The sequence below is a fragment of the Lactuca virosa genome, chromosome 4, assembly GCF_052849685.1.
Source record: "Lactuca virosa cultivar CGN04683 chromosome 4, Lactuca_virosa_CGN04683_v6, whole genome shotgun sequence".
NCBI classification, from domain to species: Eukaryota; Viridiplantae; Streptophyta; class Magnoliopsida; order Asterales; family Asteraceae; genus Lactuca; species Lactuca virosa.
In genome coordinates this window covers 297,904,086-297,976,174 of record NC_136429.1, presented here as the reverse complement: position 1 = coordinate 297,976,174, position 72,089 = coordinate 297,904,086, and the positions used below count along the sequence as shown (strand labels likewise).

At 36.7% G+C, this 72,089-nt stretch overlaps 1 protein-coding gene and 1 long non-coding RNA gene across 4 annotated transcripts; one reads left to right on the top strand and one right to left on the bottom strand.

Annotated features, from left to right (window-relative positions):
• The first annotated feature begins 41,037 nt into the window (after positions 1 to 41,037).
• LOC145108416 (uncharacterized) lies at positions 41,038 to 43,119 on the top strand. Of its 3 annotated transcripts, XR_013708261.1 has the most exons (4): positions 41,038 to 41,454; positions 41,743 to 42,207; positions 42,596 to 42,682; positions 42,758 to 43,119. It is a non-coding gene; the product is annotated as an uncharacterized LOC145108416 (long non-coding RNA). The 3 variants fall into 3 exon arrangements; XR_013708260.1 differs by having other exon boundaries at positions 41,038 to 42,203; XR_013708259.1 differs by having other exon boundaries at positions 41,038 to 42,207.
• A 14,690-nt stretch (positions 43,120 to 57,809) lies between these two features.
• Positions 57,810 to 59,343, bottom strand: LOC145108415 (octanoyltransferase LIP2p, chloroplastic-like). The gene is made up of 4 exons (XM_079045440.1): positions 59,080 to 59,343; positions 58,704 to 58,968; positions 58,429 to 58,579; positions 57,810 to 58,206 (listed from the first exon to the last, which is right to left on the bottom strand). Exons 1-4 carry the CDS (start codon positions 59,232 to 59,234, stop codon positions 57,902 to 57,904), a joined length of 876 nt encoding a protein of 291 aa, XP_078901566.1. The 5' UTR covers positions 59,235 to 59,343; the 3' UTR covers positions 57,810 to 57,901.
• Positions 59,344 to 72,089: the final 12,746 nt, after the last annotated feature.

Here is a 72,089-nt window from a genome sequence, read left to right as displayed (position 1 = left end):
CCATTGCAGTATTTTGGTATTTATCACCCTTTCGGTTAAATTTGTACGGGATGAAGATGGGTTTGGTGATTATTTGGGCCTTAGTGGCCATGTCAGTTTAGGATTGAATGGTGCAGATTTAGATGAGTAGTTGATTTTGAGGTCTTGGGGGCCTTGCTTGACGTAGTTCCAATATGAGTTGCAAAACTCAAGGAGGCAGCGATTGGGATGACCGGCTTGAGGATTGCAGCCCGAAGTTGAGTGATCGGCCGATGGCTAGTGATGTCATTTTCTATGATGAGGATGATGTTCTTACAGCTTTATGTGTTGGAGGAAATAGAGAGTGAGCGTATGATTTTAGAATTTAGAAGAAGACCGAGTAGGGGAACTATATGGTTGTGGTATCTACGACAAGGGTGGAAATGCACAAGAGGATTATTGTGGTTTGATCGCCTCGAGATATTTCGTATGTAGAAAGAGATTCATTTTGGCAGAAACTCTACAAGATGAGAACAAGCGCATGCCTTCTTTGAGTTCAGTTAGAGCGTGTTCTAGCAGGTTGTTCTAGATGATCAGGAGAAGTGAACCGGGAACGACAACTTTCATTGTCTATGCTGTATCTCGACTACAAGGATGATGCCTCTTGTTTTTATTATTGATTTTCGCGAGGAAGTGATGGTTACGGATTCATAGGCGAAGTGTGTGGTAGACCATTTGTTCCTGGATAAAGAATCGGTGCTATGAATGGACTATTAGAGTTATTGCTTGTGCATCTGTATGGGATTCTTGATGATAGAAGTGGTTATGATTGGGAAGTTTCCGATGTCTCCATCTGAGATCTGGAATATCTTTGAGTTTGTTGGGTTTTTATCTAGGAGATCACCTTGCGTTTTGTTATACATTCCAATAGTCAGGGATGGTATGTATATGGTTGAGCCGATTTGAAGTGTGGTTTGTTTGCAACATCTATTGGTCATCATTCGAACCCAAGTGGGGGAGAACTGGGTATGCTAATTGGAAGATCATCGTTTGGTTCAAGTTTATGGCTTCAGAAAATAGGTTACAAGGATCGGCGGTTCAGGTATGCGAGACTTTAGTTCGAGACGAAGGCGTAGAGCAAGTTGCCATCAGATGTATGTGCTCAAGAATCCATGAGTTGTCTTCGCAACATGAAGTTGTTGGTCAAGGAGCTCATTGTAGCTAGTGGCCGTTTTAGGGATGTCGATGAACTGATCAAGAGGTGTTTAGGTCGCTCAGATTGAGTATCGGTTGATTGAAGGAAATAGTCTAAGATAAGCAGTGGTTGATCTATCAATCAACTTCAAAGTTTGGTATGGGTAGTTCCTCATGGGCTAGTTCAGTGGAAAATTGGATTGTTGGGTTGTTGTCAGTGCATTATCAATCGTTGGTTGTTTCTCGTTCATCGTCAATAGTTGGGATGCTTCGAATGTTAACAGCTGTATAAGCTAGAGGTCACTTGTAACGTCCCAAAATTCATAACCAATTTTTTTGTTTTTATAATAATAACCCATCAACCAAACTTGTTTGACAAAACCATAAAGTATTCAGAGAATATCAGTAAACATACCAAAAGAACATCAGAGTTAATAAAGCGGAAAATCATGGTGCGTGCAATGCGATCATCCCGAGCCCTTCCCTTTCGAATCGGAAGTACCTGAAGCATAAACTAAAAACCGTAAGCACAAAGCTTAGTGGGTACCCAAAATACTGTATACCATACATATATGTCAGCTCAAGGTTTTATCGGGTCTATTTCACCCTGAGCCTATTTCAACTTATATGTCAGCACAAGACTGTATCAGGTTTATTTCACCCCGAGTCTAGTTTAACTCATACGTTAGCACAAGGATGTACCGGGTATATTTCACCCTACATATATATAGCAAACAGGCACACAGGCATACAAAACATACAACAGGAGTCACAAATACTACAAGCACATAGAATCCCTAATGTCCTACAGTATAGTGACAAACTCACCTCGCAAAGCAGTTCAAAAGTCAAAACGCCCTCAAAATCCCACAATAGGATCTAAGCACCACCTAGATAATCACACAAGGCAAAACTGTGACAACCCGATACTTTTCCAGTCAACAAAATTCAATTTCATTAAATAAATTTTCGAATCTCGAGTATTTCCGTTAAGTTCGTAAGGTTTAGAAAATAAATTATATATATAAATAAAGTTGTATAAATTTTCGGAACCAAAAACAATCGAAAATCAGCCTAACTCGTTCAACCATGCGTTTTCGGCCGAAAACCCTCGGGCCGAAAACGGATCTCGGCCGAAAACCCATCTTCCGGCCGAAAACCCAACTGATATAAAGGTTTTCCTTTGAAAGTTTGATCATTTCTCACTCATTTCAACCGGAAACACTCTCAATTCTCTCTCAAGTATCATCCAAGAACACTCTCATCTTCAAAAGAAATCCCTTGAATCTTCATATTCTTCCTCAAGAACACCAAGAACAACCTTCAAACCTTCAAGTGGCCAAAAACAGCAGCAGAACCGGGAACACGATTACGGCCGCAAACCCTTGTTCGACCGAAAACCAGTTATCGGCCGAGAACTTCTTGAGAACTGAAAACCCCTTTAACACTCGATCCACTTTCGGTAACTATTCCTAGCATAAAAGCAAGTGTTTTCTAACACTTTAATTAATGGTTTCGCTAATCTAAAATATAATTACGTGTTTAATTATCATTAGGATACCGTTAATTTCGCGTACATCAACTCGAGGGTCATCTTTCCAGTATCGTTGTCCAACACTCACACTAAAACAACTCTGAGTTCATACCCCTACATTTTTACTGTTTTTAATGTTTTCGGGGGGGGGGGGGAATACAAGTAAAATCAAGGATTTTTGTGTTTTTATACAAATGATTTTATACCGATTTAAAACTTTTGCAATTGATACAAATCGAGAAATCACTAGATTTTAGAAAAATATTTAGATATTTTTATCCCTTTTGTAACATTCTGAGCATAAGGGTAGTTTACAACATACAACTATAATTGCAAATTTTCCAGTACAATACACAACATAAATACAAACTATAATAGGTATAGTTTGGAATACATTACATGCTTCCACTAACTCAAGAGCTTTATACAGAAACGAACATAAAAATTATGATAGATTTAGTTTATGGGAGACAATACTACTTTTCCCAAGTATAATTACTAAATAATTATTTAAGTATAATTATTTTACATTACAAAGTTCATTACTACAAGGTTATACATACATTTACAAAGTACAATAGAACACTACAATACTACACGTAAATTAGTTAATACAGGGTTATGAGGCACTACTTCGGGTACCCACAAGGGTACAGGTTCAAGTTCTATAAATTATAACCAGAGTCTCCCAGATGGAGAGCGTGAGGTTTGTGTATAGATCTATACAGGACTGACAATCCCACACCCAAACTGCTAGCTACAGTTAGGCAGGCATGCCTGGGGGTGACAAATGTCATATTACTGATGCCTGAAGAACGTCGTAGAGGAAACTAGGTCATATTAGCATGGTTATATGAAACTCACAACAGTATAAACTAACCATTCGTATACGGGATTTCATTTCTTCAAATAGTTTTATTTTAATTAATAGAACTACTATACACTACAACTGTAGGATTCCAGGGGATACAAACACATGGTTTTATTTTAAGTAATAAAACTACTATACATTACTGGTGGTATCCAGGGTTTACATACAAAACAATACTTTACACTACAGCTGGTAATAACCAGGCATTCATACATGGTTTTCATGCAAACACTAATACAGTACACTACTTTCGCTACTACTAGAGGTATCTAGATATACATACAAAGGTTTTCATACAATATCAGATACAATACGCTGTTTTCGAACATAGAGTACACTAATACAATATACAAATACAAGGAACACACATGATTACACTACTTTCACTATAGAAAATATTGGATTTTCTTGAGAAACACACTAGTATTTTTAAAGTTCAAAGACAAGTTTTCCAGCACTAAAACATACTTATGAACTCACCAACTTAAATGTTGATACACTTTCAAAATAACTTGTATTCTCAGGAAATCAGTAGACAGGTACAACCGTAGGATTTTGAGAAGACGGGGCTTTTTAGAGTCGCATATTTTATACTTATGTTATACTTTTGTTGTCATACGAACTATGTTATGAACAGATTTAAATACTATATTCTATCAATGTAATGGTTGTGTTTGCTTTGATTACTATTATACAATCGTTGTGATACTATTCTTGACGTCCTCCACCCCCGAACGTTTCCGCCGTTCCGGTTTGGGGGTGTGACAGATTGGTATCAGAGCATTGTTTATAGTGAACTAAGTATATCAAACCTTACATGATATACAACTATAAACGCTAAGGGGCCGAAGCGCTCTGAACTAAAATTATACTTTTAAAATCTAAGTATTTTATTAAAAGTATACAAGTATACATACGCACTAGAAACAGTATCACAGTAAGAACTACATAAAAGTATTTAAGATAAGTTGGACACTACGGTTAAACCTGGATAGTTATGTAATCATATCTTGGATAAATATAACCTGATCAACTATATTTATCCGATATATGACTAACATGTGTTTGGGAGTGATTGTGGTGTTGCAACAAGTCTAAAACTTACCCATCTTATATACAAGGAGAGGCATTAGAACCAAACATAAATTTTAAAATACTATAGGAGTATTTTATGGCACAATCACACTACACAGCCTCATTACACGTATTAAAAATTCTCACCATTGAAAGTCTACGATTACTTGCTTATGTTAATAAACTTCTATTGCATATCGCTGGTAGTACACTATAGGAATCAGGTTATGATACGACTAGGACTAAGATATATCTTGTTCGAAATACGAGACTCTTAACCACTATAGAGGAATCACCATCATTTTCTCTTGAATCATTTTAGAGAAAGATGGCTCCTAAGAAGTCCACCAAGAAGAAAAACAACACTTCGACAAATCCGCCGCCACCACCACCCCAATTTGATCCTGCTGTCTTCCAAGCAGCAGTAACTGCCGCTGTGGCTGCCGCCATGTCGCAGATCAATTCTAGCGGCACTAGCGGATCGGGTAGTGGTACCAATCCCCTTAACCTCGGTGGTAGCCAGGGGCACCCGAAGGAGTGTTCCTACAAGGATTTCATGAATATGAAGCCTAATTCCTTCGACGGCACTGGAGGTGTCATTGCTTTAACTCGTTGGTTCGAGAAAATCAAATCAATCTTTGAGATATGTGTGTGTCCCGAGGCAAGCAAGGTGACATTTGCCGCATGCACCTTCAATGATATAGCACTAACTTGGTGGAACAGCCAAGTCAAATCCCTAGGGATGGGTTAAGGGAGTTAATGCTAGCTGAATACTGCCCTAGGGGTGAAATGCAAAAGCTAGAGCAGGAGCTCTGGAATCTGAAGATGAAGGGTTCCAACATTGTTGCATACACTGCTTGATTCAGTGATCTGGCTCTACTTTGTCTGGGGATGGTCACCCCGGAGATCAAGAAAGTAGAGAGATATATTTGGGGACTGACTCCCCTAACTCAAGGGAATGTTCTAGCTGCCAAACCACTCACATTTGATAGCGCCAAACGTCTGGCACAGACACTGATAGATCATGGGGGTCACCAAGATGCCCAGAAAGTTGTTCCAGAATAGCCCAAGGAGAGCAGCAGTGGGAAGAAAAAGTTCTGGAACAAACGCAAGGGCCAGTCATCGCAGGAGCCCTCCAAGAAACAACAAACAGTGGCAGTCCATGTTGCTACCATTCCTGCTGTTGTCCCCACTACTCAAGCAACCTCCCAGCAGATATGTTGGAAATCTCCCTAAGTGCGAAAAATGCAACTTTCATCATCATGGGCCTTGTCGGGAGTTGTAGTGCACTATCTGTAAAAAGAAGGGACATACGGCCCGCTTTTGCAAGGCACCTATACAACCGAATGCCCAGACCTCCGGAGCTGGAATTGGCCAAGCCTGATATGGGTGCGGTGAAACTGGGCACTACAAGCGGAATTGCCCCATGGCAAGAGATGTTGGAAACATGGGGAAAGTGCTAGCCATGGGTCGGGAGGAGGCAGTTGCATACCCTACCGTTGTCACGGGTACGTTCCTCCTCAACAACTCTTATGCATGCATTCTATTTGATAGTGGTGCGGAGAGGAGTTTTGTTAGCCACAAATTCAAACACTTACTTAGACACAAATCACAACCACTAAACGAAACGTTCACCGTCGAGATGGCTAACGGAAAGAAAGAGAGCACTAACGACATATTCATAGGCTGTACCCTTACTCTAAACGACTATTCCTTTCATATCAACCTTATGCCGGTATCCATAAAAAGCTTCGATGTCATCATCGGCATGGATTGGTTGACTCCCAATCGTGCTGATATCCTTTGTTTCGAAAAAGCCATTCGTCTCAACCTGCCAAATTGCGGAGCCTTCGTTATCTACGGCGACAAACTTAGCACAAACCTTTGCATCATTTCTTGTATTAAAGCCCAAAAATATTTGTGAAAGCAGTGTCATGCATTCCTAGCCCATGTAGTTAATGAAAAGCAAGAAGTTGAAGATCTCGAGAGCATCCTCGAAGTGTGTAACTTCCCCGATATTTTCCCCGAGGATCTTCCAGGAGTTCCTCCCGAACGCCAAGTCGAGTTCCAAATCGACTTAATTCCCAGAGCTACCCCCGTAGCCAAATCCCCGTATCGTCTAGCTGTTGGATAAGGTGTCTAAGTCCATAACTTATTTGGTATATACTTGACCCGACCCGGCATGGTCCATTTGGGTTGCACTTCACCCAAACAATTTATGGATAATTTTATGAGAGTTGTATACTTACGATTTATTAATATATTATAAGTTATAATATATTAATATAAAGTCATGTTACTTAATTAGTTTTAATCTTGAATTAATTATGAATTAATTTAGTGATTAAAAGGAAGACTAATTAAATCATGGGCTATTATATTTATATGGTGTGGGCTAACACTCATTTGGAATGGGCTAAGCTTATATGGAAGTCCATGGATGATCCATGGAGCTTTTACCCATGGATCCTTGGAAGAGGAAAAAGCATGGGTTATTAGGGTTTCACCCTAACCATGTACACTATATAAACAAGCTTATGTTGCATGAAAAAGACACTAAGTGTGTGTGTAAGTGTGGTGGCCAAAACCAAGAGTTAGAATACTCTCTCATATATTTTCCAAGTTTGGGTGATTTGTGATTTCCATTTGAGGCATTCACATTATTGGTGCTTGGCTCTCAAACTCCAAGGAATCAACAATCAACAAAAGGTATGTAATTCATCTAGTTCCTTTATGGTTAAAAGTACCCCATGCCATGCTAGATAGGTTATAAACCTTGGAAAATAATATTTTGCATGTATCTTAGACAAACATAGATCCAAGGTTTAATAGGGTTGCATGTACACTTAGGAAGTGTTAGAATGCTCAAAACCCGACAGTGGTATCAGAGCCTAGGCTTGTTTGTTTGATACTTGATGCAAAATAGTGATAAAAAGTCGATTTTTTTGCTGTCTGACTGATGAACTCGCCGAGTCCATGGGGGGACTCGCCGAGTTCATGTGTAAACTCATCCTACTCGGCGAGTAGGTTCGTGCACTCGGCGAGTAGGAGCCTCAGAATGCAGATTTTCGACTTTTGCTGCTGAAAATGGACTAGAAACATTACCCTAAACTGTTTTGGTGTTTTAAAACTTGTTTTAGTTGGTGTAATGGTTGTTCTAATCCATTTACAATAGCTTATATCAAAATTTCATGCTTTGTATGTGTTCATATAATTCTTGAAACTTTGATGATCATGTTCATGTTCTTATGAATTTAGAAGATGATAGGAATTATTTGCTGAATTGTTTGGGATTAATTCTTGATCATTTATGTGTTTTAATGGAGTCCATAATTTGTCCTCAAGTTATGGATATCCAAAGGTCACTTCTTTTAAACACACACTTAAAACACATAAGTTATATGGAAATGAAGAGTCTTCATTTTTATGAACCTTTAATTCATAAGTTATGAAATGAAAAGTTTTGAATAGTTTCAAAACTTGTCCTCAAGTTTTGGAATTTGTAAAGTTACACACACTTTAATATACTTTAATTCCAAACCCTTAGAGTTTTAAAAGTTAAAATTCAACCCTTATACTATTTATAACATTAATGGTTAATTATTATATATATATATGTATAAGATTAAAGTCGTCTTACCGCTAGTACGCCTCATTCACGAAGCCAGTCTATAAGGTGGGTATAAGGTTGTTGCCTATAAAATGGCAACTTAATGGGTGTCCACTCTCACCCACCGCTTGCTTGACTGGTGGAGGGTCGTTAGCCGAACGGGTAGGACAAGGACTTATAAATTCTCATTAAAAGTATGATGAATATTATAAAGTAACTAAACCTTTTATAAATTCCCAATCTTAGTTACTTTAGGAAAATGTGAATATGGTGCTAACCCATGAAATTCACACTTTGTACCTTACCAAGTCGTTGGTGGAGCGTGTGTGGTTAACCGGCACACTAACTTGGACTAGTAAGGATCATGAAGGGTGACTTAATGTTTATCATAGATCGGTGGAGCGTGTGTGGTTAACCGGCACATTGATTAGGTGATAATATTAAGGGTACCAAGTGAATTTGCATGGTTATTCACACCTTGTTTTGTGATCCTCGGCATCCCAGTCACAAAACTTGAAGGGCACAATCGAGATTGAAACATGCCATTGAAAAGTTCAATGAATCTCAAAAGAATCTAGGAATTTCAAAACCAATAAAACCTAATAATTCATTTCGTTTTCATGGTGGAAATTGGTGAATCGTCATTCACCTACCTTCAAATATGTTATAGCTTAGATTACGGCATCCCTCTTCTAAGTTATAATATATTGTGTTGGATCCTAGCCTTAATATTACATTTGGGTGTATTATTAAGGATTCGATATATCTAATCTAAACTTGTTTTCTTCTTTTCAGATGTCTTCCAACAACAATGCTTCGGGCTCTAACCCTACTAGCTCCTTTTCCCTCATGAACCTCTGTGGGAGGGTCATCTTTGATGGTTCCAACTTCATGGATTGGATCCGGAACATCAGGATGGTTACTCGTTACGAGGACAAGGAATATGTCCTCGATAAAGAGCTAAAGGAGCTTGATGAGTCCACTGCTACTCCTGAGGAGGTCGCTGAGTATCAGGCACATGAAAGAGATGCCACCAAGGTAGCATGCATCATGATGGCCACCATGACAGCTGAACTCCAAAAGTCCTATGAGGACTATTACCCTTTTGAGATGCATCAGGATCTGATGGAAAGGTACCATCAGAGTGCTCGTCAAGAGCGGTATGAAATAATCTCCTCCATCATCACTACCCGTATGAAGGATAGCGAACCAATCACGAGCCATATGCAGAAAATGCAAAGGTATGTGGACCGTCTAATGAAACTGAATGTGAACTTCCCTGAGGAGTTGGCAATTGATATCATTTTGCACTCCTTGCCCTCGTGTTATGATCAATTTCGTATGACATACCACATGAACAAGGAGGAAGTCACACTCAGTAACCTTCAAGGACTTCTGAAGACTGCCGAAAGTGGTCTTAAGAGTAAGTCGGTTGCTACTCCTACTCCTACTACTACCCCTGTTTTGGCTATCGGGCAAGGCAAAGGGAAGAAGAGGAAGCACCCTTCAAAGGGTACCAAGGGAAAGTCCCTTGAAGGCTCCTCATCTGGAACCAAAGGTGGTTCTATCACTCCTTCTGCCATCCCTAAGGATGCTGAATGCTTCTACTGTCAAAATAAGGGGCACTGGAAGCGAAACTGCCCAAAGTACTTGCAGGATGTCAAGGATGGGAAAGTGAAACCATCCCATGCAGGTATTTACACTATATTGTCTAATAACTCACCATATTCTAATTCTTGGGTTCTTGATACAGGTTGTGGTATTCACATCTGTTGTGACTTGCAGGGCCTAAGAAGAAGTGAGGATGTGGAGCACGGAAAGATAAACTTAATCATGGGGAACAAGAAGGTTGCACCTGTTACCAAGATTAGAGTTTATACTTTGTTGCTAGATAGTGGGTTAAAGTTAGATTTGAATAAATGTGTGTACTCGTCTGAAATGGCGAGGAATATTATTTCCTTTCATGCTTTGTACAAACAAGGTTTTACCTTTTCTTTTGATAATGAAGTTGGTAGTATTAATGCTTTCTTTAATAATATTCTTTATTTTAAAGCATTACCTTGTAATGGTGTGTATGAAGCTGTATCGGTTGTAGATAATTTAGGGAATAATGTATTGTGTATTGATTCCTCTACTAGCTTGGATAAAGCATCTTTGTGGCATTGTCGTCTTGGACATGTAAGCAAGAAACGCATAGGCCAGCTCCAAAAGGATGGAGTCTTGGAGTCGTTCGACCTCAAGTCGGATGATAGTTGTGAGTCTTGTCTACTTGGGAAAATGACAAAATCACCCTTCACTGGTACTTGTGCAAGGGGTGAGGGTTTGTTGGACCTTATACATACTGATGTATGTGGACCATTCAAAACCGCCACAAGGGATGCTAATCGCTATTATGTGACTTTTATTGATGATTTTAGTAGATATGGTTATGTCTACTTAATCAAACATAAGTCAGAAACTTTTGAAAGGTTTAAAGAGTTTAAACAGGAAGTAGAAAATCAATTGGGCAGGAACATTAAGATGCTTCGATCCGATCGAGGTGGTGAGTATCTTAGTACTGAGTTCCTCGACTATCTTAAGGAGTGTGGGATTGTCTCACAATTGACACCTCCCAGGACACCACAGCTGAATGGTGTAGCTGAGAGGCGCAATCGAACTTTGTTGGGCATGGTTTGCTCTATGATGAGTCGAGCTTCGCTACCAATCTCTTTTTGGGGGTATGCCTTAGAGACTGCCGCCCACATCCTTAATCTAGTCCCTACAAAGAAGGTTGCCAAAACACCTCATGAAATGTGGACTGGGAAAGTTCCCAATCTAGACCATATCAAGATTTGGGGTTGCGAGGCTTTCGTGAGGCGCGAAACTCATGACAAGCTCGAACCTCGAAGTGAAAGGTGTATTTTCATCGGCTACCCACAAAAATCCTTTGGTTACCTCTTCTACAGACCCAGTGAGAATGTGGTCTTTGTGGATAGGAGAGGGGTCTTTCGAGAGAGAGAATTTATAAGCCAAGGAGACAGTGGGAGGCAAATTGACCTTGAAGAAATTCAAGACTCAATTGGTGAAGGAACCTCAAACACTAGCAATCAACTTGAGGAGGAAATTCCTGTTGATCCAGCTGACGAGTCTGTACTTCCGAGGCGTTCCACAAGGGTTAGGAACACACCTGAGTTTTATTATGGATTTCATATTACTACGGAAGGTGATACATTTATCAGTGACAGTACACTGGTAAATCTGGATGAACCTAACAGTGTTAAGGAAGCCATGGCAGGCCCAGAGTCTGCTAAATGGAAGGAGGCTATGGACAGCGAGATACAGTCCATGTATGACAATCAAGTTTGGAACTTGGTTGACAATGTACCAGGCCGTAAGACAGTCGGGTGCAAATGGATCTTCAAGAAGAAGACCGACATGGATGGGAAGGTGCACACTTATAAGGCTAGACTGGTTGCGAAGGGGTTTTCTCAGACTCAGGGTATTGATTATGATGAAACCTTTTCACCAGTAGCAAAGATTAAGTCTATTAGGGTTATGCTAGCCATTGCTGCATTTCATGATTATGAAATATGGCAAATGGATGTCAAAACCGCTTTCCTTAACGGAAAGTTGGCTGAGGATGTTTACATGAATCAGCCAGAAGGTTTTGTCAGTGCAGAGTACCCCAATAGAGTGTGCAAGCTTGAGAAATCCATTTATAGATTGAAACAAGCATCTCGAAGTTGGAATCTTTGTTTCGACGAGAAGGTCAAAGAGTTTGGTTTCTCAAGAAGTGAAGATGAGTCCTGCGTGTATGTCAGAGCTAGTGGGAGTATAGTTAGCTTTTTGGTACTGTATGTGGATGACATACTACTCATAGGAAATGACATCCCAACCTTGCAGGAGGTTAAGTCCTGGCTTGGGAAGTGCTTCGCTATGAAGGACCTTGGAGAAGCTACCTATATCCTAGGGATAAGGATATTAAGAGAAAGGAGTAAAAGACTAATTGGACTTAGTCAGAGTATCTACTTGGATAAGGTGTTGAAAAGGTTCAACATGCAGAATTCCAAGAAAGGAGAATTACCGATCCAAAGCAATGCCAAACTGAGCAAGGCTCAGAGCCCGAGTACAGAAGATGAGATAGCTGAGATGAGTCGATTACCTTATGCTTCCGCTGTTGGTTCGATCATGTATGCTATGACTTGTACTCGTCCTGATGTGGCCTTCGCTTTGAGCATGGTCAGCAGATATCAGGAGAACCCTGGCAGGGCTCATTGGACTGCGGTAAAGAATATTCTCAAGTACCTGCGGAGGACTAAGGATTGGATCCTTAACCTTGGTGGGAGTGATGACTTGAGAGTAGTAGGGTATAGTGATGCTAGCTTTCAGACTGATAGGGATAACTTCCGCTCTCAGTCGGGCTGGGTCTTTACCTTAAATGGAGGGGCAATCACTTGGAAGAGTTCCAAACAGGAGACTGTAGCTGATTCGACTTGTGAATCAGAGTACATAGCAGCTAGTGAAGCGGCAAAGGAGGCGATATGGCTGAGGAACTTCATCGGAGACCTTGGAGTTGTACCAGCTATTAAGGAGCCTATGGAGATTTTCTGTGACAGCAATAGTGCGGTTGCCTTAGCCAAGGAACCAAGAGATCATGGCAGATCCCGACACATTGACAGAAAATATCACTTCATAACACACAAGATAGAAGAGGGACTCCTCGTGGCAAAGAGGGTATCGTCAGATGAGAACCCTGCGGATCCCCTTACGAAGGGACTGACGAGGGTTAAGCATTTGCAGCATGCGAGGCGTATCGGGCTGAGGGACGATATTAGTTTTACAGATTAGATAGCTTTTTCTGAAACTTGTAAAATGTAATCGACGTTTGATGATGAATAAAATGTGTGATTTATTTATGAGTAAAGTGTTACTATCATTGTCAATTATTTACTATTGTTTCAGTTTTGCATGTTTTGACTTCCAGAATAATCAATTTATTCAAACCTCCACAATCGGTCATACGTCGGAAGTAGGTATGAATCAAGATTGTCATGAATTGGGTTTGTAGATGGCTAAAGGTGTTTAGACATAGCAATGGTTGCTACAACGTTCATGAGTGCTCATAAGTTATGAGTATTGGAATAAACCCACGCTCACTTGTATCACTTCATGGAATTTATCTCGAGTGATCGTGAGACGGTAATATCATATAAGTCTTCAAACCTAGAGATATGAGTTGTTACCTATGAGTTGGTTGTGCATTGATTGCACGTAAACACATCAGTAACTTGATGTTATAAAACGTGCCTTTGTGTGCAATTCAATAAGTAGTAGAACAAGCATATGAGTCGAAGTTTATCTGTTCCTTCTAGAAATAGAAGCGATATCAGGGCCCCTCGATGATTTTGTGTTGACCCATGTACCGGGCCCGGTCAGAACTAAATTGATGTGTTCAGTTAAGTTCTTTGTCAAACAAATCGGAAATCGAGAAACAACTGCTAGACAATAAGTAAGACATTGTTCCATGTATTTGTCGGGCTGATATCATGAGAGTAGAGGATTATATGATCACTTATCTAAAATGGCGCTTCATAGTTCACAAGAGTTTTCGAGAGCTACGATTGCCGGTTGGTTCCTGAAGTAATATAGGCAAATACAGTTATTAGACTTATCCAAGTGAGAGTCTGTTGGATAAGGTGTCTAAGTCCATAACTTATTTGGTATATACTTGACCCGACCCGGCATGGTCCATTTGGGTTGCACTTCACCCAAACAATTTATGGATAATTTTATGAGAGTTGTATACTTACGATTTATTAATATATTATAAGTTATAATATATTAATATAAAGTCATGTTACTTAATTAGTTTTAATCTTGAATTAATTATGAATTAATTTAGTGATTAAAAGGAAGACTAATTAAATCATGGGCTATTATATTTATATGGTGTGGGCTAACACTCATTTGGAATGGGCTAAGCTTATATGGAAGTCCATGGATGATCCATGGAGCTTTTACCCATGGATCCTTGGAAGAGGAAAAGGCATGGGTTATTAGAGTTTCACCCTAACCATGTACACTATATAAACAAGCTTATGTTGCATGAAAAAGACACTAAGTGTGTGTGTAAGTGTGGTGGCCAAAACCAAGAGTTAGAATACTCTCTCATATATTTTCCAAGTTTGGGTGATTTGTGATTTCCATTTGAGGCATTCACATTATTGGTGCTTGGCTCTCAAACTCCAAGGAATCAACAATCAACAAAAGGTATGTAATTCATCTAGTTCCTTTATGGTTAAAAGTACCGCATGCCATGCTACATAGGTTATAAACCTTGGAAAATAATATTTTGCATGTATCTTAGACAAACATAGATCCAAGGTTTAATAGGGTTGCATGTACACTTAGGAAGTGTTAGAATGCTCAAAACCCGACACTAGCTCCAGCGGAAATGCAGGAATTATCCAGCCAACTTAACGAACTGCTCAACAAGGGATTCGTTAGACCAAGCTTCTCACCCTGGGGAGTACCGGTCTTGTTCGTTAAGAAGAAGGATGGATCTTTCTGGATGTGCATAGACTACCGTGAGCTCAACAAACTCACTATCAAGAATCGCTACCCACTACCCAGAATAGACGACCTCTTCGATCAACTTCAGGGAGTGAGCTATTTTTCAAAGACAGACCTGTGATCGGGGTACCATCAGCTATGAGTCCCGGAGAGTGATGTTCCTAAGACAGCTTTCCGAACTCGATATGGTCACTACGAGTTTGTAGTGATGCCCTTTGGTCTAACCAACGCACCCTCCGTATTCATGGACCTGATGACTAGGGTTTGTCGCCTATTCCTAGAAAAGTTCGTGATAGTATTCATAGACGATATACTTATCTATTCACGAAGCAAGGAAGAATACAGCCAGCACTTAAGACAAGTTCTAGAGACGCTAAGGGCAGAAAATCTTTACACGAAATTCTCTAAGTGCGAGTTTTGGATTAGGAAGGTAACTTTATTGGGTCACGTGGTTAGCAAAGAAGGCATACATGTGGACCCTTCCAAAATAAAGGCAATAGAGAATTGGTCAGCACTGAGAACGCCCACAGAAATCCGTCAATTCTTGGGTCTTGCTGGCTACTATCGCAGATTCATACAAAACTTCTCCAGGATTGTTAAGCCTCTTACCACCCTGACTCAGAAGGGTGTGACTTTTAGTTGGGGAGAGAAACAAGAAACTGCATTCCAGACACTAAAACAGGCCCTGTGCAGCACGCCTATACTGTCTCTTCCAGAAGGGACAGAGGACTTCGTGGTACACTGCGATGCATCTAACCATGGACTAGGTTGTGTACTTATGCAGGGATGAAAAGTTATCGCTTATGCCTCGAGACAGCTTAAGGCACACGAAGTCAACTACACAACTCACGATCTAGAGTTGGGAGCAGTGGTCTTCGCACTAAAGATCTGGAGACATTACCTGTATGGTACAAAGTGCACTATCTTCACCGACCACAAAAGCCTTCAACACATCTTTAATCAGAAGGAGCTCAACATGAGACAACGACGATGGGTAGAGCTACTCAATGATTACGAGTGCGAAATTCGCTATCATCCGGGTAAAGCCAATGTAGTAGCTGATGCCCTTAGCCAAAAGGAGTACTCAGGTCGTAGGGTGAAGGCACTAATCATGACAATCCATTCCCACCTGTCGACACAAATTAAAGAGGCTCTGCTAGAAGCTTTAAAACTAGAACATGTGGCAGGAGAAGCCTTCAGAGGAATGGAGAAGAACTTTGAGATCAAGGGAGACGGAGTTCGTTATTTCATGAACCGGATCTGGACCCCAAAGTTCGATGGTTACAGAGACATATTCATGAATGAAGCGCATAAGACTCGATACTCTATTCACCCAGGTTCAGATAAAATGTATCTGGATCTCAAAAAGCTCTATTGGTGGCCAAACATGAAAGCAGAGATTGCTACCTACGTGGGCAAATGCCTAACTTGTGCCAAGGTCAAGGTAGAATATCAAAAGCCCTCAGGTTTACTTCAACAGCCAGAAATACCTGAGTGGAAGTGGGAAATGATTACAATGGACTTCATAACCAAGTTTCCCAAGGCATCGGGTGGTCATGACACCATTTGGGTAATCGTCGATAGATTAACCAAATCTGCCCACTTCCTGCCAATCAAGGAAACCAACAAGATGGAGAAGCTGTCACACCCCGCTAAAGCGGAAACACAGGGCGTGGCAGTACAAAGGGTTTATCGCAAAAGTTAAAAGACAACACCAACCATAGTATTAAAAATCATTACAAATTCACAATGGGTTTGAACAACTTTTAAAAGAAATTACAATGTAAATTGAAATACAACACATGCGAATGCTCCTAAAAGTGAAGTGTCCCTAAGTGCCACTTACTCGATGATTCCTGAAAAAGCATGTAAAACGAGCGTCAACTATAAAAATAGTTGGTGAGTACTCACAGATAAACAAAATAATACTGGTTCCATGAATTGAAATCAAAGTTTTGATAAAAGTTTCCAATAATAAAAGTATATTGTTAAGATGAGTAAATAAGTTTGTAAAAACAAAGTTCTTTGTCATCATGAGAGATAAGGTATGTTGCCCAAATAAGATGCAACATTCATATTCTCATGGAAGATAAAGTTCGTTACTCAAACGAGTAAACAAGTTTCATTGCTAAAATGAGCAATCAATTTCGTTGCTACAAGGAGCAAACAATTTCATTGCTAAAACATGTATATAAGTTTTCAGTAATAACAGTTCGTTGTTGTAATGAGAAACAAAGTTCATTGCTATAATTAATAAACAAGTTTATTGTTATAATAAGTAACGAGTTTGTATGTGTATGAGCAAACAATGAGTCTCAACCAAACCTATGACTGAAGCCCTATCAAGATCTATGTTTATCGTTCCATAGATGAATATGGTATCATGCACTCCAGCAATAGGGCGAGTGAGGAGTTGTCAATTCCTAATAGCGCTATCCATAATGACCATTGGCTCAAAGAGTTAATGGTTAGAGATAAGGGAAGGGCCTTAGTACGATAAGTTCTCATGTTCCGTGTTGCATAGACATACATAGAGAGACATAGCAATAAAATAGCAATCATGTTTGATACAAATCAATTTAAATACAACATTCAAATAATAGTTTTTCGGGACATGCTTTTCCACCCCAAAACATAAAAACTGAAAATAGGGGAGTGCGTGAATACTCACAATACATTTAGATGATGCAAATGGTGCCTTGAACTACGTTCCATGTGTACCACTACCGATTCCTACAATAATGGTATTCGCTAGTGAGTCTCTAATCGAAATCTAACATTAGTATACTTACTACTACAATAGAATTATGCCAATAATGTGTCAAAATTTAATATTGATAAGTTACAAACATTTTTCTGTGGAAATTAAGTTTCAAAGAATCAATTGTTATATAACAATTTAAGTGGAAAATTTCCATTATTGAAATGTTAATATTTAACATTTTAGAGGTGTTCCAATGATTAAATATTCAAAACTAAATCAATTTAGTTCTAAAAGTTCCCAAACTTTGCATTTCAGTTTTAATTGAAGTCAAAGACCTCAAGATAAATTTTCTTGAATTTTTGATTTGTCTAACTATTTTTCACCATTTTAGTTTCTTGAATAACCATAAAATCATGAAAAATACTAAACAATTAATAAAAACGACCAAACTTCAGATTTTGGTTCTAAATATGTTAAAAGACTTCTAGATAAATTTTCATGGATTATGGATATGCATAACCATTTTTCATATATTTAATTCTCTAAATATATAAAAATTCATGAAAAATAGAAATCGGTTAAGAAAATGCCCCAAACTTTTTATAGTAATGTCATTACACGTACTTAACCTGGGAAAAATATAAAAATAGATTTCCAGACAATTTAACCCAATTTTATGATTTTTGAGCATTTATTCTAATAAAAATTGAAATAAATAGAAAATAGTTTCCAAAAATGTCCAAAATTTTTGTAACGCTGTTATTAGTCATTATTAAGCTAGGAAAAATATAAAAATGAATTTCTAAACTGTTTATCCCAATTTTATGATTTTTGTGTATGTATTCTAATAAAAATTGGGTTTAAGTGTATTTAATCTTGGGAAAATAGAAGAAAAATAGTATACAGAAGAGAAAAATCATCAAACTTTTTATGTAGCATCCTAATGTACTAAAAGGTGTTCTGGTAAATTTTCATAATGTTTGGATGAGTAAAACTATTTTTCCTGTTTTTAGTCCATTATAAATACAAAAATCGGAGAAAAATAGGAATACACTATGAAAAATTCTGAAAATATTTTTCTAAATGTTCCACAGAGACTATAAGCTGCGAAAATTATCAGATACCATTTTTATATTCCCTAATGTGGTTTTATGATTTATTAGAGCTAAACAAAAAGAAAATTCAAAACCATATTAAACAGTAACAAAAATGGATGAAACTTAATGGGAGATGTTTATTAACTTAAAGGATCATCCAACACTTTATTTTCTTATTATTTTCATATAAAAATAAAGAAAATATATATTGAGCTGAAAATTTCCAGAATGCATCTTCATAAAATTTGATAACAATGACAATTTGTGTTCTTATTTTTGATGTTGAACACCATGCCTAAAGGCTCAATAAATTATAGAGAAAACTTGGTTCTTGTGATTTATGTAAAGATTAGTGATGTTACTTTGACAATTTTTGCAACATGTTACAAAGACTTTTGAATCAAGATCTTTTTGTACCTATTAATACATGATATTAAGAGTTCAAAATAATTTTTGAATGATTTTTAGTGATGAATAAGTCCTTTGAACATGCAACACAAAACAAATGTTCATAAGGAAAGTGCTGTTTGAGCAACAGTTTTGTAAAAATTGGTAAAAATCGAAATTTTGGAATTTTTCAGTGAGGTCAGATGGGTTTGAAAGCTAACTCAAAATATTATATTTCAGAAAAAGAATCACGAATTTTGGCTAAGAAATGAGTGAGATATGACAGTTTAAAATCAGGTAAAGAAATCTGGCAGATTGCATGCATGATGGTTGGTTAGAAAAGTGGGTTTTCATCATTTTCCTTGAGTAAACCTTTTGAAGTATTTTAAATATATCATGATAAACTCATATTTTGGTCATGTTTCCAGAGATCAAAAGATTAAAACTTATCAAAATGTATACATGCATTTATGAAGAAAATTTTGTTTCTCAAAAACTCTTAACTTGAGTTTGATGTTTTAATCCTTAAAATCGATTTTTGCACTAAGATCATGAACATGCAACCTTGTTTATCATACATGCATGGTGTTAAAACACATCCATCATGTTCTAAAAACCATTTTAACAAAAAGAAAATAAGTTTGAAGAAGATGAAGAAGGAGAAAGTGTAAGAAAAGAGCAAAACTTGAAGGAAAAGTGAAGTAGAAATCGATTTTACCTTCAAGAATACCACAATATGATGAAGATTTCGAGTTTGAGGAGTGTTCTTGGGTTTGTTTTCTGGAATATTTCTTGGTTCTTTAGAGGGAGGAAGAGAGAATGGAGTGGTGTTTGGAGAGAAAAAGTAGAGAAAAGGTAGAGAGAGTTTTCTAGAGAGAGAAAGAAGAGAAATGTGTGTGTTGGAGAATGAGAGTGTGAGAGAGAGATATGGGGAGAGAGGGATCCGATTTTAGGGGAGGAGAGGCTCCCTCTCTCTTGTTTCTTTTATAAAAATTCAAATCTTTTATAAAAATATCCAACTTTTTATAAAATATACACCTTAACCTAGTTTTTATGCATAAAACTCTTGATTTTTGGTTTATAAATTAATGGTAAATGTTAATGAGTTAAATTTCATTTTCCTTGAATGCATTTTCATAATTTTAATTGTTATAAGATCATATTATAAGGTTCATGATTATTTTTATAGAATTTTTAAGGTCAAAGTTTATAAATGTGAGTTTTTAGGGCATTTAGGGTTTTTGAGAGTTTGTAAATCTTTGGATATCAAAATTACTTGAATTTTGAGACTTCAAACTATTTTAGAGTTTCATAACTCTTATTCAAATTAGAAATATTGTTTGTAATTTATTTTTAGCGGTTTATTGGCATTCTATGTAGTGATTCCGAGATTCAAACGAAATTGAGGAATCAAGTATACTAGTCCTACTCTTCAACTTTGACTTAAGTTTCTATGAGACTTTGACCTAATTTCTACTTCTAGGTCAAGTGCATGATGTGTGAATATGATTCATGAAATGGTGTTTGAGTCAAAGAATGACCCGAATATGGATAGTCTCTACAGTTAAGTAATTATAGAATTCACATATCAATGTGAAATCTATGCACACTATCCATTGATTCTAATTGTTTCCAAGTTTCTAGTAGGTTATAACTTAGCTTCTAGTTACTAAGTCTAGTATGTGTAGTGCCTATATGTGCAACTAAGTTTAGTCAAATCTAAAACCGACTCGAATTTTGACGACTGTCACAGTCTCCCCCGGTTGAAAGAATTTCGTCCCGAAATTAAATTCGTGACGTATTCTATTAGAACTCAGCCGAATACAATTGTATCGTTCGGGAGGTGGTGACTTGAAGTGTTCTTTGATTATTTTGGGTTAATTCTCCAAGGGAAGAGCCCAGTTCTTTAGCTATAATCAAAGTAATGTTTCCTTAATTCGAGTTCTACAGTCTAGATTGCGAGAAATTAGGATCATGGAAATCATGATCCAACCATGGCGACCTAGTTGAAAAAGATTATTTAATTAGATATTATCTGAATCAAGAGAGTTATAAATTTTTTTTTTCCGAAGCACCAACTGCATTTAGCGTTAAATCTGCATTGATCTTTAAGTTGCATTCTAAATTAGCACTAAGTGTGAATTTGCCGCCTAATAAAGAAGAGATTAGGAACAATTTGTTCACTTCCGGGTTGGCTACTACATCTGGAAAATATATATTTTGAAATAAGAAGGGGTGGCATGAATGAAAGAGAAGCGATTGAGGATAAGTTCTTAAAAATACGTACTAAGGGTAGGCAACGAAGTTTTGGTACATCTCAAATGTAAAGGCTAATTAAGTGTCGTCGACAAAATAAATTACGAAATGATTGAGCATCTCCGAGGCTATAATTACCACTACGGTTACTCTTACAATAATAAAACCTTATTCGAAGAATAAATATATTTAGAGAGTCATTGGTGCAAATGGAGGCGAAGAAAATTTATGATAAATTAAATCACATTGTGTATATAACATTTTAAGTGTTTAGAAGTGATCAAAAATCTCACTGTTATCAAAATGTTCAATAATTCCAAGATAATGAAGATACATGTGTGGCGATCCAACGAAGTAGTAAAATAATATAAAGATTAATTAAGGTTAAAGGTTTAAGTCGCCATTAAAGGAATTTGTATATAAATATTTGTATTAATTTTTTGAGAAATTGTCCAATTGTCTAAGTCAGGACAAATTCAAGTTTACGAGGAGTCGGAATACTTATGAAAACAAGTTTGAGAGTTTAGGAACTCACTGAAAATTGCAAAGTAAAATACTATTTTAAGAAATGTGTAAAAATGTCAATCTTTGAAAATAGTACACTCTTAGTTTAGTGTTTCTAAAAAAAACAATCATTTAGAGAATAGATAATCGTAAAATTCAAAGCTTTTAATGTATTTTAAAGAAAAGAAAAACATAAGGAAACATATCCTTCACATATAATTTTTGAATATAGAAAAATGATAAGCATACGAGTATTCATCTTGTGTATTAATTATAAGGAAAACTTACAATGAAAATTGCATTTTATATCAAGTTTTTGAATTTAGAACGAAAGAGCAAATGTAATTAAGGATCATTTGTTTATAGTAGATTTCAAAATAAAAACAAGATGTATATGATAAAAGGCGTAATTGAATATATCAAAGTTGACTAAATCAAAATTATGTGTCACGACTATACACGTATTAATCGCTCAAAACGAAAGGGTAGACTTCTAGTCTGTATGTGTACGAACATGATACCACGAGAAGCAGAATAGACAGAAACAAAGTTAGTCAATGTATTATGTTATTATCGTGGGTGTGCAATATCTAAAATTAGAAGGAGAGCAAGAAATCAAGTGCGGGGGATAGAAAGGAAGGTACCAGCGACAATGATTGCTATTGTTAAAATTTTAAGAATAATACATATAGGTAGATTTAAAACCAGGTTGAGATATATTTCAAACATCAATATTTGATGTATGTTGATGGTTACATAGTCATGTGGGAGTTTTAAAGTGTTTGCTAAAAATTCATGAGTTATCTATTAAATTAAAATCCATTTGTGAAAAAGAAGAAGCACTACAATTGGTAATTGAAAATCTGATAGTGTTGACCTTTTATACTAGAGTCCAACAATGGTTAAAACGGATAAGGTAAAGACTTAACATATTTAGATGAATAATTGTGCATTGTCGAAAGTGCGTCACTGGAAGTTTAAAAGTGAACACTAAGTTTTGCAATGCTTTAAATTTTAGAAACTTTACAAAGTATAAAAGTAATTTGAAATAAAATAAATAAATGAGGTATGTTGGAAATGTAGGAATTAGAGATTTCTTATAAACATGTTTGAATTAGAAAGTTGTAAAAATACCATGTTGGGTTTCAGGAAAACACATTTAAGTAAAGTAAAATGTCTAAATGAGAAAGTGGTCAAAAGAGCCAAAACAAAACTCGTTTGAAAGATCCGATGAAGCTTTTACACGTAATATGAACTTCAATGTCATATGTCTAAGTTCTATAGCATAGAATTTAAACACTTTTATAAAAGAAAATGTTTCTAAGTTTTTCGAAAACGTGTCAAAATGGTAATCAAGGTTTAAAATGGTTTATATGCCCTTAAAAGCACATCTATCCATTGAAATGGATTGAAATGAAATTGAAATAGCAATGTTAAAACCAATATTGGTTAAATTGAGTTTTGAAGAAAAGTGTTAAATTAAAGCAAGTTGTCAAAATATTTTTTTTAGCGAGAATATGGCTTACATTGTTAGGAAATGTCTACTAAGTTGACTGAAGTGGTTATAAAATATTTTATCGATGATAAATAAAACCGATGAAGCGAAATAATTTTTCGATGGAAGATTAAGAAGTAAGGAATAAGTATGTTAGTGTAGCTGATCGTACCTAAATACTAATGCGAGTCTAAGGCGAGTGCCGATGTCTTTTCCCCCAAGATAAAGGACAAGAAAAATTGTTTGAAAAACGTTTTATGGTCTCAATACAGTTTACGACCTTTTATAGAGGTCAAATGGATATCCAATGTTAAGTTTTAAGCTCAAGGTGGAAACAACTTAGAGCTAAATCGTAACGTAGTAATAAGGTCTCACGTATGGGTTAAACCTCCGTATCTCCTCGTGAGTTGAATCCGGAATGCCCGCCAATGGTATCCAAGTGATTATTTAGTGGAGACTCATCTACCTCCTTACGTGATGCTCCAATTCTCATCCGTGTCGATATCAAAACGCTTTTTCATAGTTGTAACTCTAGTACGAAGACGATGAAGAGGTATTGAGGAATAATTCGTATAGGTTTCGACTTATGATTATTACTAGTGTGTATCTAGCTACTAACCTTACATCTAAATTCAATAGCTACCAAGGAATACTCATTCTCAGTACTAAGTGCATTGCTCCTAGAGTGGCTAGTGATATAACTTAAGTGGTTAACCTAGCACTTGATAAGGGACAAGAATATTTCTAAATAAAGGCATTGTTATAAAAGTGCACTTAGTTTCTAAGTGTATATAGATGAATGCCTATAATATGCAATGCCCGTACGCACGCCGAAAAATTTTGTTTTTCAAAAGTTTAAGTTGAAAATTGGTTTGAACATAATTTTACTATAACCGTTTCCAGCCTCACATTAACTTTCCTTAATTAAGCATAGTTGGCCAGGCTATACTTAATTAAAGTCCAATAATGCGTACTCGAATTAGTTATACCATTAGTATGTTCAATATTTTAAAAACGTTTTGAAATTTTTTTTTTTTTGGCTATAGTTGTGGTTTTCCAAAGGAAAACCGGTATTCTCTATAACCTTCGGCTCTGATACCATTTTCTGTCACACCCCGCTAAAGCGGAAACACAGGGCGTGGCAGTACAAAGGGTTTCATCGCAAAAGTTAAAAGACAACACCAACCATAGTATTAAAAATCATTACAAATTCACAATGGGTTTGAACAACTTTTAAAAGAAATTACAATGTAAATTGAAATACAACACATGCGAATGCTCCTAAAAGTGAAGTGTCCCTAAGTGCCACTTACTCGATGATTCCTGAAAAAGCATGTAAAACGAGCGTCAACTATAAAAATAGTTGGTGAGTACTCACAGATAAACAAAATAATACTAGTTCCATGAATTGAAATCAAAGTTTTGATCAAAGTTTCCAATAATAAAAGTATATTGTTAAGATGAGTAAATAAGTTTGTAAAAACAAAGTTCTTTGTCATCATGAGAGATAAGGTATGTTGCCCAAATAAGATGCAACATTCATATTCTCATGGAAGATAAAGTTCGTTACTCAAACGAGTAAACAAGTTTCATTGCTAAAATGAGCAATCAATTTCGTTGCTACAAGGAGCAAACAATTTCATTGCTAAAACATATATATAAGTTTTCAGTAATAACAGTTCGTTGTTGTAATGAGAAACAAAGTTCATTGCTATAATTAATAAACAAGTTTATTGTTATAATAAGTAACGAGTTTGTATGTGTATGAGCAAACAATGAGTCTCAACCAAACCTATGACTGAAGCCCTATCAAGATCTATGTTTATCGTTCCATAGATGAATATGGTATCATGCACTCCAGCAATAGGGCGAGTGAGGAGTTGTCAATTCCTAATAGCGCTATCCATAATGACCATTGGCTCAAAGAGTTAATGGTTAGAGATAAGGGAAGGGCCTTAGTACGATAAGTTCTCATGTTCCGTGTTGCATAGACATACATAGAGAGACATAGCAATAAAATAGCAATCATGTTTGATACAAATCAATTTAAATACAACATTCAAATAATAGTTTTTCGGGACATGCTTTTCCACCCCAAAACATAAAAACTGAAAATAGGGGAGTGCGTGAATACTCACAATACATTTAGATGATGCAAATGGTGCCTTGAACTACGTTCCATGTGTACCACTACCGATTCCTACAATAATGGTATTCGCTAGTGAGTCTCTAATCGAAATCTAACACTAGTATACTTACTACTACAATAGAATTATGCCAATAATGTGTCAAAATTTAATATTGATAAGTTACAAACATTTTTCTGTGGAAATTAAGTTTCAAAGAATCAATTGTTATATAACAATTTAAGTGGAAAATTTCCATTATTGAAATGTTAATATTTAACATTTTAGAGGTGTTCCAATGATTAAATATTCAAAACTAAATCAATTTAGTTCTAAAAGTTCCCAAACTTTGCATTTCAGTTTTAATTGAAGTCAAAGACCTCAAGATGAATTTTCTTGAATTTTTGATTTGTCTAACTATTTTTCACCATTTTAGTTTCTTGAATAACCATAAAATCATGAAAAATACTAAACAATTAATAAAAATTACCAAACTTCATATTTTGGTTCTAAATATGTTAAAAGACTTCTAGATAAATTTTCATGGATTATGGATATGCATAACCATTTTTCATATATTTAATTCTCTAAATATATAAAAATTCATGAAAAATAGAAATCGGTTAAGAAAATGCCCCAAACTTTTTATAGTAATGTCATTACACGTACTTAACCTGGGAAAAATATAAAAATAGATTTCCAGACAATTTAACCCAATTTTATGATTTTTGAGCATTTATTCTAATAAAAATTGAAATAAATAGAAAATAGTTTCCAAAAATGTCCAAAATTTTTGTAACGCTGTTATTAGTCATTATTAAGCTAGGAAAAATATAAAAATGAATTTCTAAACTGTTTATCCCAATTTTATGATTTTTGTGTATGTATTCTAATAAAAATTGGGTTTAAGTGTATTTAATCTTGGGAAAATAGAAGAAAAATAGTATACAGAAGAGAAAAATCATCAAAATTTTTATGTAGCATCCTAATGTACTAAAAGGTGTTCTGGTAAATTTTCATAATGTTTGGATGAGTAAAACTATTTTTCCTGTTTTTAGTCCATTATAAATACAAAAATCGGAGAAAAATAGGAATACACTATGAAAAATTCTGAAAATATTTTTCTAAGTGTTCCACAGAGAGTATAAGCTGCGAAAATTATCAGATACCATTTTTATATTCCCTAATGTGGTTTTATGATTTATTAGAGCTAAACAAAAAGAAAATTCAAAACCATATTAAACAGTAACAAAAATGGATGAAACTTAATGGGAGATGTTTATTAACTTAAAGGATCATCCAAGAATTTTTCCATAATTTATTTACTAGCTTAAGTATTTTATATGATTTAACACTTTATTTTCTTATTATTTTCATATAAAAATAAAGAAAATATATATTGAGCTGAAAATTTCCAGAATGCATCTTCATAAAATTTGATAACAATGACAATTTGTGTTCTTATTTTTGATGTTTAACACCATGCCTAAAGGCTCAATAAATTATAGAGAAAACTTGGTTCTTGTGATTTATGTAAAGATTAGTGATGTTACTTTGACAATTTTTGCAACATGTTACAAAGACTTTTGAATCAAGATCTTTTTGTACCTATTAATACATGATATTAAGAGTTCAAAATAATTTTTGAATGATTTTTAGTGATGAATAAGTCCTTTGAACATGCAACACAAAACAAATGTTCATAAGGAAAGTGCTGTTTGAGCAACAGTTTTGTAAAAATTGGTAAAAATCGAAATTTTGGAATTTTTCAGTGAGGTCAGATGGGTTTGAAAGCTAACTCAAAATATTATATTTCAGAAAAAGAATCACGAATTTTGGCTAAGAAATGAGTGAGATATGACAGTTTAAAATCAGGTAAAGAAATCTGGCAGATTGCATGCATGATGGTTGGTTAGAAAAGTGGGTTTTCATCATTTTCCTTGAGTAAACCTTTTGAAGTATTTTAAATATATCATGATAAACTCATATTTTGGTCATGTTTCCAGAGATCAAAAGATTAAAACTTATCAAAATGTATACATGCATTTATGAAGAAAATTTTGTTTCTCAAAAACTCTTAACTTGAGTTTGATGTTTTAATCCTTAAAATCGATTTTTGCACTAAGATCATGAACATGCAACCTTGTTTATCATACATGCATGGTGTTAAAACACATCCATCATGTTCTAAAAACCATTTTAACAAAAAGAAAATAAGTTTGAAGAAGATGAAGAAGGAGAAAGTGTAAGAAAAGAGCAAAACTTGAAGGAAAAGTGAAGTAGAAATCGATTTTACCTTCAAGAATACCACAATATGATGAAGATTTCGAGTTTGAGGAGTGTTCTTGGGTTTGTTTTCTGGAATATTTCTTGGTTCTTTAGAGGGAGGAAGAGAGAATGGAGTGGTGTTTGGAGAGAAAAAGTAGAGAAAAGGTAGAGAGAGTTTTCTAGAGAGAGAAAGAAGAGAAATGTGTGTGTTGGAGAATGAGAGTGTGAGAGAGAGATATGGGGAGAGAGGGATCCGATTTTAGGGGAGGAGAGGCTCCCTCTCTCTTGTTTCTTTTATAAAAATTCAAATCTTTTATAAAAATATCCAACTTTTTATAAAATATACACCTTAACCTAGTTTTTATGCATAAAACTCTTGATTTTTGGTTTATAAATTAATGGTAAATGTTAATGAGTTAAATTTCATTTTCCTTGAATGCATTTTCATAATTTTAATTGTTATAAGATCATATTATAAGGTTCATGATTATTTTTATAGAATTTTTAAGGTCAAAGTTTATAAATGTGAGTTTTTAGGGCATTTAGGGTTTTTGAGAGTTTGTAAATCTTTGGATATCAAAATTACTTGAATTTTGAGACTTCAAACTATTTTAGAGTTTCATAACTCTTATTCAAATTAGAAATATTGTTTGTAATTTATTTTTAGCGGTTTATTGGCATTCTATGTAGTGATTCCGAGATTCAAACGAAATTGAGGAATCAAGTATACTAGTCCTACTCTTCAACTTTGACTTAAGTTTCTATGAGACTTTGACCTAATTTCTACTTCTAGGTCAAGTGCATGATGTGTGAATATGATTCATGAAATGGTGTTTGAGGTCAAAGAATGACCCGAATATGGATAGTCTCTACAGTTAAGTAGTTATAGAATTCACATATCAATGTGAAATCTATGCACACTATCCATTGATTCTAATTGTTTCCAAGTTTCTAGTAGGTTATAACTTAGCTTCTAGTTACTAAGTCTAGTATGTGTAGTGCCTATATGTGCAACTAAGTTTAGTCAAATCTAAAACCGACTCGAATTTTGACGACTGTCATAGAAGCTGACCCGAACTTACATCCGAGAGATAGTACGACTGCATGGTGTGCCCATATCTATTATCTCGGATAGAGATAGTAGGTTCACCTCGAGATTTTGGCAGTCACTACAAAAGGCTCTTGGAACTAAGCTTGACATGAGCACAGCTTATCATCCCCAAACTGACGGGCACAGTGAGAGAACCATTCAAACTCTAGAAGACATGCTGAGAACCTGTGTGATCGACTTCGTTAAAGCATGGGACACCCATTTGCCACTGGTAGGGTTTTCATATAACAACAGCTATCACACTAGCATAAAAGCTGCTCCATTCGAAGCCCTCTATGGCCGTAAGTGCAAATCCTCTCTGTGTTGGGCTGAGGTGGGTGACACGCAGCTAGCTAAAGGACAAGTTCCTGAAAGCACTCTAACTAGCCCCAAAATCATTCCAGAAACCACCAAAAAGATCGTGCAAATCTGAGAACGGTTGAAAGCCTCCAGAGATAGACAAAAGAGCAACGCCGACAGAAGACGAAAACCCTTGGAGTTCCAGGTTGGTGATCGCGTTCTGTTGAAGGTCTCACCCTGGAAGGGCATGATACACGTTGGAAAGCGTGGAAAGCTAAATTCAAGATACATAGGGCCATTCAAGATCCTCGCAAGGATCGGCCCCATAGCTTACAAACTCCGCCTACCACAAGAACTTAGCAATGTACACTCTGTCTTCCACGTGTCAAATCTAAATAAGTGTCTATCCGACGAGACTCTTGTGATTCCACTCGATGAAATCGAGATAAACGAGAGCCTTAACTTCGTGGAAGAACCAATAGAAATCATGGATAGGGAAGTCAAACGAACGGAACAAAGTCGCATATCGATAGTGAAGGTTCGCTGGAATGCCAAGCGGTGACCTGAATTCACTTGGGAGCGAGAAGACCAGATGCAACAGAAGTACCCGCATCTTTTTCCTAGTCCATGATTGTATTGTATAGAAGAATTTCGAGACAAAATTCCCTCTAACGGGGGGATGATGTGACAACCCGATACTTTTCCAGTCAACAAAAGTCAATTCCATTAAATAAATTTTCAAATCTCGAGTATTTCCGTTAAGTTCGTAAGGTTTTGAAAATAAATTATACATATAAATAAAGTTGTATAAATTTTCCGAACCAAAACACTCGAAAATCAGAATTTTTCCTCGAAAATCAGCCTAACTCGTTCAACCATGCGTTTTCGGCCGAAAACCCTCGGGCCGAAAACGGATCTCGGCCGAAAACCCATCTTCCGGCCGAAAACCCAACCGATATAAAGGTTTTCCTTTGAAAGTTTGATCATTTCTCACTCATTTCAACCGGAAACACTCTCAATTCTCTCTCAAGTATCATCCAAGAACACTCTCATCTTCAAAAGAAATCCCTTGAATCTTCAAATTATTCCTCACAAACACCAAGAACAACCTTCAAACCTTCAAGTGGCCGAAAACACCAGCAGAACCGGGAACACGATTACGGCCGCAAACCCGTGTTGGGCCGAAAACCAGTTATCGGCCGATAACTTCGTGAGAACCGAAAACCCCTTTAACACTCGATCCACTTTCGGTAACTATTCCTAGCATAAAAGCAAGTGTTTTCTAACACTTTAATTAATGGTTTAGCTAATCTAAAATATAATTACCTGTTTAATTATCATTAGGACACCGTTAATTTCGCGTACATCAACTCGAGGGTCATCTTTCCAGTATCGCTGTCCAGCACGCACACTAAAACAACTGTGAGTTCATACCCCAACATTTTTACTGTTTTTACTGTTTTCAGGGGGGGAATACAAGTAAAACACAACGATTTTTGTGTTTTTATACAAATGATTTTATACAGATTTAAAACTTTTGCAATTGATACAAATCGGGAAATCACTACATTTTATAAAAATATTTAGATATTTTTATCCCTTTTGTAACATGCTCAGCATAAGGGTAGTTTACAACATACAACTATAAATGCAAATTTTCCATTACAATACACAACATACATACAAACTATAATAGGTATAGTTTGGAATACATTACATGATTCCACTAACTCAAGAGCTTTATACATAAACGAATATAAAAATTTTGATAGATTTAGTTTATGGGAGACAATACTACTTTTCCCGGGTATAAGGGATGCATTACTAAATAATTATTTAAGTATAATTATTTTACATTACAAAGTTCATTACTACAAGGTTATACATACATTTACAAAGTACAATAGAACACTACAATACTACACGAAAATTAGTTAATACAGGGTTGTGAGGCACTACTTCGGGTACCCACAAGGGTACATGTTCAATTCCTATAAATCATAACCAAAGTCTCCAAGATGGAGAGCGTGAAGTTTGTGTATAGATCTATACGGGACTGACAATCCCACACCCAAACTGCTAGGTACAGTTAGGCAGGCATGTCTGGGGTGACAAATGTCATATTACCTACGCCTGAAGAACGTCGTAGAGGCCACTAGGTCATATTAGCATGGTTATATGAAACTCACAACAGTATAAAATAACCATTCGTATACGGGATTTCATTTCTTCAAATAGTTTTATTTTAATTAATAGAAATACTATACACTACAACTGGAGGATTCGAGGGGATACAAACACATGGTTTTATTTTAAGTAATAAAACTACTATACATTACTGGTGGTATCCAGGGTTTACATACAGAACAATACTTTACACTACAGCTGGCAATAACCAGGCATTCATACATGGTTTTCATGCAAACACTAATACAGTACACTACTTTCGCTACGACTGGTGGTATCCAGATATACATACAAAGGACAATACGCTGTTTTCGAACATAGAGTACACTAATACAGTATACAAATACAAGGAACACGCATGATTACACTACTTTCACTATAGAAAATATTGGATTTTCTTGAGAAACACACTAGTATTTTTAAAGTTCAAAGACAAGTTTTCTAGCACTAAAACATACTTATGAACTCACCAACTTAAATGTTGATACACTTTCAAAATCACTTGTATTCTCAGGAAATCAGTAGACATGTACAACCGCAGGATTTTGAGAAGACGGAGCTTTTTAGAGTCGCGTCTTTTATACTTTTGTTGTCATACGAACTATGTTATGAACATATTTAAATACTATATTCTATCAATGTAATGGTTGTGATTGCTTTGATTACTATTATACAATCGTTGTGATACTGTTCTTGATGTCCTCCACCCCCGAACGTTTCCGCTGTTCCGGTTTGGGGGTGTGACAAAAACCTTAATCTTCCTATTAGGACATTAATAGCTGAACAAAATCCACAAGTCAAAAGTCAACCCTCAAGGTCAACGGTCAAAGTCAACACTCAATGTTGACTCGAGCTGACCGCTACGATGTGGTCTTCCTTGGCCACGCCGTGGCCCGCATATGACCAAAAAGTCGGGAAAATCTCAGTCGCCACGCCGTGGTGACCTAGGACCAAGTCGTGGTAGCTGGGGGTTCCAACAACTTAATGCATTAAGCTGTTTTCTTCGATTCCAAGAGCTCCAAAGCTCAAATCTGGTATGAAATGTGATCTAAAAGGATAAAGTTTCTAACTTTATCCATTAGGACCACCCAAAAGGTCCAAAACCCAAATCTCTAAGTCCGAAAAGGCTTAACAATGCAAGAACATTACCAATAAGCACTTATTCCATAAAGTATGAAGTTCATCCTTTCCAAAACTAACCTAAAAGTTGGTGCTTTATAGACATCCATGTCCAATGCATGTATTGAACCCATATTAGGTCAAAATGAGGGTTTGTTACCTAAATTTCATGTATGGATTGAAAACCCAACCAAACTCCAGATCCAAGGCACAAATTATACCAAATGCACCAGAGATTAATAAAGTTTAAAACTTCAAGAGATCTCAACAACCCAACAAACAAGAACAAGAAGTTAATGGTACAAAACTCAAGAGTTGACAACTTGTCATGATAAAAATTGAGTCTTGGACACTTACAAAGGTCCAGAAGAGTGCTAAGGTGAAGAATGGAGACTTGCTTGCTTGATCTTTGCTTCCTTCTTCCTTTTTTAGCTTCAAGGAACACCAAAATAGCTCAATAATGGTAGAGAAAATGATTAGGGTTTTCTATAGGGCTTGAGGGGGGGCTGATGGAGGATGAGGATGAGCAAACCCTAGCTAGCCTCCTCATTCCTTTAAATAGGGAGCAAGACCGGAAAATAGGGTTTTCACGTCAATCGTCCGCCACGTCGTGGCCAATACTGCCACGCCTTGGGGGATTAAATGAAACACGCAAACCCTTCTCGCCTCGCCATGTCGTGGTGGTGCCTCCACCACGCCGTGGCAATTCCCAATATGATAAGTTAATTATGAAAAATGTACATCAAGATCCGGGCGTTACAGTTGTCCCCCACTTGAATTATACTTCGTCCTTGAAGTTCTCTACCTCAAAAAGCTTGAATAATGCTCTCTCATCGTGTCCCCCAACTCCCACATCCATTCTGAACCCTTTCGGTGCTGGCACTACACCTTCACAAGATCTACAACCTTGTTTCGTAGAGTCTTCGTCCTCCTATCAAGGACCACCACCGGTCTTTCTATATAATTAAGTCGATCATCCACCTTAATGTCCTCCAATGAAACCACTGTGGAATCATCAACCAAACACTTTCGCAGCTGAGAGACATGAAAAGTGATATGGATCTGACTGAGCTCCTCCGGCAGATCCAAGAGATACACAACCCTGCCCACCCGGGCTAACACCCTGAAAGGACTAATATATATGGGGCCTAGCTTACCCCGATTCCTGAATTGGATGACACCTTTCCAAGGTGACACCTTCAGGAGTACCATATCCCTAACCTGAAACTCCAAGTCTGATCGGTCTCTATCTACGTAGCTCTTCTTTCGGCTCTATATTGTCTGAAGCCTGCCGCGAACCTGCTAAATCAATTACGTCATTTTAAGTACCACCTCTGTACTCCCCATGACCCGCTGACCGACATCACCCCATCATATCGGGGTCCTACACTTTCTCCCATAGAGCATATCAAAAGGAGGTCGATCATTGTTGGCATGGAAACTATTGTTATATGGAAATTCCGCCAAAGGAAGATACGTATCCCAACTACCGCCAAAATCCAGTACAAATGCCCACAACATGTCCTCCAATGTCTGGATAGTCTGCTCACTCTGACTATCAGTCTGCGGGTGGAAAGCTGTGTTGAAGTGCAGACGAGTACCCAACTCCTCATGGAATCTCTTCTAGAACCTGGAAGTAAACCGAACATCCCTATCAGAGACCACATAAATCGACAACCCATGGCGTGCCACCACTTATCGAATGTAGATATCAGCCAACTTCTCCGCCAAAATGCACTCCTGGATCGGAAAAAAATATACGCTCTTGGTCAATCGGTCCACGATGACCCACATCGAATCCACTCTACGTGTCGTCCGAGGCAATTTCGTGATAAAATCCATCGTGATCTCTTCCCATTTCCAAACAGGGAATTCTAAAGGCTCCATTTTGTCATGAGGTCGCTGATGTTCGGCCTTGACTTTCCTGCAAGTCAAGCACGTCTCCACATACCAGGCCACGTCTCGCTTCATACATGGCTACCAATAGTCAAGCCGAAGATCTCTATACATCTTTATCGCTCTGGCATGAATAGAGAATCTTGTTGTGCGCCTCCTCCATTAAAATCTAACACGCACCACCCGAATAGGGAACCCACACCCTCCGATGAAGGCTCAATAATCCCCGACTATCATAATCAAAGGAAGCCACCTGATGTAACACCAGTCAAAATAGGTCAGTAGACAATCACATGTGATTATGCCAATCATGTAATGTGATTTTATTAAACTAGTAATGTGATAAAAGTGCTATGTATTTCATGATAAATTCTAATACAAATATAAACGTTATTTATGTTGCAACTTAAAGTATACGTCCATACGATTCCAAAAATATAGAGAATGTCTGAATCTGACTTCGCATGAAGAAGTTATGATAAACCGAACACTATAAATCTCTATAATAAGAGGAATTTTAAATAAACTTAGAATTAGCTATGGGAGTCTAAAATAGAGTTGTAGTACTCGTAAATACCTACGCGTGCATATAAAGAACGTCAAAAACGGAGTTCGTATGTGAAAGTTACGACCTTCCGAAGATACAGCTGTCAGAAACCCTAATCCGACTGAGCTCACGACGTAAGGAGTCATTTTACCACATTTCGGACCTAGAAGGTGTGTGACGAGGCTACGAAGGGATAAGTTCTAAGCTCACGACGTGAGCAATGATATCTCACGACGTGAGGAGTCACATGGCCACCTTCCGAAGCTAGGGACGCAAATGGCAAGTCTACGAGGTGACCAGCCATGGCTCACGACGTGAGACTATATGGCTCATGACGTGAGAGGCCAAAAATATTCCTATAAATAGCAGGTCCGAATTCATCCATTTTTACACCTGAACTTCTTTCCTTTCTCTCATTTTCTGAAGCCCTCTTGCATCCCGAGTCCCGACGACCTCATACCGCTGACCGTTTCTGCTTAGATTACATAAAATCACGCTACTAGGGTGAGTTTCACGGCCCCATTTTCTAATATTTCGGGGGAAAACGCATGCTAAATATTGTATATACGTTACTATTATGTCTATATGATAGTATATTAGTATCAACGTAGATAGTTATAATAACAGAGGTATAGTTGTTCTAAATATAATATTTTGAATATATGCAACTATTATCAACTTGTTAGCATGTTATTATACTAATGTAGATCTTGAGTTATACTTAGGATTCTATATATATATATATATATATATATATATATATATATATATATATATGTTGTGTGCGATATAGTTCCGAAGTTATATTCAGAAGTTCTATATGTTAATTTACAAAGTATGTTGCTATTATTGGTTTTATGTCAAGATAAAACTTGGTATGCTATATGTTGTTATTGTTAGTTTTATGACAAGATAAAACTTGGTATGTTGTATGTTGTTATTGTTGGTTTTATGATACAACCTGGTTTCTTCCTCAAGTTATAGCGGTTGTACTGCCTAAAGTAATATGAACTTAGGAGAAATGTTTAAAAGCAAAGTCTAATAACTTAGGATTTTAGACATGAAAATGCTTTTGTTGTTAGATCTATAGGAAGTCGTCGAATTCTACATCAGTAATTGTATTCATCAACTAAGATTGGGGATCTTAGCGGAAATCCTCTGAACTATAACCGTTAATCCCGTGTGAGCGAGGAAGTCGTGTATAATTAGTATACGGGTTGACCACCCCACTTGTGATTGTTAGCTACAGTCAACCATAAGCGAGTGACGAACTATGCTTTTACTTGTTATTGTTCCGGCGTCGATGAAGCGTGCGGTGTTGTTTCTCATGGAAATCATGAGTGTGTTGTTTCTCATGGAAATCATGAGTGTGTTTTATAAGAGGTATTATGTCATAGCAGCGGTTACAGGCTCATGGTAGCAAATTGTTAGAAACATTATACTTTGTCGTCATACAAGTATAAATGTTAAGTATAAGTTTCCCCATACTTATACCCTAGGTACATAGAACGTTTAGGTTTATCACTTAATTGATAAGTAAACTATTATACCTAATATATCTACTAAACGTTGGAGAGTCAAAATGATACTTTCAAAACTATACTTTTGAACTTGGAAAATGTATTATTTTTATATGGAGTAAAAACCTGTGGACTCACCAACTTTATGTTGACGTATTTTTAAATGCATGTGTTTTCAGGAAATTGAAAAGCTGGTATGTATTCGAACAGAAGAAGTTTTACTATTACCTTTCTGTTCATTAAGAAGTATGCCATAGTCGGATATTATGTAATAAGTACTAGGAAAACAATAATGTAACTTTCAATCATCAATAAAGGTATGTATTTTCTTTAGTGTTGTTCAGTGTATGTTATATAACTGTGATACGAAGAATGACGTTACACCACCCGGTGTTTCCGCCGACGGCTGGGGGTGTGACACCTGACCTACTATGCGCTCATTCTTTTGGTGCTCTTCCTTCATAGCCTCAACCTCAGTCTCTCGAATCTATTATAAGAGTGGGGTAATCACTGTCACCCTCAAACATACATCCCTGATCAGAGCAGAAACCACCTTGCGGCTGTGAGCATTAGCCACCACACTGGCCTTCCCTGGGTGTTAAAGGATCTCACAATCATAATCCTTCACCACATCCAACCATCTATGTTGCCACATATTCAGATTCGGCTGATCCATCGGATACCTCAGACTCTTGTGATCCGTGTAAATAGTAGAATGGACCCCATATAGGTAATGTCACCAAATCTTGAGGGCGAACACCACAGCTCCTAACTCCAAATCATGCGTAGGGTAATTCGCCTCATGAGGCTTTAGCTGCCTTGAGGCATAAGCGATCACATGACCCCGATGCATCAGCATTGCACCCAAACCTATGATTGATGCATCACAGTACACCATAAAATCCTCAACACCTCTAGCAGGGTCAAAATCGGCGCCTCTTACAATCTCTGCCTCATAGTCTCAAAAGTTGTCTGCTGCTCAGGCAACCAACGAAATGTGACGGTCTTCTTCGTCAACCGGGACAAAGGAACCACTATATTGGAGAAATCCTAAATGAATCTCTGATAGTAACCCGCAAATCCAAGGTATCTCTGAATCTCAGATGGAGACCTCGAAACCTCCCACCTCATCAACGCCTTAACATTGGCCGGATCGACTAGAATACCATTCTGGTTGACAAGATGTCCCAGAAACTACACCTTGTGCAACCAAAACTCACACTTGCATAACTTCGCATACAACCTCTCCCTCCTCATAGTCTCCAATACCTCCCTCAGATGCTCCTCATGCTGCTCCTGGGTCTTGGAATAGACCATGATGTCATCAATAAACACAATCACGGACCGATCCAACATGGTCCTGCATATATGATTCATGAGATTCATGAATGCGGTTGGAGCATTGGTGATCCCAAAGGGCATCACTACAAACTCGTAATGACCATAACAAGTTCAGAAGGTCGTCTTCTGTGTATCCTCCTCTCTAACCCTCGTCTGATGATAACCCGAACGCAGATCAATCTTGGAAAACCAAGATGCCCCCTAGAGCTGGTAAAATATATCGTCAATCCTCAATAGTGGATAACGGTTCTTCACCCGGAGCTTATTCAGCTGTCGGTAGTCTATACACATCTGATGCGACTCATCCTTCTTTTTCACGAACAAGATCGTTACTCCCCATGGTGAACTACTCGGTCGCATAAATCCCTTGTCGAATAGCACCTGCAGCTGTGTAGACAACTCCTTCATCTTTACAGGTACTAACCAATAAGGTGATTTGGCTATCGGAGCCGCACCTGGAACCAAGTTAATCTGAAACTCCACTTGCCTCTCCGGATTTACTCCAGGAAAATCCTCTAGTAGTACATCCGGGATCTCCCGAACAATCTGTACATCACTCACAGTCTCCTTCGACTTGTCCTAGGTATCCATCACATAAGCCACAAATCCAGGACAACCCTGCTGAAGATAGTGTATGGCCCTAGCTGCTGAACATAGAACCAACCCACGCTGAACACCCTCTCCCTGAATCATTAACTCTCCCCCAATTGGGGTCCGAATATGTACCATCTGATGCTCACAATCAATCATTTCCCCATTGGGGCTCAACCAATCCACCCCACAATAACCTTGGTCTCACGCGTGGGAATAGGAACCAAATAAATCGGGTACCGCTCACTAAACAACTCCAATATACAACCTCGATGAACCCTAGATACTCGCACATGTCGATCATCACCAATCTCAACCTCTAATGAATACTCTAGCTCCCCCAGAGCATTGACAAAACTCTTGTTGAGTGCGAGAGATACAAAGGATCGAGTAGCACCCGAATCAAACAAAACCAAAGCAAAGATACCATTTACAAGGAACGACCCAAAAAACAAAACACATATATAAACAGGAAAATCAACATAAATAAAGAGATAAGGAGAACATACATACGCATCAACACATCAGGTGTTGCACGGGCCTCCTCGGCTGTCAGCTGAAATGCCCTTCTCCTCACAACAGGCACCTCCGACTTGCCCTTACGGCCATCTGTAATCCGCAAGGTCGCTGGAGCGGGTGCTGCAACTGGTCATGCTACTGCTAAACTTGGACAATCGGCCTTTTATGGCCCCTCTGATTGCAATGAAAGCAAATCAGACTCAATCCCTGGGTGGTGGATGTGCAATCCCGACTAAATGCCCATTCTTTCTGCACTTGTAGCAGCCTAAACCACCTCCCATGCAAGCTCCATCGTGTGACTTGCCGCACTTGCCACATCAGCCCTAGCCCTGCTGGCCCTTCGATGTCAAATCAAAACTTTTGGCCTCTTGCCCGAACCCTTAGAACCCTAAACCTGATCCGACTTCATCTTCTTCTTCATCTCCAAGTCAATATCCCTCTCTCTAGCTCTCGCCACCGTATCCTCTAATGTCCTGCAACTGCATATACTCACAAACTGCCTAATATCACTCCTCAACATATAGGGATATCTCGCCTTCTCTATCTCCTCGTCCGCCACATACTGCGGAACCATCAATGCCCTCTCACGAAATATAGCGGTGATATCCTCCACCATCTCAATAGTCTGGCGAAGGTCCTGAAACTCCCTCTCCAACTGTTGGACCTCAATCACAGGTAAAAAATCAACCCAAAATCTCGTCACAAAATTCTCCCAAGTCATTGACTCAACCGCTCGCCTCCCAAGGCGTGACCAACCTCCTCCCACCAGTCTCATGTTCTGTCTTTCAGAATATAGGATGCAAGTCTAGCTTTTGCCCCCTCGGGGGAACAACTAGTACGGAAGGTGTTCGTGACATCTGCTAACCAACGCCTAATCGCAACCGGGTCCTTTTTCCCGAAGAACTCCGGAGCCCCATATACCCAAAACTCTCAGAAAGTAAAAAAGCGGGCTCCCACCATCGCAACCACCTCAGAACAAAAAGCGCCCAAGCGCTAATCCAGAATTTCCATGATACCCCCCTTGATCGTACCGAATATCATAGGAGTCTGCTCAAGAATACTGCGGGTAATCTCTGATGAAATGAACTCCTGCATTTAATCATCCATAAACCCGACCCCAGAGCCCGAACTCGAACCATCACCAATACCAGAATCACTACCAGACCCTCCTCGAATGACCACCATTCTAAAATTAAACCATTCAAACCATCAGAATATATATATATATATATATATATATATATATATATATATATATATATATATATATATATATATATACTCGAAGAATCTCATATTGTAGTGACCCGGATTATGATGACATGTGTGGAATAGTAAAGGTCAAGTGAATCAATCAATCATTAAGAACACCAAGAGTAAATAAAATCATTTTATGGTCCATTAGAATAGTAAGAGTACAAGTCGGTAACGTAAATTCTCTCACTAAACTAATCTCTCAAATATGAATTACATAAAATGGGAGCCACTTACTTCCTATTTATAGGAAAGGCTAAACCCATTACACATCAGAAGAGGGTTAGCCACATCCAAGGAGAACTTTACACCCTAACATTCCCCCCTCAAAGTTAGGAACGGATGTCTCAGCTTCAATTTCCAAACGAGCTCGCGATCAAGACCAACTCCCCCTCGAAGTAACACCATCGGTCTTCAAATCCGCACAATGAAAATCCAAGAAGCTTCGAATACCCATTTCTACATTCTCCCCCTTTTTATAATCAAAAAATGATTATAAAACCCACAAAGGATGAGACGCGCTCAAGGAACAAACTTGAAGAAACTCCCCCTTGATGTGTGACAAAAATGCAACCGCGAAAATCTTGCATGAAAAACAATCACGAAAAGCCGAGAAAAATTTCCAAATTTTGTGAAATTTATACTGTTGGGTGAGAGTTGCAAGAAATTCAAAAACTAGGTATAAACTGTCAATTTCGCAAATTCTGCAGGGACCCGTTGCGATAAATCAGCTTCCAATGCGAAACTTACCCCAAATGCGAAACTTGGCATAAAATGACAATTCGCATTAACTACAGGGACCTTATTCGAAATATTTTCCCACTTTAAAGAATTATACCCCAATGTCGGGTAAACTCTATCAAATTGCTGAAACTTTAGGGATTCGAAATGAAACATCTTTACTTCTTCACAGAAAAGTTCTCCAATTCGAAATAGGGTTGAAACTGCCAAAACATTGAAACATAAGGTACTCGAATCGAAATTGTCATGTGTTCTTCCCCAATTATTTATTCTTCCCCAATTATTTATTCTGTTGACGAAGGTGAGTGGAAAAACCGTCGTCCAAATCCTAGCCGTTCAAACTTTCCCAACTTTCAATCACTTTAATCGTAGCCGTTTTCAGTTCCTCCTCACGCGTCCTTTTTCTTCTCCACCACGTTCACAGTCGGTTGTATCTTCCAAAGACATGGTAACGGAATTAGCTTCTTTCTCAGTCGGTAACTTCCGTAACCATGACATAGAAATCGACTCCTCAGTGTGATCGGTTTCTTCAAGAACTGCAAATCAGTTTTTATTCAACAACTGCACCGTACGTATCCATGATTGCGAGAAATCAGGGAATGTTTCTTAACTGTCCCACCTATAGAAGCTTCGATTCACTGTAAATGCTTCAATGTTTTTATCAATTGCTTCAAATTCTTCCTTCGGCTGAACAATCATGTATTCTTCTTGCTCAATAGGTAATGATCTTTTGTTAGGGTTTTGCATAGTTTCTATTCACAAAAGTTAGAGACCACAAACGTATTTCCCCTATATATCTCTCAATTTTGTTTAACTTTTCTTCACATTATACTTGGCTTTCTATCGCTATATAACCATTAAAAGGGCCAAACGCAATAAAAAACAACATACTTTCTATATTATCCTTATCACAACATTGTACTTTCTTTTAAATGACAAATTGACAAATTGACCACTATTTAGGTTTAGAATAAATTGATTACTGAAACTGTGTTTGTTAATTGTAGTGATTATCTCTTCCTTTTGTTAACACCAAAAATAACAATATTTGCAACATTGCTTCACTGGCTTCACTCCTTGACACAACAAGAGGGTAATAATTAAAGGGTTTTTTTTAACATGTATTCTCTGTTATAGTAGAAGTAATGCTTTATTTTCTCATTTTCTATCCAATATTGTCTGGTGGATGATAGAAAAAGGCTACAATATACCATGTAGTGTTTCTGCAATGAATTCGCAAACCCATCTAATGTTTCTTTATGGTTCGTTTATTTACCTCAAATTCACCTATAAGGTACCTCATTCCTCCTCCAACATTCCCTGTACAGTTTTACTTGACCAATTGAATTATATAACGTTAGATATCACTTTGCCCTCAATTTTATTTGGTGTTGATATCAACCATGGAGCAGAAGAATAACAACTAGAAGATTGGCTCAATTTCAATCAAGAAACTTCAATTTCGATGGTAGGTAAGTTTCATTCTCTCTCTCTCTCTCTCTCTCTCTCTCTCTCTCTCTCTATATATATATATATATATATATATATATATATATATATATATATATATATATATATATATATATATATATATATATATATATCGAAAATAACATAAAAATGAGTTATGGAACAGAAAAAGTAAAAGATAAAAGGGGCATAAATGAATCTAAAATTCTTATCCTTTTGCAATTTAAGTGTATCAACAGTGTATAGTAAAAACCAAAAACTTTTGTCTCCATTTTCCTTATAGGCAAATGGAAATACGTGTATTTTGATTTACTTCACTTTCAATTTCTCTAATATCAAGACATTATACCTATAAAATCTAGCAATTATAGCACTTTACTATTGAGTTAGGCCATGAATTGGACAATATAGCATATCATGCTTCATGCAAGGAGAATCCAACCACTAATGAGTGGACCCCAGCAACCTACTGACATGGTAAAACTGGAATTAACTTTAATTTTTTTAAATATAAATAATTTGAAAGAGATCTTGGTGAACTTTCTATTTCAGAATTCTTGTTTCTGATAAACATCAAAGGAGCGATAATTGAAATGGACTATTTGCTTCAGATGTTGAAATCGAATAGCAAGACAAGTAGATGACAAACAAGTTTTGTGAATTATGAGGGTATTCCAGTTGAAGTTTCTGTTGTAAATTGAAAAATATACCCATTATATCCTGTAAAAGTGCAAATACATATGATATGGTTTAAATAGTTGCAAATAAAGAGGGCTAAATGCAAAAAAAAAAAAAAAAAAAAAAAGCATTGTGGTTTCAATTATCTTCTATTATGACATTCTACTTTCTTTTCTATTTATTACAATATTGTATTGTCAAATTTTCTTATAAAGGCAATGTAAGTTGAAAACGTATGTCTTATAGCATTGTACTTTCAAATTCTTCATTCGTCAATTTTTTAACATAGTTTATTTATCTGATAGTTGATTTGTTTTTGCTATTGTTCACGCTTTTATTTCAGGCGATGAGTGTTTCTTACCTTCACAATAGATCAAAAAAATAAGTTTGTAGGTGTTTATATAATTGGAACAAATGAACGATATAAGTAAAAAAAATAGTGAATTTCATAATACAATGCTATAATTGGAACAAATGAAAGCACAATGTTATATAAGAAAGTAAAATCGATTTACAAGTGGTGTATTTGGAGAACTTTTATCACATTCTTTTGTTTAATAATAATAAGGTACACTATCAAAATTTCCAAAAATAGCAGTGTACTTTATCAAAATTCTTAGATTCCAACAATATACTGTTGCAACAATAGCATATATGATTCACATTCAACCGCATTGATCTTGCTCTTATTTTCGAGTTTTCTGTTTATTTAAACGAATTTATGTTAAGTGTCAATTGGAAATTTAGAAAGAATGATGCTCGAACAATTGTTATTATTAGGTTATCATGCTTTTTTATTTTGAATCTTGATGTCGAGGATTGATGTTTTTCGCTATGGTTTTCTATAGGAAAATTTTAGTCGTTAGTATTGGATTGTTGGAACTGAAACTGGGTATCGGTTACATCTGTTCTTTTAATTTTGGAACCGAAACGGTTCCCGGTACATGTTACCTGATTTTATAACATATAGAAAGTGTAAAAGTAAAAATATAAAGTAGCATTTTCTAAAATGAGAATACTTATCATAACGTTAAAATATGTGTTAACTGTGGTGGTGGTAGCATGATATTACCCTCATTTTTATTAAGGTATATAACTTGTCATAAATTTAGTGTACATATTTTGCAAGGCAAAAACATGTTTTTACCGGAAACATTCATATCTATTATGAGTTTTATTTCTTATTTCTTACTTCAACCAGTTGCGAAGAAAAACCCATTTGATGATCTTCATGAACAATGTCTGTATTTTTTAGTAAGAATGACCTTTTGTTATGTATGCAACATAATAATAGATATTATTTCTAGAGATAGAAAGATAATCATTGCTAATATAGGAACGAATGAAAGATATATGCTATAAAAATAAGATAAATCAATATATTGTTTATACATTTGTCAACTTGTCCACCGGACGGGTATGACACTAGTTGATTCTGATGCGAACGAGCAGTAGCAACAGTCGAAATCAACCCCAACAAACGATCTTTATCCCAAATGTTTTCGACTTACAAGCAACATTCTTTTCGACTATCAAATCAAAATGACTCATACTCCAAACAACTTCGTTCATCTTCAAAGCGTTTGACTCCAAACAACTTCGTTCGTCTTCAAAGCGTTTGACTCCAAACAAAATTGAATTCGACTTAAATCAAGTTTCAATTTCGACTTATAGGCCTCGATGACCAACGATTAAAAATACATTTCGATTTCAATCATTCCCAGCATCGAAACTCCTACTCTCGATTCGAACGACTCTTGACCCAAAACAAGTTTTTTGTTTGACTATCATACAAAAATATCGAAATCAATCCTCTTGACTTGAACATCTCAACATCAATCGAAATTGATTACAATTATTAACCCAAATTGATTCCTGATGTGAACAACAGTTGAATTCGAACTCAAACCATAGTCGAAATTTATTTCGTGTTCAAGCATAAGCTTTCAACTTCAATCATCAACAACAATCAAATCCAAAAAATAACATTAGTAGGATTGAATTTCGATTTCAAAGGTAAAACTGATTTCTTGATTCGAATCGAACATAAACATCAGTCGAACTCAGATGCTTCTTGAATCAAACAAGTATCATTAGTCGAATTCGATTTTAATTCCAAACCACTCGAATCGAATTTCAATTCCAAACATTACTAGGTACCAGTCGAATTTGACTCTAAGCATCGGGTTTCGAGTTTCGATTTAGATAAAGTTTCAACTTAAGCAAATATGTTTGACTGGAAATCACGAACTAACAATGTTACTTGAAATTGATTTCAATTTTAAGCACTTTCGTTTTCAAACACACTTTCTCAATCGAAATTCCAGAAAGAATTTGACAATACATCGGACTTTCAATTTCAGTTTGGAATTAACATTTGAATGAGGGACTTGATTTGCTTGACTTATGTGCGATGAACAGTAACAAGATATTTGATTGGACTCGAATTGTTGAAAAGTAAAAGGCTTATGAATTTGGATCACAAATTTGGGTTTAAAAATTAGATGAATCAAATTTGAAGTTTGGGTTTAGAAATTGGATCAATGAACAATAGACGAATTCAAATTTTGACTTGATCTAAAAAAAATTATTGGATCATCAATGGGGTTGAAACAGATTAGATCCAACGAATCAAAACGATCAAAAATAAAAACCGAAAAGCACGAACCGAAATTATGATTGAATTTGGATTTCGAGAAAACCTGAATCGTTCATCATCATATCTACAAGAACAAAGTCTCAATCTCAACATGAATTTTTCGAAATCCAACTGAGAATTTGAGAAACCTTCTTGATAATTCTTTTTCCATTTGCAATACTCGAATCGATTATGAAAGATCTCGGTTCTTTTGCTGGAACAAGAAAATCTCCAAATTTTACATTATACCACCCATGATGCATGTTGTACAATCTGTTCTTTTCATTTTTTAAAGATCTAGCTTCATCTTCATAACGATTTTGAGAATTTTCAACAACTTTGGGTTTTGAATTCAAATTCATTGGAACATTTGATGATTGTTGCTTTGGAACCCAAATTTGCTTCATTGATTTCGGCTTCAAGACGACATTTGAAGAATTTTTTTTATAACCCAATTGTTCTTATTTTTGATCTTCTTCTTCTTCCTCTTCATGGTTTTCAACTTTTTTGATCTTGAAGTTTTGAATTCAACAACAACATCATTCTTAACAACTTCTGTAACACCGTCAATTTTCAAACGAATTTTTCATTTTAAAAACGCATACTTTTCATAACATTGTTTATTCAAATCACAAAACACAACTCCATTAATAATCCAGGATCATCCAACATAACTCTTTCTCTGATGTGTACAATCAAGCCGGTGCCGTCCCGCGATCCTGAGAACCTGAAACACATAGCACATAACACGGTAAGCACAAAGCTTAGTGAGTTCCCCAAAATACCACATACAGCACATAGCCACTCGAGGCTATAACTCGGTATGACCCTCCGGTCAATGTGTCTCAGCGGGACCCTCCAGTCCCGTCGCTCGTTGGACCCTCCAGTCCGGTCTAGCTCGTTGGACCCTCCGGCCCGGTCTAAATCGTTAGACCCTCCGGTCCGGTCTACTCGAGGACCCTCTGGCCTCGTAAGTCGTTGGACCCTCCGGTCCGGTCTATATAACACATAGCATACATATATCACAATGCACATAAACTCAAACATACACATAACACATAAGACCCTCCGGTCTGCACATAGTTACCACTCTAGGTAATGTATAGTGAGAAGACTCACCTCGGCTAGCAGGTGACCAAATAACCTCGCGCTGGATCTCGAACTAGCCTCCTCCTAACACAAAGGGTGAATATCTCTCATTAATACTCTTTTCACGACTCAGATAATCGAAGACGGTTCTTTCTCTTTCTAACTCTTTAAAGTGGGTAAAAGACCATCTTACCCCCCCAAGGTCTCTATCACGGATGTTGACCAAAACCCCAAAGTCAACAGAAGTCAAACTCGAGTCAACAGTCCAAGTTTGACCCGACTCGTCGAGTGCACTCCTGCGACTCGTCGAGTCCCCTCGTGTCCTCAGAAGTCTCAAAAGTCCAGCTCAACTCGTCGAGTTGACCCCCAACTCGCCGAGTTATCGCACAATCAATCCCTCGGGACAAACCCTCGCCGACTCGTCGAGTCAGGTCATGGACTCGGCGAGTCCCTTTGATATGATTTCTCATTCAGACGATTTCAACAAGATCTATCACTCTAAACTATAGATCTATCATCCCAAGGCTCAATAATTACATAAAGCTTCGATCTTTACGTTCGTACATGATGCTATTGCTTCAAAACGCCAATACATGCTCTTCATGAAGGTTTTTGCTCATCAACCCTCATTTGGACCCCTAAAGCTGAGGCATCTAGTCTCCAAGGACCTCAAAAGGTTCAGATCTGAGGTTTCCCACCTCAGATCATATCTCACTTAGCTCACAAGCACAAAAGAAGGGGAGTTAAACCCTAAAACTCCCAAGATCATGAGGTCTCACCAAAAATAATTGAAAAGGATGCAAGATTATACCTCCTACAACAGTCCCATGTAAAGAAATGCTAGATCCACAGCCCCCATCTCGTTCCTTGCTTGAATCATGCTCCTTTTCCTTCCATAAAACCCACCAAATTAATTGATTTCATCATAAGAACTCTCCTATGGCTCCAATGGCGATTTAGGGTTTCTCACAGGAGATATGAGGCACATCCAAGGTCATAAGTTCCTTTAAATAGGCTCCAACCCCGGAACTTAGGGTTTTCTCTGCCCAGTACCTACTCGGCGAGTCCATCCTTTGGACTCGTCGAGTCCGCTCATTAAAGTCACGTGATCAACTCGACGTGACTCGTCGAGTCCCTCCTAAATCCTCAAAATTGAAACACGAACTATCATACCCGAAATTCCGGATGTTACAACTTCAACTTTGCAACTTTGAATCAAATCTTTTGGAGTTTGATACATTTGAACATCTTGTATTAAAGGTTTTCTATATGGCACCATTCCTTCAAACGAATCACAAGAATTCAAGCATTCATCGGGTTGAACTCCAATTGAACAAAAAACTTTCACATCTTCACGAAAATCACATTGAATTCCTATTTCTTGAATTTCAACAAATTTAAGAACATGAAGATCATTTGGGTCTTCAATAAGAGAAACATATTCCTTTTGGAATAATTTTCTTTCTTTTCCATCCTTTTGATTACCACACCAAGATAACATATCCATGGAAATTTGAGCCAAACTATGAATCTTACAAAGAGGTTGAAATATCAATTTTCCATGATCATCTTTCTTGTCTCCATAAGAAATCAATGTTTCCCATGTAATCAACCCGCCTTTCAGCAATAACTCATAAAATTGTTTCTCATTGACTTTGTATTTGATATCTTTAATCATCACGATCTAAGAATCATAATGCAAATACACCATCTTTGATCAATTAACAACAAAGATCACAATGGCAATCCATCTAGCTAACCAAACGGTAACATATCCAAGGGGAATTTGCGAGGATCTTTTGGTCAAGGTTGATAAATTGGTATTTCCTACTGATTTCATAGTCTTAGATATGGAAGAAGACCATAAAGTCCCAATTATTCTTGGAAGACCATTTCTAAACACCGCTTGTGCTAGAGTGGATGTGCGAGAGTCTAAAATTACTCTTCGGGTGGGAGATGAGTCGGTCACTTTTGGAGTCGACCAAGTGGCAAAACATTCAGAATCTAGTGATGATGCGATCTCCTCGGTTGATACGATTGACGGATTGTTAGAAAATAAACTAGCACTTTGGCAAGAAAACAATTCGGAGGAATTCACACTCTATGTAGAAGAGGACTTTGATGCTAAAAGAGACCTACAAGAATTAGAGAAACTACTTGAGGAAAGCGAAGGTGATGAAGATATAAGCAGTTTTGAAGACACAAACTCCGCATGTTTTGACAAATATTCGCAATATGGTGAAGCAATTCAAGACAACAAGAAGGAGAGTTTGGAGAAACAAGAGAATACCAAGGCTTGAAATAACAAGAAGAGTAACTCTCCCATTGGCTTGCACAAGATTGATCAGAAAATGGAAGAATTTAAGCCAACAAAAGAAAAACGAACCAAACCTCAAGCCTTAGTATCTACTACTTTTTAAATCTTTACCTTTCAACCACCCGATCCCCAAGTTTATGAACAGAGTGAGTCAGAAACTATGATTTCAAGTGATGATGAGGGGATGAGTGAAAAGGAAGTTGAGATAGACAAGATGAAAGTGGAAAGGGTGGGACAACAAAAAGAAGAAGAGAAGACAATGGTTATAAAAAGAGGTAAGGGAACAAAGCGTAAGTATGAAGAAAAGGCCACTAAAAATAAGGAGGACTTGAAAAAGGCATACATACATAAAGTGCTAGCTTATTAAAGAAGATGGAAAGTGAAAAAGGAGAAGATGGAAGTTCCCGTAGAGGAAGCCGCTACAACGTAGAGTGGGAAGGAGTCCAGATAAAGACTCCTCAAAAAGAAGCGCTTGCGGGAGGCAACCCGTTGTTTGAGTTTGCTTCCTTTTACCTTTTCTTTTCTTTCATTTTTAGTCTTTTATTTCCTTTATTTTTGAGTATTTTGTTTGGATTTTCACTCTAAGTCTTCTTATTTGCTTAAAATGTTGTTTGTGGACAAGCATGCTTTGAGTGTGGGGTGTGGTGAAATTTTAGTGAGAAAAATTTAAATTTTTTTCAATCAGATCCTAAAACTCACCGAGTTCTTTTCTAGACTCGACGAGTCCTTTCGAATTTTCGCTATTTTTATTCATACACTGTCTCTACTCGATGATTTTGGGGTCCCCAACTCGACGAGTAGACTTTTATTGCCGAACAAAATGATTTTTAAACTCATTCAAATAGGGTTTTAACCCAAAAAGGAAAAAATCTAGCAGTTTTACCAAGCCACGCCTCCACTCGACGAGTTTTTTCCTCTCAAGCACAATTTTTCAACTTCTCTTGGTTCTACTCAAAAACTCTCAAGAAAGGTTAGATTTTTCACTTATAATTTTGTTAAAGTTTCAATTTTGATGTGTTTGACGGTTGAATTTAGTGAAAATCCTGATTTTTGACTTTAGCATGAACTCTAGGGTTTCAATTTTGGGCAAATTAGGGTGTTTAATCTGGTTTTTCTAATGACTTAATATGTGTTTTACTATCCTAAACAAAACCCCTAAAGTGATTTTGAGATAATATGGTCGAATTTGTTGGAATCAGAAAAAAAATTTCGCCATGTTCATCGGACTCGCCGAGTTGCTCAATCAACTCGACGAGTTGATTTCCAGAAAGTCCAATTTTAGCTGAAAATTTATTTTTAACATATTTTGTTGTTTGTTGGTTTCCTTTGTTGTTTGTTTGTGCAGAAAAATAAGGAGAAACAGGGGCTAGCACATGCCAAGAGACCAAAGGGATTTCCCTTGGCTTAATTTTCCTCAAGTTGGATCAAATAAAACTTTAATTGAATGGAGAAATAAGTTGGAGACCTTGAAGAAGAAAGAATTCTACATAGCCTATGAGGTCAATTGGACGTGGTTAGAACAAGTGGGGTTGGCAAACGAGATAAACCCTTACTTGACAAAAGTATTTTTGAATAACGAGGTACAAATTACATGTGATGATTGGCGAAGATTGTTCCAAATTCAAGAGCCCGTATATAGAGAGTTGTGTTTAGAGTTTTATGTGACAGTCAGATTTCGGTTAGGGGATGACTATTTTAACATAAATGTGTTGACGTTTTGTCTTGGTGGCGAGTACCGGGAGTGTAGCATGGCTGAGCTATCATGGAGGATGGGTTTATATGAACAATCTGTGGTCATGACTAAAGCCTTTGGCGAATTTTTGGATTGTTTTCACAAGGTGTTTCCGAATGGGATGAATGGGTCCAATTGATGGACAACAATTGCAAACGAAGTTTACATACCATCAGCTGCACAAGAGGCAAGTATTAGATCACCAATCCACCGCCTCATCCATAGGTTTGTTTCAAACACCATCAACATGAGGAAAGATGATGATAAGGTGCCGAGTCTAGATGTCTTCTACCTATGGTGCATCATCATGCCCAACACTTTCTGTAACATCCCTTATTATTTGGCGAAGTATCTAGCTGGGGGGGTGGGGTCAAGGATCGGAAAACCTCAAGGATTTGTGGAGGTATGTTTGTGACTAAATTGGCAAGGTCATATGGTGTTTTTGAAAGGGGAGTCGTGAACTACTTGACTATGATGAAAACACCTCATTTTAGCTATCTTCTCTATAAGAGGGCTAGGATTGTTGAGGATTATGGTGGGGGAAACTTTTCTATTCCCAACGAAGATAAAGTGGTGGCACCGGAAGAGCTGGGTAGAAGGGTAAGGCCTCGACATGCACACATGCATGAGGATCCACCGGTTAATCCCGTGGAAGATGAGTTGCCTATGCACTCATACAATATAGAGTTAAGAGCATATCAAGATGATATAGGTCGTAGTTTGAATCACAACAACATGACCCTTGAATATATGATGAGCCACATGAACATATCCCGCAACGATTCTTTTCCCAACTACCCTTACATTCGAAATTGGGATGAACGTTGGAGGGCTAGACAAAGTGGTGTCGGTGGAAGTGGAGCCGGAGGAGGAGATGATGAGGATGAAGAGTGACTATCCTTTTTATTTTTCTTTCATTTATGTTTGAGTTGGTTGAAACAATTTTTATTTTTCCTTGTGTGTTTATTTGTTTGGTTTGGTGATGTTTAAAAACTTCTAGTTGATTAGGGGTAATGTAGGAATTCTAGTTTATTGATTGTTTTCCTTTTTATTATTTGGTTTTGTTTTTGATCTTTGCAGAAGTTTAGGGTGAGAGTTGAACAATTAATTAAAGCGTGAGGGAAAATAAAGTGAGGGGTCGAGTCTAGACGAGAAGATTGGAAGATTTGAGTAAAACTATGAGTCTGATGCTTAAAATGGTTGAAAAGGAGTCTTGTTACTGAAGAAAAATGAGGGGGTGTATTACCTTTATACCCTTCTTAACCTCAAAAACAGACCTGAAGCAGAAAGAAGTATTTGCCCAAACAGAGCCGAAAACTCGTCGAGTACATATCATAAACTCGACGAGTCGCTGAGAAAATTCCCGATTTCTGCTTGTATCACGTTCCAACTCGGCGAGTTGCTCAGTTTTCTATTTTTGAGTCTTCGATTTGATTCAATTCGAGGCGGGCACTATATACATTTATGAGGTCCGTTTCTAGGCGATTCCAACAAGCTCTTTCCTGAATATTTAGAGTTGTCAACCACACGAAACGAATGACACCCAAGGCATGGATAAGTTGTTCCCATGCTGAATTCAACTGATGATGGAGCTTAAAAAGAAGAATATCAACCTCGCAACTACTATCCCAGGAGAGTCTGTTCCAATTATCTCTTTTTCCTTTTATGTTCTTTATCATGCATAACATGCAATGGGGACATTGCATGAATTAAGTGTGGGGTAGGGGGTTGGTTACATTAGAATCCTAGGTTTAATTTTAAAAACAATTTTGCATAAAAATTGGTAGTGTTAATTTAGAAATCATGGTAAAAGAAATTAGGATTTCATGCTAGTATTATGTTTGATGATTCTATGAGGACCTAAATGTTTAGTTGAGCCAATATACGTTATAGTGGATTTGTGGCCCCCTTTATTCTAGTGAAATCATGGGATAAAAACATAACATTGCTTAGTTTGAGGGATGCAACATGTATAGCATCGTGTGCCAGAAATGTATCCAGGAAAGCTTAAGTAGTCATTGCACATGAGACTAATGCCTTCAATCAATAAGTGATGAAGTTAAATCCCCTTGCGTAAGCATAAGTTTTTTTCTAGGTTTTTAGTTTTGAGTGAAAAAAGTGCGTTGAAAAAAAAATGAAAAAGAAAAGGAAAAAAAAGAGTGTTGAAATGTTTAAAAGAATCTACAAAGCTATGAAGAACGAAGAGATATCATGGAGAAAAGCTAATAATTATTAATGATTCAAGGCAAAAAGTTATAAAGTTATGAAGTCTTTTATTTTATTGTACTTTTCTTTTCTAGGTTATTTTATCATATGTATGCTTGGGGTTTAACCAAATATTCCTTGAGGTTAAGAAAGTTTTCTACGGATGGATTCGGAGGGATGCATGAAATGAGCATTGTTCAAAAGAAGTGGGTGAGTGTTTATGAGGATTGTTAGTATTTAGAATTAGGGGGGTCCTTAGGAAAAATTTTAGACAGAAATGCATGTGTTGCGGTCTTGGCATAATGGCTGGGTTCGATTGGGATTGTCTTATGTGATATTGGTGTGCTAAAATTCAGTTTTGCTTGGGGGCAAGCAAAAGTCAAGTGTGGGGTATTTTCATATGTGCATATTTAGTCATATAATTCATACAATATCTTAATACGTTTTGCTGTTTTTGTCTCAATTTATGAACAAAAGGTGCTTAATTAGTTTAAAATTTCATTTTCAACCTTAAAGACACGTGTGGATGAAAAAGGAAGTGGATTGAGCATTTGGAAGCTTGGAATTTGGAGATTGAAGAAAGAATGCAAGAATGAAGAAAAACTCGTCGAGTTTGTCTCAACTCGACGAGTTCCCAGGAATTTGCCCGACGAATTCGTGACTTGCCGGACACGCGTGTTTAGAGAAAAACTCGTCGAGTTGGGTAAAAAAACTCGACGAGTTGGGGTTGATTTTTGGAATCCATATAAAGATCGTTTCTCATTCGAACCCTAACTTTTGGAGGCTTTGGACGACTTTTGGAGGCTAGAGAGGTTCTGAGAAGCTTTGGTTTTCAAAATTCAACTAGAAGCTTGATTTTAAAGAGATCAAAGGCAAACAAACATTACTTTACTCTTAATCTTTTGTTTGAATCATGTTTGAACCATTAGATTTCGATTTTAGTGATTTATTTGTTGTAGTTATGAGATAAAAACTTCATACTTCTGTTTAGACTAGATGATCTTATAAATATGGTTTGATTGAGTGGTTTGGATTATACATATTTGGTTATTTGTATTGTTAAGCTTGTTAAAAGATCCTTGCATGTTAATGATAATTATTTTCTGTTAATAACTAAGTAATTGAGTTGCATGAACATTTTCTTGATTGCTTGAATCTTATAGTTTTGTGAAAACAAGATCGTATGCCTAGTATTAGTTAGCATGAACCTAGGGTTAACTAGAAAATAAGTAAGTTAATGTGTGAGCATATGTGATGACCAACCTCATATGAGTTAATTAAACCAACCAATTTTATTAACTAATGTTACAAGTCTTACTTGATTTGAACTGAACACTAGGAAACCTGTTAGTTTAATCAACTGGCCATTGTTTGAATTAACTTGGTTGCTAAAGGATTAGTAACAGTGAACATGAACCTAATCACATTAGAAATCGGTAATCAATGACATATTAATCCATTGCACTTGCCACGAAATCAACCATTGAAATAAGTGAATCAAATCTAAACGGAAGTCTCTTTAATTTGATTGAATCTAGTTGTCTTTTGTTCCTCTATTAGTTGTTAATTGCCTTTTTGCTAAAGTGTTTAAGAAGTTACTTAAGTTTCTAGTCTTGTAACACTAGAGAAAACCCCCCATTTTAATTAATTGCTTTATTTAGATAATATTAGTATTAATTTTAATTATTTACCGTTCCCTGTGTTCGATATCCTACTTGCTTAAACTAAATTTCTATCGATAGGTACACTGCCTGGGTGTGTTTGTTTTTATTTGAGTTTGTTAGGATTACAACTTGTATACTTCACACACATCAATTGCATAATAGGAAAGTCGTAGCGGAACTAAAACACTTTTTATTACTGAATTTTCTTAAATTTATTTCACTACAACCTCTAGTTATTGATTCACAACAAAATCCCCATTTTATTATTTTATGCATTTGACTAGTATGTGCCTTACGTAAAGAGGCATTGATTTTTAAGTTGTGTCCATGTGGATTCGACCCTGCTTCCCTATGCTAGCCATTACTGCAACCAAGTAGTGAAATTATTATTTGTTTAAGAAGTCCACGACAACGTTTTAACATTCATCATTAGTCATGGTATTTCACTTGTGTAGGACTTCACATAGGGGATCGAAGGTAGTTAGACCTCGTATTTTTTGGAAAAACATAAAAAGAGAGGTACCCACTCATGCGAGAAATGCATAAATTTTATAGAGTAGTATGGCTGAAACCATCAAAGAGGTGGCCAAAAACACAATAAGGATGTTTACAAGAAAGTCAAAGAGCATAGAGTATCTTTAGGCAGCGTTTGGCAGCCAGTACTGGACTGGACAGAACAAAACTAAAATTTTAAAAAGACGTTTGGCAAACATTGGACTGGAACAAAATGAAATTTTGACAAAGTCAAATTGGACTATTTGTTAAAAAATTAGTCCCACCCAATAGGGTGGAACACAATAGAACACGTCTTCCATTTTCAAGTATGACAAAAATACCCTGACATATGTTATCTACTCCTTCTTCATTCTGTCGTGCTTATCTAAAGCTTTGATGATGTATATAAACTCCCTACACACTTCCATTTATTATACCTTCTAGATTATGTCTTTCAGCAGTGGCGCAGCGCACAACTCCATCTATTCCTACATCTCTAATCTTCATCGTCTATTCTTTTTTTTTTCTTTCTTTTTTCTTTTTGTTGCTTCTCAAATCGTTAATGTTTCTTACCCTAAACCCTATGTGTGTAATGTGTTTAATAGTAGAAAAGTTAATGAATATCCCATAAAAGTAACTTCATCCCTGATAAGTTAATTCTTCAATTAGTTAATGTTTCTGAATTAGTTAATTCTTCAATTAGTTATTAGTAGAATCGTTTTTGCTTCAATTAGTTAATTCAATTAATTTAATGCTTCTAGTTATCTATTTCTTTTGTTGCTTCTCAATTACTTAATGCTTCTAGCAAACTTATTCATTTGATTTCCTGATTAATATTTCATGGACTATGCAACTGATGATTTTTGGTAATTGGCAAATTCCTTTGAATTTGGTATATGAATTTTAAATATATTTTTTTTGTTAATTTTGTTAAATGTAGTTTTTACTTTTATTTTGATAGAAGGGCAATATTGTCATTTTAATGTCTTTGTTCTTGTTCTGTTCTAACTTTACTAAACAAAATCTAACAACTTGTTCTGTTCTCTTCCAGTCCTACCAAACGCTATATAAATAAATTGTCTAGTTTTGTCCAGTCCTGTACAGTACAGTCCTGTTCCATCCGGTCCATCTGTCAAACGCTACCTTATGGTGGAGTGAGGAAGTACGAGCAAAAGTCAAGGCAAAATAATAATTTTTTTTATTTAAGATAATATTAACTTATTATATTGATTCATCAAAAATAATTTTATACAAAATTAAGTTTTATTTATATAAAAAATATAGACTTGTGGACCATTAATTTTTACCCATAACAAGTTCCATCTACCTTCATCTTCTTTGAAGATCCATTTGCAACCCAAAAGAGATAGAACCTTGTGGCAAATCAAACAATACCCGAGTATTGTTTTCTAAAATTGATGATAATTCATCATCGATAGCCTTTTTCCAAAATGCAACATCTCGAGACTTCATGGCCTCTTTAAAGGTTTTTGAATGATGCTCAATACTATAACAATAACAGTATTGAAATTCAAGGTCGTTTCTTGATCCATTTGCAACACAAAAGACAAAATCTCAAGATCAAGCAGGACCACCGCTAGGGACGCTGCCTCTAGGATCCTGTAAGGGACCCCCTCCCCCCTCCCCCCCCCCCCCCTTCCTTTTTCATTTAGTCGAATTAAGATCAAACTAATTTATACAAGCATGCACTCCACACCTCCTAACTTGTCTAAAATCAAGAATTAAATTTCATTGATAATCTGTAAATTTCATTATACTAAAATGACTTGGTGGCATTAAAATCACCAACATTAGATGAAACTGGTTAAACTTTCTCTTCTCCTCGACATAAGAAACTTATCCATGCTATCCACATGATGGTGTTATGGTTTATTTGGAAAACAAGGAACGATCAAAATCTTTAATAATAACTCCTTGGTGGGTTGTGTAATTAATAAAAATCAAGGTGAACTCTTTCCTTTGGATCAAGAACACAAGTAAAGCGAGTTGTTGCGTGTTTTCGGTGTGTATCAGTATCGCACGTTGTGTGTGTTTGGTGTGACTTTTAAATTTTTTTTTTCTGGGGGGCTATGGTAGTTATATTCTTAGGATGGCTGCCATACTTCTACTCCTCGTATAGAATCAATTGCTCTTTATTTTGTTTCAACAACTAAGGGTGAGTTTTTTTTTTTTTTTTTTCTTTTTTTTCCTTTCTGTTTTATGGAAGTCTTTACATGTCAAGTTATAAAGTTGTTTTGAAGCTATATAGAAGTATTTCAATCTTTACGTGATCACGTTATTGGTTGTGAAATCCCGACTGAAATAAGCCTTACTACAGATGTCATTTATAATAAGGGGTTTATTGGTTTGGTGGGTTGAAGGGTGTATTTGCAAATTTTCCGTATGTGGCTTGGTTTTTTTTTGACCCTTTTACCCTTGTGGAGATGCCCCTGTTCAATTCTATGCTTGTGACAATTTTGATTTTTTCAGAAGTTCAGAGGTGCTGCTCTGTTATATGGTTTTGGTGAGAATGTTTTACAGCTGAAGTAATTTAAAAGTTTTTCATCAATATACTTCAAAAGATGACAAAATTATTTCTGAGAAAGCTTACAAAAAAAATACAAGGTTACACAAATGAAAAGGACAAATACACGAAGAGTCATGCACCTGTATACACTTTTTTTTTTTTAAATATCCACGCATATTCTAGATATTTGTATCTCCTCATGAGAAATCTTAAACTCTCTAATGCTAAAACTCTAAAACCATTAACAGGGTTATATAAATATGATGAAAAAATAAGTTTATGGAACAAAAATTTATAGATTGCGAATATGACATGACACGATAACAAATAAAGGTTTTCATTACCTCCATTTTACCTAAGCATCGATACAGGCTGATAAGAAAGATCAAGTTGAAAAACTTCACAAAACTCCTTCACTAATGAATCATGAGCAATATCAATGAGTTTACCATCATCATCATCATCATAAAAAGATTTTAAAAAATGTTCATTAGACCCTCTCAGAAGCCCCTTGATGCTTCCAACTCCTCGGTCTCGTATTCCACAAGGAATTATTTGTTCAAAAGGTGAAAGATCAGTACAAACATTCAAAGCTAACCCATAATATGTTAGCCATCGTGAAACCCGTATCCCGATTGCCGCTACCTTTTTGTCCCCTACAAAATAAATACACATTTGTTATGCGAGACTGATAGACTGTCAGTCTGGGGAACAGACTTTCTAGGGCTATTTTCAATGATGAGAATAACTGGGTAAGGAACGCATTCACTTTCTTTTAAACATAGAATTGCATTATTTTTCTCCATCCGACCTTGTTGGATGTTTTGGGTATTGATATCAGTCTAATGCATGTCAAACACAACACAGTATAAACTTACCAACCCAAACTCCAGTTAAACCATCGATCCGTGAAGCCTTGAGAGAGAAGGTTGAGAAAAGAAGGCGGATGACTACCTCCTCAAGTGCCCTGAGGTACCAATGAAGATCCATCTTTTGGAAACGAAGATTCAAGATCGGGTACATAACTAGCTAAAATCAAATTATTTTTTTAACACAAAAGTTATAAGTTATAACCCTAAATAGTATCAAATCAATAAAAAATTAAAAACTGTTTCTTTTTTGTACAGAATGTTTGATCGAGTAAATCGTCTACCTGTCCTGGCCCATGATAAGTAACTTCACCACCACGTTCTGTTTGATACAATGGCAAAGGAGAATCTTTGATGTCGAAATTCAAGTTGTTTTCACTACTAGCAGTACCCAATGTATAAACAGGCTGATGTTGGAGTATAATCAAAGAATCGGAATCGTCTTCATTGATATCAATCAATGTCTTCCGTTTTTCAACAATCGATTGTTGCCATGACCATGCTTCCGCAAATGGAACCACCTCTTTGTATATATCGTAACATTCGCATCTATATATATAACATGATTTATATAACAAGATTCAAAATTGAAGAAAAAAAAAGGTGTTAGGTAATGAAGGCAAGGTGTTTGATAAAATGCTTGAATGAGTAGGATTATACCTTCTTCTGGTGGTGTGTTGGATTAATGAATCGGATTCTGCGGTGGTGATCTGCGAAACTGATGCTTGTTGTGATGTGTTTCTTCGGTTTGAATGAGAGCGGAGCTTCCATGGTGGAATCGAGAAGCTCAAAGAAGAATTAAGTGACACAATCATGAAATCGATGTAATGGGTATCCTAGGATGTATCTGAAACTGGGGAATATCGTAAGCAGATCAAAGGGTGTTTGATTCAACCATTCAGGGGCGGAACACAAGAAGGGGGGCCGAATCCTATAGTGTGTCTATATATATATATATATATATATATATATATATATATATATATATATATATATATATATATATATATATATATATATAAAAGATGGTTCAATTGAGAAAAAAAATGGTTGAGAATGGGAGAACCATTCTCAGCCAATCATTTAATGAGTTTAAAAAACGTACGGTGGCAAACTTGTAAATAATCCAAATACATTAATGAGCGGTGGCAAATTTGTAAATAATCCAAAAATATTAAACCGTCAGGGCACTTGAGTAATTTGATAACACGTCAAATATCGACAGAAAAGCACCATTTCCCTCTTCGATACACCATAACATGAAAACCATTTGCAGAAGAATCGATAAGAAGAAAACCATTTGCAGAAGCATCAAATAACATAAACGAAGAAAAATGTCTTCCGATGAAAACATGAACGAGACCATTTCCTCACTCTTGACAATGAAAGGTAACCATCGGCGTTTTTTCTCGAGTTTTTAACGATTTCGAATCATTTCTAAAATTATCACTTGATTACTTGAAATTTCTCGTAATCTTCGATAATTATTAGTTGATTTAGAACTAAAAACATTGTTTTCACACTGTTCATTCTTCAAAAAAGGTTGTTTACTTCAATTTTTTATGATACTCGTTCATTCTCGTAACCCTCCTTCGTTATTACTTTATTTACTTGAAATTTTTGTAAGAATCATCCATTATTATTTGATATATAAATGATTTTACATCATCTCTTCATTTTTCATCTTTATTCAAAACTATTCTGTCAAAATACAAACGTTACTTAACATTTCGCTTATGTTTTCCTAATATTAACTACTTACCCTTACAGAAACAACACCAACAGTGAAGAATACATATAAACGAAACCCAAGAACAAATCAAAAAGGTAAAGAAAATATGTTTTGTTTACTTCTGAACACAAGCAAAACTAATATTAAGTCGTGAATATGTATGTTATATTCACATATGAATAGAACATAGCTTGCTGCCATACATACATTATTCATATGTGAATACAACAAGAATGACTTACATATGTTCTATTCACATCTGAATATAACAAAACATATTCATATGTGAATAAAAAAATATGAATACATATGTTTTATTCAAATATTCATTCGTGAATATGTATGTTATATTCACATATGAATAGAACATAGTTTGCTGCCATACATACATTATTCATATGTGAATATAACAAAACATATTCGTATGTGAATAAAAAAATATAAATACATATGTTTTATTCAAATATTCATTCGTGAATATGTATGTTATATTCACATATGAATAGAACATATCTTGCTGCCATACATACATTATTCATATGTGAATACAACAAGAATGACTTACATATGTTCTATTCACATATGAATATAACAAAACATATTCATATGTGAAAAAAAAAATATGAATACATATGTTTTATTCAAATATTCAGTCGTGAATATGTATGTTATATTCACATATGAATAGAACATAGCTTGCTGCCATACATACATTATTCATATGTGATGTGACAACCCGAAATTTCTATTCTGTACAACCATTCGCTTCAATAGAGTCAAAACTGTTTCTGCTAATTTTCAAGCTTTTTGGAATAAGTTTGAGTATTTTAAGATTAGTACTTCAGGAGATAACAGGAGAGAGGATGCCCTAGGGTTTATTGTGCAACAATATTATTCCAAAACTCCAAGAGTTTGGATTTTACGGCCTAAACAAAGGTGTTTACGGCCGTAAACCCTAAAAGAGGGTATAAATATGACACTTAGTCATTATTTATCACTTTTCACAAATTCAAGATCCAAAACTCAATTCTCTCTCAAGTATCATCGACTTTTCTTCTTGATCTTCAACATTGTAAGTGTTTCTAGCCCTAAAAAGTTGATATCTTACTTAATCTAGTGATCTAACATGATTCCATCCGTGAAATTATTCCAAAAGTGTAGATCTTCAAGTTTCACCAAGAACACCAAGAACACACACTAGTGTTCTTGGACTTTTAGCACCTTTTCAAGCTTCCACCTAGTAAGTACTTCTATCCTAGAGTATTATAGAGCTTGTTACACTTCTAAACATCAAGAAAACACCCAAGAAACCGAGGATCAAGGGTGTTTACGGTCCAACATGTTCTTGGACCGTAAACCCCAAAAAGGGTGCCAAAGTGTACCCTAGTCCCTTCTAAGCCTTGGAAACTAGCCTAGATCCATTCCTTGATGTGCTTAGTACTTGAAAACATCATAAAACCATAAACCATTTGGGTTTACGGCCGTAAACCCAAAGGGAAATGGTCCAAGGACCGTAAACTCCTAAAAGGAGTGAAATGGTGCCCTAATCTCTTCCTAAGGCTTAAACATGAAGAATGAATGCTTCTTGTGATCTTTAAGGCTTCAAAACACAAGAGGGTCAAAGAAACATGAGTTTACGGCCGTAAACTCATGGGTTTACGACCGTAAACTCAATGAGTTATGGTTACAAAACCGTAAACTCAAATAAAGGGTTCCCTTGAACCCTAAACTCAATAGCAATGTCCTACAACACTTAGATGCAATCCTTAGGACTTATAGCACTTAAATAAGGTGTTTTTCATGTCTTAGGATGTCTTAACTTTGTTAATTAGTTGTTTAAAGACTAATTGGATACATATATGTGATATTATATGTTAACCAGGATCATCGTATGTGTACAAGTCTTCACTTGACACCTAGCATCCTATACATTCCGTTCATCCAAACCACTCACTACAGGTGAGTTCATACCCCTTAATTAACCTTTTAAATGTTTTTAAATGTTTTTAAATGCTTTTATGGGGGGGAATACAAGTTGAATTATTATAGTTATTATATCAATCACATGTGATCAATAACTACCAAACAAGTGGATTTCTTACTTTTCAAACTGTGTTATCAAACTGTTTTACTTCAAACTGTTTTACAAACTCTTTTACATATCAAATACTTTTATTAAACTCTTTTAACTTATATTTTGTGTATCTATATGGATATAATTATATAAGTAGGATTGAAAGGACTTAGGACTGATAGCTCACCTTACTTCCTGTTCCTTGTTTGGTTGTGGACTTAGGGTATTCGGGTTATTTGTCCGAAGGTCGTTTGAATCCTAGTTATATAGCATGTATATGTGTATAGATATAAAAGGTTACTTCTTTCCTTCAGTTCAATGCCTTTGGGTAGCAAAGGTATACAAACATGTTCATATACACAAACAACATTACTAGTAAACTATAATAGGTATAGTTTAGGAAGATACTATTACTAGAACAATGAAACATACAATAAGTCAGTTCATTCATGAGTAATACATAGTGATGAGAAACAAACATAATACATAGTGATGAGAAACAAACATAATACATAGTGATGAGAAACAAACATAATACACAGTGATGAGAAACAAAACATACAGGCTAGACAGAGAAAGAACACACAATACAGCTAGCACATACATATACATATACATATACATTACTTACAGTTATGTGAGCCACTTAACGGGGGCATGGCACTACCTGTCATGATCCGTTTTGTATCCAGAATCTCCTTAAGTGGAGAGCGTATGAGTTTGTGTATAGATCTATACTGGATTGACTATCCTACACCTTGCTGCTCGCTACAGTGGGACTTGCAAGTCTACGGGTGCCAAATGTCATTTCTTACGACGTCTTACATCGTCGTTTTTCTATAGAGTCGGTAGCAGGATATAGGCCGATCACATGGTACTTTAAATAACAATTGGTTTAAAGTAATTAGTACAGCAGTATTTACTTAATACAACACTACAGTACTATTTCATTTTCCCTTTACATTTACTTTGTGATATTCACACAATAAACAATAATGTAAAAACTATATTTTTGGTTAATGATAGTCAGATTTGGGAAAATACACACTCTTACAAGAGACACACACACATACACTAGATGCCTTGGTAGAAGGCTACTTTTAGTAGGAAACATAGGGTTTTCTAGGAGAGTTAAAACAATTACAAACTTTTACAAAACTTATACATTACAGACTTACAAACACTTTCATACAAATACAGACACTAATATACTTATGATCTCACCAGCTTTAAAGCTGATAAACTCTTTCAAAATAACTTGTATTCTCAGGTCACCAGTAGACAGGTACCGGTGCCAGGTTTTGAGAAGATGGAGCTCGTTGAAGACTCATCTTTTATTTTTGATGTATATTTTTGGTGTCTATATAACTTGACAGAACACACTTGTATGAAATTATATTATTAATGCAATGGATGATGTTGTTGCTTGTTTACTACTTTGCATTGTTGTGATACTGAACATGACGTCCTCCACCCCCGAACGTTTCCGCCGTTCCGGTTTTGGGGTGTGACAGATTGGTATCAGAGCATTGTTTATAGTGAATCGAGTGTATCAACCCATAAAAGATATACGAACTATAAACACAGCGGGATTAAAATACTCTGATAAAGAGTTTATACTTTTAAATAATAAAATATTTAACCAAGTATACATACCTGCATTCATACTAAAATCAGTGCCACTAGGACAGAACAAAAGTATTACGATTGTTGGATAGCACAAGTAGACTTAGAGACATATGGTCAACCCTGGGAAGATGTAGCCTGATCAACTACATTATCCGAGGAGTGATTAGCATGTGCCTAAGTGTGGTTGTGAGATTGCAACAAGTCTAAAAACTTACCAACACTACTACAACGAGAACAGTAGAACAGAACATAAACTTAAAATACTATAGTAGTATTTTGTGTGACTATTAATTACTTATCTGAAAACTAAAAAGGTCTTTATTGGTATGTCAATAGTTGCGGGGTGGATACATTAAGGTTATAGGTAACTAGGATGGCATAGACTTAGAATCTGTGATATTTGCTCTACTTCCTGTTCCTTGTTTGGTTGTGGGCTTAGAGTTAGGGTCACCTATTCGAAGGTCTATCCTGTCTAGGTTACTTATGACTGGTATGCACTACGCAAATGTTGGAGTAACTAATAAAGATCATCTTATAATTATCTAGTTAGTTCGCCTATTAATTATTTCCTTATTCCTTTTCTCGCATAGATATAATGGCTGGATTCCATCTTCCCGGAGACCCATACTATCCCAACCACGGCAATGCAGGATGGTTGGGAGAAGAGCCAGAAGATGATCACCCAATCCCTTTGGATGATCACGAAGCTAAAGGCTTTTCTGATGGTTCTGACTCAGAGCCTGAAGTCAACAACCTACCCCCAACTGCTCAAGACCCAAACCTGAACCCTCGTCCAGCATTTCAAGGACCCACTCCTATGTGGGCCACAAACTTGAACAGATGGAGTCGGGAACAGGGTCAACCCATACCCTACAACGGAGACAGAAGCTTCTACAACCTCACTGAGGGAGGTTCAGCTGACAGGGTCCTACTCATAATGGTCCGTAGGATTGCTCGGAACACCGAGCAAGGTCGAGCAGCTATCGACCGAGTCGTGGAGATTGACGCCAACTCTGGCGTTAACACAGTCCACATTCGCCAACTAGAGTCTGCTCATGAAAGGACTCAGGTCCGCAATGCAGTTCTACAGAGGGAACTTGCTGAAACCCAAGCTGAAGTCAGGGAACTTCGAGCTCAGCAAGCAAGATCTGATAGGCGCGTGAGAGACATAGAACGTCTACTGTCGGAGTCAAGAACTCACTCTAGTAGTTCTCGTCGCCGTTAGAGTCTCATCGACTTCTCTTTTGGATGTAACCTAGTTAGTGTAAAAACTCTAGTCTAATTTCCTATCTTTGTAAATCTTAGACCCGTTAGGTCTTGATTTGGTAGTAGTCTGTCAAAATTTTCCATCTTGGTTGATGTAAGACCTACTTCTAGGTCATTTTTCCCGAACTCATTACATCTATAATCCCAATATTATTGACAGATATCTAATCTCATGGAAATTATATCCAAATGCTTTAGTTTACAATCGATCGTGTTATTCATTTGTGCTGTTGGACTATGGAGAGTTAGTCCATGGGTCATTCTTATCTACTTCCTATTAAATTCTTATCAATATCTTCATCTTTCTAAACTTATAGTTAAAAGATGCCTCCACGTAAATCAACAAGACGTGATCCTCCCGCACCGACACCACCTGCTCCTCAATTCGACACGGCAGCCCTGAATGCTGCTGTAGCTGCAGCTGTGGCTACAACCATGGCTCAATATCATTCTTCGGGTTCCACTGGGGAAGGAACTCCTGTCTTATCTACTCATGTTGAAATCCCTGTGCGCTCCAGAGAGTGCTCCTACAAGGACTTCACGAACTGCAAACCATTGTCCTCCAAAGGGACTGGCGAAGTCATTGCCCTCTCGCAATGGTTCGAGAAGACCGAATCGGTTTTCGAGATCTGCTCCTGTCCAGAAGGGAGCAAGGTCAAGTTTGCTGCTTGCACCTTTGAGTCAAAAGCCCTAACATGGTGGAATAGCCATGTCAAGTCACTATCCCTTATAGTGGCAAATGCTATGGGCTGGGAAGCTCTGAGAGAGCTAATGGTTGAGGAGTACTGCCCGAGGGGCGAAATCCAAAAGCTAGAGGAAGAACTGTGGAGCCTAACCATGAAGGGCTCCAACATAGTCTCCTACACCGCCAGGTTCTGTGAACTGGTGGCCCTCTGTCCCAACATGGTTCATACAGAGGGGAAGAAGATTGAAAGATACATATGGGGGCTGGTGCCTCCATTCCAGGGAAATGTTTTGGCTTCAAACCCCACTACATTTGATAGTGCCAAGCGATTGGCACAGCGGCTCATAGACCATGGGGTTCGTACCTTGGCCGCAACAACAACCCTGGCCATCTCAGAACCCGTCAGAACCGCTGATTCCAAGCGGAAGTTTTGGGATGACAAGAGAAAGACAAAGGCTGCCAAAAAGCAGCAGGTCGTGGCAGTTCATGATGCGATAGCACCTGCCGCTGCTGCTTCGGTAAAGCAGTACGCTGGAAGTTTGCCTAAGTGCAACAAATGCAACTTCCACCACGTAGGAGTCTGCCGGGAAATGCAGTGTTTGAACTGCAACAGGAAGGGGCACACTGCCCGTTTCTGCAAAGCTCCGGCTAGGCCAATCACCCAAGTCCCCGACGCTGGTGTGAGCCAAACTTGCTACGGTTGTGGCGAGGTGGGCCACTACAAAAGGAACTGCCCGAAGGCAGGGAATGCCGGTGGAGTGGCAAGAGTTCTGGCCATAGGCCACGAGGAAGCGGTTGTCGACCCCACAGTGGTCACTAGTACGTTTCTCCTCGATAACTCTTATGCATGCATTCTGTTTGATAGTGGAACGGAGAGGAGTTTCGTGAATCAAAAATTTGCTCATTTACTTAAGCAAAAATCACGAGCACTTAAAGAACCGTTAACTGTAGAAATGGCTAATGGAAAGACGGAGATCACTAGCAATATATTCATAGGGTGTACCCTCACACTAGATAGCCATTCTTTTTCGATCGACCTCATGCCGGTTTCCATTAAAAGTTTCGACGTCATTATCGACATGGATTGGTTGAGTCTTCATCATGCTGACATCATGTGTTACGAAAAGGCTGTACGCCTTAATCTGCCGTCTGGCGAAACTCTAGTAGTTTATGGCGACAAACCCGGCACGAACCTTCGTATCATCTCGAGCATTCAAGCTTAGAAATTCTTGCGAAAGGAATGTCACGCATTCCTTGCTCATGTGGTCGATGTGAGCCAAGAAACGAAAGACATTCAGAACATTCCAGTAGTACGCGACTTTCCCGACATCTTTCCAGCAGAACTCCCAGGATTACCTCCGCAACGTCAAGTCGAGTTTCGAATCGACTTAGTTCCAGGGGCTACTCCCGTAGCCAAATCGCCCTATCGTCTAGCACCTGCAGAGATGCAAGAACTGTCATGTCAACTTAACGAACTGCTCAGCAAGGGCTTTATAAGACCAAGCTTCTCACCCTGGGGAGCTCCAGTCTTGTTAGTCAAGAAGAAAGACGGATCGTTTCGTATGTGCATCGACTATAGGGAGCTCAACAAACTGACCGTCAAGAATCTTTATCCTTTGCCTCGTATTGACGATTTATTTGACCAACTTCAAGGGGCGAACTTCTTTTCAAAAATCGACTTCAGATCCGGATATCACCAACTACGAGTGCTAGGGGAGGATGTTCTGAAGACAGCCTTCCGAACTCGTTATGGACACTACGAATTCGTAGTGATGCCGTTCGGATTAACAAACGCGCCTGCTGTATTCATGGACTTAATGAATAGGGTGTGTCGTCCTTACTTGGATCAGTTCGTCATCTTCTTCATCGATGACATACTTATCTACTCTCGTAGTAAGGATGAACATAGTCAACATCTGCGACAGGTCTTAGAAACATTACGCTCGGAGAAGCTCTATGCGAAGTTCTCGAAATGCGAATTTTGGATCCGACGAGTCGAATTCTTAGGGCACGTTGTTAGCGAAGAGGGAATACACGTGGACCCTTCCAAAATTAAAGCCATTGAGAGCTAGTCATCACCGAAGACGCCTACAAAAATTCGTCAATTTCTAGGCCTCGCTGGCTACTATCGCAGGTTCATTCAGAACTTCTCCCGCATTGCGAAACCTCTTACAACACTGACCCAGAAGGGTGGCCTTTGACTGGGAAGAGAAGCAGGAGAGATCGTTCCAAACGCTCAAAAGAGCCTTGTGCACCGCACCAATACTATCCCTCCCCGAAGGGATAGAAGACTTCGTTGTCTATTGCGATGCGTCGAATCAAGGACTCGGATGTGTTCTGATACAGCGAGGTAAGGTCATCGCCTATGCCTCGAGACAGCTAAAGACACATGAGGTCAACTACACTACCCACGATCTTGAGCTAGGAGCAGTTGTGTTTGCTCTGAAGATCTGGAGACACTACCTGTACGGTACAAAGAGCACAATCTTTACAGACCACAAGATCCTACAACACATTCGACCAGAAGGAGCTCAACATGAGACAACGACGGTGGTCGAGCTACTTAGTGATTACGAATGCGAAATTCGTTATCATCCGGGTAAAGCCAACGTAGTGGCTGACGCCCTAAGTCGGAAAGAATATTCTGGTCGTAGAGTCAAATCATTGACTATGACTATCCATTCACACTTGTCCACGCAAATTAAGGAGGCTCAGCTCGACGCTTTGAAAGCCTCTAGAGACCGACAGAAAAGCTACGATGATAAACGAAGGAAACCGTTGGAATTCCAGGTGGGCGACCGTGTTCTATTGAAGGTCTCACCCTGGAAGGGCTTGATACGCTTCGGAAAGCGTGGAAAGCTAAATCCAAGGTACATAGGGCCTTTCGAGATTCTTGCCAGAATTGGCCCTGTAGCTTACAAACTTAACTTACCACGCGAACTCAGTAACGTACATTCTACTTTCTGTCACACCCCAATCCTTGTCGGAATCGATCGAGGCGTGATATATTGTTCAAAGTCTCATGACAACTATGTTATAATATGATTAGATTCAATTAAGTACTAAGTATGCAAACAAGATCCACAACATACAAATACAAATCCAAATATGAACAACATTTATTACATCAAATTTAAATAGTCTTGTGGATTTCTAAGGCACAACCTATTTTTCATCAACTTCATTCTTCAAATCTGCATCATGGGTAAAAACAGGTCAACTACGAGAGTTGGTGAGTAATCTAATTTTAGTAAAGAAAATTGTGAAGTTGAAACCTTTATAATTGGAAATTTGTTTTCTTTTGAAGTCGGCAAACAATTGTATTTGAGATAACGGTTTATAAATCAAAAATTGATTAACAAATGATAACAACAACAATAAGTCCTCACCCTATATATACATATGTATATATATATATATATATAAATATATATAGGATGGAGCATCTAATCATCATACACACTCAACCACGTGCGATCAATCACCTTAGCGTCCCAAGGCGGGGTGGTCAACCCAATAGCGCTATTATTGTCCATAACGTACCTCAAGAATACGGGCATAGTCATGGAGATTAGACTAAAAATGGTAATGCACTACAAGTACATGTAGCGTAAACAAACAATAGTTATACAATTAATGACTCACGTATAAATGTCCCAACAATGTCTCAATTGTGATAAAACAATAAAATGAAGTTGGAATATATTAGAACCATATGATACACCCCAAAAGTATTGAAAATTATAAAGTATGGGGTAGATTACTCACTTTAGTCCCAAAACGAAATGCGTGTGTCGTACGATAGACGATTCGGGTCAAAATGGCGTAGAACCTAATATAATTAATAGTTTTGGTTTAGGAACTACTAAACGAGAATGGAGTATTAATACAAATAATTAGACACATATTCTTATATTAGATGAATTAACAATAATTCATTTTGATTATAATATTAAGGTATTTATTTGTTAAATGAATTTTAAATTGAATTACTTACTTTGCATAATTAATTTATATTTTCAATTTATGCCAGATTTTAATAATTTCTTATTAAAATAATAACTTGCCCAATTATAATTATTTACAGATTTTAACAATTATTTATATGAAATAATCATTAAAATGTATTTTTACATGCTTAAATACTTAGGAAAATAGTTTTAAATAGTAAACAGTATTGAAAAATTATGAAATTATTAGGAAATCATTATTGCATACAATATGAATTACTGTAAAATTTGTATATTTTTCTGAACTGTTTTAGTATTTATTTAATATTTTAATGATTAAACAACACAAAATTCGGGAAAAATAGTAAATGATTCTCAAAACATCTGTAAAATTAACCATAGTTTTAGAACATGATGTAGAGCTCAGTGTATAAGTTTCAAATATTTGTGACTATGGGAAGTATTTTTTATATATTTCATTATTAATTAATCAATAAAATCATAAATAATAGTAAAAAGTAATATAAATGCATGAAACTTCATATATCATGTTTAATCAGTATACAGGTCGTCCCAGAATTTTCTCAGAATTGATTGAATGCAAAAAGTATTTTATGTGAATTATTGCCCTACTTTATTGCAATAATTATAGTAATTCAATAAAAATAAATTATTTTCTGAAAATTTCCAGAACTTCTTATTTTATTGATGGGATTCTGAGAAAAATCAGGTTTATGCATAAAACGAGTTTTAGTTATTTTGGTGGATTTAATTTGTTTCTTGTATGAATATGAAACTTTTAACAACATACCTTGATGAATGCTTCAAGAGGGATGAAGATTTGAGTATAATAGATTGTTCTTGGATGGAATATGAGTATTCTTGGAGGAAATTTCGAGATTGAGAGTGAGAGAAAGAATAGAGAAGGTTTAAGTGGTGAAGAGAATAATGTGTTGGGAGAAAAAGGAAAGGAAAGTGGATGGGAGGTGTGAGTGGGAGACCATGGGAATAATCTTTTTGCTTTTGGTGGTCTTCATAATTTCCCACTAACACAAGCATCTTTTACATAATTAATATAAGAGTTTTATAAAATTTAATGTAAAGTTTATAAAAATAGAGTTTTATAAAATTTAATGTAAAGTTTATAAAAATGGAGTTTTATAAAAGATGAGTTATTATTTGATTATAACAATCTACTTTGATTTGAAGTTTAATTATAGCATTCAAGTTTGATTCTTTTAAATTTAATTAGAGCATTATACTTTGATTTGATTTTAATATGGTATCATAATTTAATTTGATTATAGTTATAACGTTGTACTATACTATGTTGCTATTAACGTCAATTTATATCGTAGTGTATGAGTTTCGATCCTATTAGCGTCAAGTAATCTTGAGTAGGGTTTGAATGAGATTGCGAGAGGTTTCGTTTGTGATCTTTTTGAGTGTCCGGCTTCGCAACGCAAGGTCCATAGACCCCGTTAAGCCATGATTTAGTGTCCTACACAATCCCGATGATTGTGCAATAGTGTTTTATTGCTTTGGTTCATTGTTTAGCACTGTTAAGGCTAAGGAAAATCAAACACATGAACTTTCCAAATGATGTTTTCTCATTAAAATAGCGAATTATACAGTGATTACATAACGTAAACCCTATCGTACAAGGGTTAATGGAGTTGACCGGTTTGACTAGTTGACTTTGTTTGACTTTGACTTGACCGAAATTTGATGGTTGTCACATCATCCCCCCGTTAGAGGGAATTTCGTCCCGAAATTTGCATTTTGATTGGGACTTCAAGAGTTTGGAAAAAGATGTGGAAAACTTTTCGTAGTACAAGAAATTGATTATGGTGAGGAACAACCCTCCTGATGTCACATGATGACCTTGGAAATTTCTTATTGGAACTTGAACTGAGTCAATTTAAAAGGAGTTTTTTGTTTTGGGATGATAGAGTATTCTATGTGTGCTTTTATACTCCCTGTTTTATCCTTGGTATTACCACTATGAATATTTTATAACGTAGTTAGCGAGTTCCATCATTACGAATGTTTCAACAAATTTTGACGAAATTTGCATTATAAGTCCTACAAGTTCTTTTATAGTCGATTGACGTAAACTAGTCGTATATCATTAAGATTGCAAGGGCATTTTGGATGGGTGACCCCGCCTTAAGCCCACAACCAAACAAGGAACAGGGAATGAGGCGGAATCACACATTCTAAGTCCATAGAATCTTAATGATATATGACCATAAGGTTTACACTAGCCCTCATAGATTCCAGGGGCGTAGTATTATTGGGCTAGAAGTAGGAATTGTAGTTCAAAATAAAATA

Excerpts from the sequence above, each read along its gene's own strand:
- LOC145108415 (XM_079045440.1), bottom strand. The coding sequence starts at position 59,234 with ATGATTGTGTCACTTAATTCTTCTTTGAGCTTCTCGATTCCACCATGG. Across the intron at positions 58,969-59,079 it reads CAACACACCACCAGAAGAAG|ATGCGAATGTTACGATATAT; the intron begins GTATAATCCTAC and ends TTATATATATAG. Across the intron at positions 58,580-58,703 it reads CTTATCATGGGCCAGGACAG|CTAGTTATGTACCCGATCTT; the intron begins GTAGACGATTTA and ends ATTTGATTTTAG.